The 70680-nt window shown below is 47.2% G+C and overlaps 2 protein-coding genes across 6 annotated transcripts in view; both read left to right on the top strand.

Moving 5' to 3' along the window:
• The first annotated feature begins 6032 nt into the window (after positions 1 to 6032).
• ENTPD4 (ectonucleoside triphosphate diphosphohydrolase 4) lies at positions 6033 to 37868 on the top strand. Of its 5 annotated transcripts, XM_078149240.1 has the most exons (15): positions 6034 to 6123; positions 9166 to 9350; positions 9483 to 9584; positions 12869 to 12970; positions 16519 to 16716; positions 17236 to 17441; positions 22656 to 22806; positions 23744 to 23847; positions 25957 to 26016; positions 26371 to 26525; positions 27719 to 27885; positions 29729 to 30053; positions 30395 to 30480; positions 30922 to 31083; positions 34035 to 37868. In XM_078149240.1, the coding sequence occupies exons 4-15, from the start codon at positions 12963 to 12965 to the stop codon at positions 34261 to 34263; spliced, it is 1851 nt and encodes a 616-aa protein (XP_078005366.1). In that variant the 5' UTR covers positions 6034 to 6123; positions 9166 to 9350; positions 9483 to 9584; positions 12869 to 12962; the 3' UTR covers positions 34264 to 37868. The 5 variants fall into 5 exon arrangements, 4 of the variants coding, with proteins under 4 accessions (XP_020856685.1, XP_078005367.1, XP_078005366.1 ...); XR_002327277.2 differs by lacking the exons at positions 9166 to 9350; positions 9483 to 9584 and adding an exon at positions 33441 to 33668 and having other exon boundaries at positions 6033 to 6123; positions 34035 to 34122; XM_021001028.2 differs by lacking the exon at positions 9483 to 9584.
• A 21739-nt stretch (positions 37869 to 59607) lies between these two features.
• Positions 59608 to 70680, top strand: part of LOXL2 (lysyl oxidase like 2) — a 144482-nt gene continuing 133409 nt past the window's right edge. The window contains exon 1 of the mRNA XM_021001120.2: positions 59608 to 59887. The gene's annotated coding sequence lies outside the window, so the exon portion shown is untranslated. The remainder of the gene's footprint in view (positions 59888 to 70680) is intronic.

Here is a 70680-nt window from a genome sequence, read left to right on the forward strand (position 1 = left end):
TAAGTGACATGCCCAGGGTCACACAGCTAGTAAGTGTTATATGTCTGAGGCCAGATTTGAGCTCAGGTACTCCTGAATTCAGGGCTGGTGCTCTATGCGCTGTGCCACCTAGCTGCCCCCCCCCATAAAGGGTTTTAAGTGCCAAACACATGAGTCTGCATTTGATTCTATGGGCAATAGGAAGCCATTTAAGGTTGCTGAGACCAGTGATTTAAGACTCACTTTGGGAGCAGAAAGGAGAGGGACCAGACAGCAACAAGATGTCACATATTTTGCTTCCTGAAAAGGTTGGAATGTTCAGATATTGGACAGGCAATCAAGCGTCTGCAGCCAAGGAAGTTAGGTGCCCAGAGTGGGAGGCGTGATGAAGAATTTGAAAGAAGTCCAAGAGTAACATAGCCGGTACAAAATGGGGAGAAAAACAGTGCTGAGCCCCCTCCTTAAAGAGAGGCTCATGGCCCTGCCCCTGGCCATCAGGTCCAATCACAGGGCAAAGGGGACAGATGAGAAAGGAAGTTCAGTCTTGCAACATTGGGATATTATCCAATGCTGAGTTTCCTGAGGAAGAAAGGCATGATGGAGAATTCCAAAGAAGGTTCAGATCCTACCTTTGAGACTGAATATCTGTGGGACCCTGGGCTAGTCACTTATCCTTTTTGGGATTTCATTCCCTATTTGAGAGATAAGAGGGTCTGATTAGATAGATGATCTCCAGGGTCCCCCCCCACCCCCCACCCCCAGCAAGCCCTGGTTCTTCCATGACAAAATGACTGGTCTCATTGAGATCACCAGCATCAGTGAACAACCTTATATCTAGCCATGCATAGAATGTAGTCCAGATGTGCTGGCCTGCCCTCGAGGTCATTGCAACTGACCTTTCTCCTACTCTTAGCCTGCCTGCACACTTGGTAGGGATTGCCCAGGTAGCTTCTTGACTTAAAGGGACCCCAATCCAAAACCAACAGGAGTCACTTTAGCTGCAGAGCTGCAGGCAGTATGGATGACCAATTCACAAGGCTCGTGGGGCTTTAAAGTTGGAAGGGCCATAGATAGACAGCTCAACGAATAAATGCACGAATGAATATAGAGTTAACTAGTCATCAAATCAGAGAATATTGGAGTCAGAAGAGAGAGACTCTAGAAGGCTCTAGTCCACTCAGACAATCTTACACAGGAATGCTAATAATGACAGTGATGATAAATAGTGTTTATACAGCACTTTAAGGTTTGTAAATATTACCTCATTGTGCCCCCTCACAACAAGACTAGGGGCAGGTGCCATGATGATCCTCACTTTGCACATATGGTTAAGTGACTTGCCCAGGGTCACACAACTGGTAAGCATCTGAGGCCAGATTTGCACTGAGGTTTCCTGGCTCCATGTCCAGTGCTCTGAACACTGCAACATCTATTAGAGAGGGAATGGACTAACCCAATGTCATACAGGAAACAAGCAGAAGAGTTGGGATTTGAACCCAGGTCCTCTGACTCAGTTGCTCAGTGCCTTTTCCAGGCTGACTCATAGGAATAGACCTTGTTAAATCATCTGGTCGTGGGGTCCTTAACCTTGCCTGTGTCCTGGACCCCTTTGAGCAGCATTTGGGAGAAGTTGATAGCCCCCTTCTCAAGAGAATGTTTTTAAATAATTGAAAGCAATGCTAAATTTCTGTTAGAGGTTATTGAAAATACAGATTTTTTTCCATTGAGTTTACCAAGCTCCTGAAATCTATTTATAGACCCCCCCCCAAACCTCTGGATAAAAGACCCTATTCTAGGGGCAGCTAGGTGGTGCAGTGGATAGAGCACCTGCCCTGAAGTCAGGAGGACCTGAGTTCAAATCTGGCCTCAGACCAAACACTTGACACTTACTAGCTGTGTGACCCTAGGCAAGTCACTTAACCCCAATTGCCTAAAAAAAAAAAAAGAACCTATTCTAGTCTAACCCCCTCAACGTATAGATGGAAAAACTGAGGCCCAGAGAGGGGGATGCTCCAGATCACACCACAAAGCAGGGGTGGAGCTAGGGCCAGCAGCATGAAAGATGCTGAATCTGGAATCAGAAGATGTGGGTTGGAGCCCCGACTGCCACTGACTGCTGGGTGACTGCGAGTCAGTTACTTCACTTGTCTGGTCCTCAGTTTCCCCATCTGTAAAGTGGACTGAACTAGGCATCCACTATCAAGGTTTTCCTAGCCCTAGGCCTGTGAACCTATGGACAAACTCCCATCTCCTGATTTGAGACCTTCAAATATGGCTTGTTAGCTCTTTTTTCCAGACAAACTGGAATTCTAGCAAAGTGAAGGCAGGGTGGGTGCTTGGAAGACTCTGCTGTCCTTCTGTACAGGTCTCTCTACCCCAGCCTCAGCCCTACTCCTCCCCCCTATAAAACAGGACAGCTTCCCCAGGCCCCCTCCCTGCCTCAGGAATTCGATGCCCCCAAACTGAGACCACTGGTAAAGTGCTCAGCGCTCCATGCAGACCCATGTTATACAAACACAGTGGGCTGCATCACTTTTGTTGCCATAATAACTGCCATCCTCACAACAAGTTTGCTCATGGGACTGGGTGTGGGCCAATGGGTTCCCCCTTCTGTAGTCAGATCAGACTCTGTTCTCCTGGCTTCTGCCCCCAGAACCAGGACAGATGGCTTCACGGTGCCCAAGCCTGAGGCTGCCCACGTTGGGCTCCTAGCAGCCACGAGCTCAAACCCCGAGAAGGCAAAATGAGGCTTCCCAAGTAACTGAGAATGATGATAAAACAGAAAGTGAGATTTGGAGGTTCAATACCTGCTGACTGGCCAGCACCCCTGATGTGACTGACCATGCCGATCCCTGCAGACGCTCCTCAGGCCTAAGGAAATAAACGTGGTCCTGAAATCCCTCCTGGAAGGGACTGCAGAGGGCACTGAGTCCCACTGGTACTGCAAATGCTATCACCTCTACACATTTGTTTCCTGCAATCAATCAATCAACATTTATGAATCACCTATTAGGGCCAAGCACTGGGCCAAGTGTGGGGATGGGGGGTGGGGGTGGGGGTAGAAAAAGAGGCAAAAGACAGTCCCTTCCCTCAGGAGCTTACAATCTAATGGATCTAATAGCTTATCAATGCCACTAGCTGCTGGAACCCTCCTGTCCTTCTCCATCAAACAGTGAATCCTGACAGGTGGTGGCATGTAGTCTAACTCACACTGCTGAAGTTATAATTATGTGAAAGATAGCCCTCGGTTCCAGCCCAGTGGGAACTTTCATGGCAAATCTGAACAATATGAGCACTTCATGAATTATATCTGGTTGCTTTCTATTTTAGTGAATCATTCTTGCACAGCAAATGCTCAGTTCAGTTTCTCCTACTTGGTGAAGAAGTCCAAGGGCTCTCAGTCCTGGCCACCCTGCTTGGTTATGCCTGTGGCAGATAACAGGTGACCCGCCCGTCCCATACACTCCTCTAATTTTTCAGAAACCTCTTCAGGGACTTGACTCAATAGTGTCCCCTCCGGGATTATTGTGGCCACCACCTCTCCTTCCTTGCCTACCTTCATCACTGCCCAGCTTAGTTGTCATCCATCCATAAATAATGCAAGTCTTGTTTTCCCCCTTACCCTGATCTCCAAAGTCAACACACAGCTGCCCTTTAGGTAGTTTTAAGCCTTACCCCCATGCCTCAGCATGGTATGGTAACATAGTCTAGACTGTGGGCTCTCCCTTCAGCCCCACAAGCTCTGGCAAGTTCTACCATGATGGAATTATAAGCCTGGTGACAGACTGTCTAGCTACAGTGGGGGGGGGGTGCCACACAGGCACTGAGGCCTAGCCCTGAACCCCAGCCTTCAAGGGATGAATTCTCAGTCCGAGGCGTCCCGTGGCTAAGCAGCCCTCCGGGGAGGTACACCAGGAAATGATAATAACAAATATAGAAACTGTTTACAAATGACAGGAAATCAGTTCATCTTGGTCTTCTTAAAAGTTTTATGATGCCTTTTGTTTTTTTAGGCAGATGCTCCAAAATCAGAAGTTGGAACTCCCTGATAGAGGGAGTTTCTTCACTCAGGAGTCCCCTGAACCAATGACATCATGGGTCCGGTCCCTTTTTGTACCATGATCATTTCATCAAAACAGGAAGGACTGACTCAGAAACAACTGTGTCTGACAGCCTTTGCACTATTCTTCCTACTTCTTTCTTCAGAAGAGGAAGCATGCTTCATTATTTGTTCTCTGGGATGAGATTGGTGATTGCAGCTAATCTAAGTTTGTTAGCATTGCTTTTATTTACATTTTGGTGGTCATCTCATGTATTACCCTCCCATTATTCTGCATCCATTCATATAAGTTTTCCCAGGCTTCTTTCAATTCCTCATATTTCTCCATTCCCACAGTTTAATAATATTTACCCATCTTCATAGGCTACAGTTGGGCCATTCCCCAGTTGATGACTCCTACAGTTTTACAGAAGGAGAGTTGAACCTGTCTCAAAGATCATTTGTGTAAGACTCTTCTCATTGGTGGAGATTGATGACAATACTCCACACCTGCATAAGGAGCGGAGTGAAGGGGTTCTAGAGAAGATCCTAACTGGTCTTCCCAGCTTTGAGATTTAAGAAAGAGTGGTTCCAGACTCTCTTTAGCTCCCTGAAGGGAAAGTCTCTGGGAAGAAGCCAACTTGTAGGGGAACCTCCCCTTGATTCTGTCTCAGTCTTCTGCTCACTTCATTGTAGACTTCAGGGAATCTCTCCATGGGTGAGAGCTGAGACTCTGTCTTGGCTGAGCTAAGATGTTTCACCGCCTTCACTCTATGTATTGTCAGGCGTATTCTCATTGTTTAACTTTTCTGGTTTCTCTTTGCTATCAGATTGGATAAACGAGTTCATGTCTTTAGCTGCTAATCTTCGTGGAGTCTTTGTGACACTTTGCCAGTGGAAGGGGTTGCTATTTGGACCTTGGCTTGAACCCCTAGACTAATGATATTGAGGTGAGGCGGACAGATATTATTCCATCTCTCTGCCCCAACCTCCTGCTTGGGAGTGTTGGAGCCAGAGGTTGTCCAGACCAGCAGGAATCAGTCTCCTTCTGCAGAAGGGTGGATGGAAGGGATATGTCTTTGTGGCTCTAGAGAGACCCATGTATACATACAAAGCTTACAGCACATACACACCCCTCGTAATAGTCAGTCAATAAACATTTATAAAGCGTCTGCTAAGTGCCAGGCACTATGCCCGTCACCTTAGAGGCCATCTAGTCAGAGGACTTGGATTCAAATACTGTCTCCCATTCTGTGACTCTGGTCCTCCCTTTCCTATCAGTTAAACAAAGGGCTAGACCCCATGGCTAGAAAGCCTGTGGATTATCGGGAACGCTGGTGGCTCTTTTTTACGCGATCAAACTGAGGTTTGGTGTAAAAAACTCCCTCCTCCATTGCAGATTGCAAATCCCCTGGTAACCAGGTCTATCCAATAGACCATTATTTGCTCCGCGGGCTCTCACTACCCTTTTATTTTTAAAGGGTCAAAGCTGTGGGGTTTGGGGTGGAAACCCCCCGGCATGGAGACGTCCTCCTCCAACGCGGATCAGCTTCCGCTCCTCTGCCTAGGCACTAGTGACTAGCCCAAGGTCACCTTGCTGGCCTCCATCTCCCACGCCACGCTGGCTCTCCAGGGAGCCTGTCATTCTGCGCTCTAGAACAATGCTCGCCACAGGGCAGCACCAGCAGAGCCCACGTTGCAGAGGACGCCCGAGGCCCGCCCCTATTACCTCTAGGCTCCGCCCACCAGGCAAGTGTCCCGCCCCCCTCCGGCGGCCCCGCCCCCCACAGCTCTCCGCCTCCAGACAGCCGCGTTCCCTCCCAATCCCGCGGCCGCGCACCTCCTTGGCCCCGCCCCTCGCTTACTTACGTGCGTGCGCGCGTGCTGCGCCGTGACGTAGCTCCGACGCCGAGCCGAGGCCGCCTTCGCCCGCGGCTGTCTCCTGCGGAGCGGAGGAGCGAGGCGCCGGCTCCGGAAGCGCAGCCGCGGGCGGGAGGCGGGTCCCGGCGCTGCCCTGGGAGCCGCCCGGGGCCGAGATGCGCCGGCCTGCTGCGCCCTGCTCCCGGGGGCCCTGCCGCGGCGGCGGAGGAGGGGCGGCCCTGCAGGTGAGGCCGCGGGCGGGCGGGCCGGGAGGGGGCTGCGGAGTAACGTCCGTCCGTCCGTCGGTCTGTCAGGAGCCCGGGGGCCTGCGGGGCTCGGCGCGGTCCGGCCCGCCCGGGAGGCCGCCTTCCCGGGGCGCTGCAGTCGTTGTCGGGGTTGTCCCCCCCTCCCCGGCTTTGTGGCCTGGCCGGCCCCGGCCCTCTCCCAGCCCCGCGGCCAGGACCGGCCCGAGACCAGCCCCCTGAGCACGTCCCACCCGGGGAGGGCGGGAAGCTGAGCCTGGGGGCGTGGGGAGCGCTTGGCCGGGCCGCAGCGGAATTTGAACTCGGGTCTCTTTGGCTCTAAATCCGGCACGCCGGCCACCGCCCCCCTGCTTAGGTTAGGGAAGTGTTTCCTTCTTAGGGGCCCTGTTGAGGTAGGTCCCGCAGGTATTGTCATCACCCCCATTTTGCAGATGAGGAAGCTGAGAGCCTGCGAGGTTGCATGGCTTCCCCGGGGTCTCCCAGGAACTCCCCGATGGGATCGGGCAGTTTCCTAGTCGCGGAGCCAATATCGAGGGAGGAGGGCCCTGCTCACTTAACTGGTGTGTGTCCGTCAGAACTTGAACCCAGGGCTTCCCGACTCCTAGGCCTGTTCTCCATCCGCCGTCCTCCTGCGGTGCAGTAAGACTGGAGGGATCGTTTAATCCAATGTCCTCGTTTTACAGATGAGAACATTTCAGTTCCCCAAGCATTTGCTCGTTTTGCAGATGAGGGAACTGAGGAAACAGGGTTACTTGACTTGCCCAGGGTCACATAACTAGTCAGTGTCTGGGGCCACTCGGGAGGATGCGTCTCTCTGTCTCCAGACGACTGCACCACAGGCTGCCCCTGCTAAGTAAAGAGCCGAGGGAGAAGGATGTTCCCTAGTGAAAGACTTTCTTTGCCAGAGGAAATTTAATAGCCAGCAGTTATTAAAAATGCATATACAATGGAGAGACGTCATGGTATTGTAATATGTTTTTAACACGTTAAGATTTAAAAAAGAATTTCCTCCCCGATGACTCCATAACAGTGTAGGGATTATTATGTTTTCCAGCTCTAGGGTAGCTTCAAGGAATCCATTTCCCTTGGTTTTTCTAAAATAATAGTAACTCCCGTTTGTTTACAGGGCACTTTCCTTACAACAGCCCTGTGAGACAGCAGTGTTAGTGTTATTTTCCCCATTTCATACATGAACAAATAATAGTAGTAATCATGGCTGGCGTGAGGCTCGGGGAGGTTAGACTACACTCAGGTTCACACAGCTCCTATGAATGCTCAGCCTCCAACTCAGATCTTTTCATTGAAAGACTGGTGATTCTTCCAATAAACAGAGACTTGGCAAGTAATAGAAAGTAAAGTCCTGGTATTGACTGAATGCAGACTGAAGCAGGCGATTTTTCACTTTCTTTCATTATTTTTCTTTTATTCAAGTCATGTATGAAATGACTGATGTGGAAATGTTTTACATAATAGCACATGTATAACCTAAAAAAAAAAAAGTAAAATCCTATTATTTGGAATCACAGAAGGTAAGAGCTGGTAGCACATTTAGAATTCTGCTCCAGCCCCCTCATTTTACAGATGAGGAAACTGACCCAGAAGAGTTAACGTGATTCTGTCAAATTTGTGGTGAGTCGGGGCTCAAACTGCTCTCCCAGGTGACCAGCTATATTTTACCAGCTAAAAGCAGTAGACTGCTCAGTCTTCATACCCTTTGGCCTTTGAAGTGTGACGCTGTTGGCCACTCTTTCTGCCCGGTGACTTTGTTCTCTCTTGCTTCTGTGATGTTTCTCTGTCTTGTCCCCCCCCACCTCTTGTTTGAATGTGCCGCGGTCTCCTTTCCTTGATGGTCATCCTTCTCCCACTGGTTAAGCGTGGCTTTCTCTCTCTGGACTCATGCCCTTGGTCTTGTCAGCTTCTAGGAGTTAAGCTGTCATCTTTACGCAGATGACTCCCAGATCTGTGTACCTAGCCCTAATCCTCCTTGGGAACTAGTCTCATAGTGCCACCTGCCTGCCCAGTACCTTCGCTTAAATGCCCCAGAGGTATCTCAGATTCAGAATGTCGGAAACGGACTTCATGTTTCCCTACAACGTCTCACCGTTTCTAGACTTCCCTGTCCTGCCAAGGGCACCATCATCTTTCCAGTTTCCAAGGCTTGCGGCATTGACGTCATCCATGACTCCTCCTGCTCCTTCCCCCTGCGTCAACATTTAGTTGTCAAGTTGGGTTGATCACAAAGTCCCCTGCATTTGTCATTTTTTTTTCCATTGACACAGCCACCACCCTCATTCAGGCATCCTTCACCTCTGGTGAGGGTGGACAGTTTTGATTGTTTCCTAACAGGTCTCCTTACTTCCATTCTCCCTTCTACATATAGTGCATCCACCAGGCAGATGCTGGATTGCTGCTTTGGAAGTGCAGTGCTGACTGTGCCTTTCTGTTCAGAAATCTTCACTAGCTCCCGGGTGCCTCTATTTTCGAATCCCAAATCCTCAGCTTGGTGTCTAAGTACCTGCATGGGCTGGCTCCCTCCCACCTGTTTTACAGTTATTAAATAATATGACTTTATTGCTTTGCATCACTGTCCAAGATGCAGTCTTCAAATAGATTTTGAAAGGACAGAGGTTTCTTGTACTCTGCATTCTTAGCGTGCCTGGCATTCCTTCTCCTCCCTCCTGGCCTGTGCACAGGCTGGTGCTCCTGTGCAGAATGTGGCCCTCTTCCTGCTGCTGCCTCGATGCCCCTGGCTTTGCCTTCAAAGCATAGCTCAGGTGCCCTTTCCTGCTCTTTATTAGTGCCCTTCCCTCTCCTGAGGTATTTGTACTTACAGGCTTTATATTGTCCCCAGGGAGGTGTAACTTTTCCAGCCCAGGCACCTTTTCATGTTTATCTCTTTATTTGAAGCCCTTAGCAAACTGCCTTAAAAAATGTGCCTCCTTGCCTTTTCCCATTACTCCATGCTGCTTCATCTGAAGGGAATAAGCTTACAGGTCATATAATCCAAGCCACCTTATTTTCCAGCTAAGAAAACTGTTACCCAGAAGGGAGAGGAAAGTTTCCACATTTGATGACAAAGCTGGTACCAGAACCCTGGTCTCCTGACTTCCAGTCCAAGCCTCTTCCTTACACCAGGATGACCTTGCTTTCTGCACTGCCACAAAGCCGGACACAACCCTGGCTGGCTCACCAGACCCACGCTGCCCCTGGTAGGACAAATCTTTGTCCATACTACCAGCTCTTGCCTCCCTTGGCTGCTGGCTTTCTACCCTGGGCAGCCAGATGATGTCACCACTGCCTGGATCTTCCCTTTCTCTTACACGTTGGCATGTCTGGCACAGGGAGAGCCCAGAGGAGGAAGTGATGGTTGAAAATGTTCACAGCACAACTGAGAAGATTGTTGACTTTAGCCTAGCATCTCCTGATTTTTTGCAGGTGTGGAGGTAGGATTTTTGTTACAAGTTCATATAAAAATCATTTTTTAAAGTATGAAAGCCATAATAGAAATTGAGGATTTAAGGAATGTTTTTGTTGTGCTTAATGGCCACAGGTTTCTTTTTGGCATATTAGAACTGATTGAAATTGCAGAGTGCAGAATACTGTACAGTGAAAGTGTTTTGAAAGGAAAAGTTTTGTAATTAAGAAATTTCCATGTTAGAAGATAATCTGGAGGTTATTAACATATTCCCTTTTTAAGAATCTCAATTCTTGTTTCATCTCACATTGTCGTCTTTCAATGTACTTTGCTTAATTTAAGGAAAGTAAAAATTTTTCAGCCTTGAAAAACTTTGAAAGGATCATGTCTGTTCTATCTTGGATTTTCTCTGTCATTGTCATTTATTATTAAATTGACGGAATTATAAAATGAAATGGGATTTTCTGAAGATGCCTGATTTTGTATTCACATGCCTCTTAGGTAGTTAACCATGTGCAGATTACTATATGGGAAACCACATGCTTGTTGTTTAATTCAGCAAGAAGTTATGGAGCACCTGTTCTAGAAGGTATACGCACCCCTGGGGTCCCTGTGGTGAGAGTCACAAAACAAGTAAAACAGATAACAAATGCTGCACTGGAGGCCAGGCCCAAGAGCCGGGGTGAACCTCTTTGGACCTCAGGTTACAGCTTTAAACCCTAAAGTACCACATAGTTGTGAGTACTTACTATTAGGAAAAGACATGACGCTTGTCAGTATTGTTTAATTAGTAAAAGAATGTAACAAGGCAACTCTTAGGTCACATCATGTATGTGGACTTGCAGCACAGATTAAACAAAAATAGCAGAGAAATTAAAGATGATTATAAGATGAATTGTTCAGAAATGATTTGTTGGGAGAGGTAAATATTGATCTGGACCTTGAAGGAAGTGTAGGATTGGGCTGGCAGAAGGGAAGGAGGAGGCAGGGTAATGGTGGCATTTTAGATTCAAGAGAATAGTGTTTACTAAAGGGAGAAGGGCATGCATGGGAGGTGGTAAGGAATGTGGCCTCCCTGTGGCATAGGACAGTAGCAGGAAGAGAGAAAAACAGGCCAATTGGGAAGGCTTTGGATGCCGAGTGAATAAACTTAGCTCTGTCCCGTAAGCATTAAGGAGTCGTTTCAGGTTCTCGAGCTGGTGAATCATGTGATGATGGAAATGTTCTAGGAAGATGCACCTAGCTGTGGTGTGCACATCGATGACAGGGCATAGGGTGACCAGCACCTAGGAGACTCTTAGTGAAAACAATGGCCTGCACCTCTGTGGGGGCTGTAGAGATAGAACTGTGCTCTAGTAGAGAATGGTGCTGCCTTCTGCAAGTGTGGTGGAGGGACCGAGAAGAGTTGAGTCTGGGTATCCTGAGTTTGAAGTGGCACAGTGAAGGGGGCCAGTTTTCCCAAGACAAACAGGAGATGCAAGATTTGGCTATAGGCTTAGTCATGTACTGCCACTCTGTCTTGGAGGTCAGACAGGTAGGGGAGATGGACGCCTTCTCCTTAGTGGTCTGACTCACAAAGTGATGGCACTGGGGGTTTTGTTGCTACACCTGGGCAGTCTCTGTCTACTCAGAAAGCTCCCCCGGGTCCCCATTGCCTCCAGGTTAACATGTAAACGAACAAACCCTTCTGTTTGGCTTTTCCACCTCATCACAGTCTGGTCTCACCCTAGCTTTTCTTCTCATTATACATGGAGCTCCGTCCTTCTCTCAGCTACTCCTCCAAAGCACTCCAGCTCTTGTCTCCATGCCCTTGTCCTGGTCCCCACCCTACCTGGAATGCACTCCTTCCTTCCCTCCACCTCACAGAGTCACTCTTCAGGACTCAGCCCAAGACCTACCTTCTCCTTGAAGCCTTTCCAGATCCCCACAGCTGCTTACACCTCCCTCCAGTTACCAGGTGCATTCTGGATCTATTGATCTTGCATCTGCTTTTCTCTGTCCATGCTGTTCTATGGTTGAGAGCAGATTGTTTCATTGTTTTTGATTAAGCATCCCCAGCAACTAGCACAGTGCCTGGCACTTAGCATGTGCTTATCATTGCTTGTGATTTGATTTCTTAAATGTCAGCCTTGCCTGACACGTAGATTGTCACCCTGAGCATGGATCTGTCACATTTTCTTTTGTGACTTACTAACTCTCGTCTGGTGCTGAGGATACAGACATCAGAAATGGGCTTTGCTTTCTTGGGGAGCAGTTTGACTGTGACTTTCACTGTGCTCCCAAGTGGGGTGTTTCGTGGTTAGCACAGTACTAATGCACAGTATGATATAACACGGTATAATAATCATGATCTACTGACTTAGGAATGCCAGATACTGTGTTAGGACTGGTTATCTCTTTCTGTGCTTTTACAGATAGCCTTCCTCTGCTGTACCTGCAAGGTGCATTGGGCACCAGTGGCCGGCGCTGGCAGCAGTCAGTCAGATATGGCTATTGTTGGAAACACACTTAGGTTAAGTTAAGTAGCAGCACAATCAGCACAGTTTTCCTTGAGTTGAGAGCCGACCACTGGATCCTGCGTATTAGGTTTCATGGTGTATCGGTATGGTTAGTGGATTAATAGTAAGTGCACTAACTGATCGGTGGGAATTTTTTTCATCTGTCATGAGTGCCTAAGACCAACTTGTGTCTCTTGATTTTTTTTTCTGAATTTGAGATAAATATTCTTCCTCCCTAAACTCTCCCTTCAGTTTCAGTAACAAGGTATTCTGATGCTTTGAACGATGTCCTTGTCTAGCTTTCTAAACAGCTGCCAATAACAATAACAATAATAAGAATAACTAACATTTGCACGGCACTTCTTATGTGCCGGGCACTGTGCTAAGTGCTTTACAATTATTATCTCATTTGATTCTCACAACCACCCTGGGACGTAGGTGCTATTATATATCCCCCATTTTACAGATGAGGAAACTGAGGCAGTCAGTGGCTAAGGGATTTGCCCAGGGCCACACAGCCACCAAGTATCTGAGTGGCTATCTCAAGTCTTCCTGAGCCCAGGCCCAGCACTTTGTGCCCCTTTGAATCACCTTCCGATTACCTGTTGTTCAAAATTCTTTGGGTTAGGACACAGCAAACTAGGTCCTGGAAGGTTCTATCCTTTCCCTGCACATCTCTGCGGGCTGCGCCTCTGCCTGGGGCTGTGACCCAGTCAGCAGTGGGCTGCTCCAGACACCTTATCATGAATTGTGGCAAATAGGTAATCAGGGGTGTGGAAAGGGGCTCTGACTGTGTCACCTGTCTCGTCTCCAGGAACCGGAAGGCTTTGGCTCTGTGGGGACCCAGCTGATTTTGTAACAGTGAGACCAAGCCCCTTGGTTTGATTACTCCTGCTGATCGCCTCAGCATGGGGAGGTAAGTGCCTGACACCGGGGCTTGGTGTCATTCTCCACTGGAATGGGTCACAAGTTTGTCGCGTGAGTTACGTCAGCTAGACATGAGGAGTGCAATTGCATGGCAGTAGTACCATCCTTAGGGGGCTTTTCCAAGCCCAGTGGGGCTAATGTCACAAAAGGCTGTGACAAACCAGAGTGATGAGAAAGGGGCCTGCTGTAGCCGTCAGGGAATGGCCGGGTAGTAGCCATCTGCAGCTGTCTGAAGGATGGACAAGAGGAGAGGCCCCTAAAGAAAGAGAATAGAAATAAAGAAGAGGATTTCTCATTCTTAGTGTCAAAACCTTTCTTGTAGTGGACCCTTTGGTGGGTTGTTAAAGCTCTTTTATCCACTGCCTATCCTGCCCTGCCCAATGGCTCAGCTGCTCCTGGTGCTCTGAATTATAAAAGGATTGGCCTAGGGGTTGGAAAGTTGTCGGAAATATTTTTTTGACTAGGAAGGATTATTTATTTACTTTATTTCCTTTCATTTTTATTTTTTTCCCCACTTTATAGTATTTTATTTTTTTCCAATGACATGTAAAGATAGTTTTCAACATTCACTTTTATAAGATTTGAGTTCCAAATTTTTTTCTCCCTCTCTCCCCTCCCCTTCCCAAGATGGCAAGCAATCTTATGTAGATTATACATGTACAATCACGTTAAACATATTTCCACATCAGTCATCTTGTGAAAGAAGAATCAGAACAAAAGGGAAGAACCACGAGAAAGAAAAAATAGTCAGCTTCCGTCTGCATTCAGACTCCATAGTTCTTTCTCTGGGTGTGGATGGCATTTTCCATCGCGAGTCTTTTGGAATTGTCTTAGAGCCTTGCATTGCTGAGAAGAGCCAAGTCTATCCAAGTCAGTCATCCCACAACGTTGCTGTTGTTGTGTACCATGTTCTCCTGGTTCTGCTCACTTCACTCAGCATCAGTTCTTGTAAGTCTTTCCAGATTTTTCTGAAATCTGCCTGCTCATCATTTCTTATGGAACAGTAGTATTCCATTACATTCATATGTGACTGGTTAAGTGTATGAATGTAATGGAATACTATTGTACTATAAGAAATGATGAGCAGGTGAATTTTGGACAAGTTTTTTTTACACCCTTTTCATTCTTATATCCTATGTTGTTAAATTTCAGTTGTTAAAGCAGTTTTAAGTGTTCTTTTACGGTTCACAAGTGCCTATTGTATTTTAAATAAAAGAAATTAAAACCTTGAGCCTGCTGGATTAAGCCAACTTCAGGCTTAGTCCACAGTACTTCTCCCTTCCTCTTTTCCTCAAGTCCAAAAAGCATTTATTCAGAATCCACCACGTGCAAAGCCCTATGCTTGGTGTTGAGGATACAGACACAAAACAAAAAACTCACTTGCAGGTGCTAAAATTCTGGTTGATAATAGTTACACTGGTGATATGAGTTTATTTAGGAAAATACCTATTGCCAGAAATGCTGCTTAAGGCTGAGGTGATTGATTTGCTCAGTCAGCTCCCATCCTCCCCATTCTCTCTCTCAGCTTGAGCCCACTTTCCCTGGGCCTTTGTGTGTCTTTATGGGAGGAGAGTGTGTCACAGATATTGGGGCAATATTTTTGTCACGTGTTCTCACTGTACCCCCTTAGGAAACATTCCTCTCTAAAAGGTATTTGTGGCTGGCTGACTGAATCGATTCTCAAGGGATAATATTGGGGAGAAACACTGATGAAGGTAGAACTGGTCGTTTTAGCGAAAGACCCCCAGGTCCCCAGGAGTGCCCCTAGAACTCTTAGGGGGAGGTACAGCCTTGCTCTGGGAGCTGAGACTCATTGGGGAGAAGGGGAGTTGGGCTAGGGAGCCTGAACGCATCACACTGCCAAATTCCATGATGCTTTTACATGATCACAACATCACCTATGTGGTAGCGTTCATCACAACCCCTCTATGTAGAGGTGGGAAGGTAGCCTGGTGGGTAGAGCGCTGGGCCTGAAGTCAGGGAGACCAGAATTCAAATTTGACCTCAGACAGTTACTACCTGTGTGTCAACTGGGAGAGCAAGTCACCTCACCTCCTTCTGCCTCAGTTTCCTCAACTGTAAAATGGGGACAATAACAGCACCTACCTCCCAAGGTTGTGAAGATCAAAAGAGATCATATTTGTTAGGCACTTAGCATAGCCTGGCATGTAGTAGGCACTTAATAAATGCTTGCTTCCTTCCTATATACATTATATCGTAATACATATTTTAATTCTGCATTGAGTCATGCTGCATAGGTTGATGGAGCTAAAGATTCAAATACCTCTCCTTGATGAGGCTGTGGATTTCTGGGCTTCCAGAAATCTTCAGCCCAGGTGGAGAACTGTTCATTTAACATGAAAGTTTTCATGTCTGTGAGATACCAGAAAATAGTGTTTACAGAGGAAATACAGGAGTCGGTATTATTTTTATATTAAAAATAACATCCGTGCCAAAGTCATTGTTATCTCCAGAGCTAGATAAGAGTTTAGAATTTTTATTCCATCTGTTGATTCATGGTATGGCCATGAGTAATTATACTTGTTTCTTTGCCTCCATATCCTCACATAAAGATGGGACAAAAATGTTTCAGTATGAGGGTGTCTTAGTGAATGTTTAAAAAAAACAAATATGAACCCGTATATACAATACTATTGATGGGGTCATTTTTTATTGTCACAAAGAGTTGTGAACTAAGGGAGTGACATCAATTGAGGGATGATTTCAGAAATTATGGTATCTGAATGTGATGAAGCATTATTATGCTATAAGAAATAACATGGTATGGATTCAGAGAAACTTGGGAAGATTTGTGTAAGCCATTGCAGAGCAAGAGAGCTGAAGCAAGAGAACAATTTATATGGTGACTACAATATCATACGGGAGAAAGAACTTTGAAAGCTCTGAGTGACCGTGACTGCAGAGGGCCGAGGGTGAAGCCTCCCCCCACCTCCTGGCAGAGAGGGCACTGTGTTTATTTGTTACAAGGGAGAGGTTTTGTTTTTATTTGGATTCTTTGGGGAAGGTGGGGGTGAGATTGAGGCAGAGAGGGTGGTTAGGAAGAATGATGCGACAAAAGAAGACGAGAAATAGGAATGTCATTTGGAGTATTTTATTAAAGGCCCAGAAGAACACAGAACGAATGTCTGAGAGAAACATAGAAAGCAGGACACCTTTGAAACTAATGTGGTGAATTTATTACATTTTTTTTAAATTCAGGCTGTATGTAACACAGATGAGCAATTTCAGAGACTGTCCCTTTTCATTTCTTCTTATGTGGGAATGTTTGTTTGTCAGTGTTTTTTCAAATTTAGAATATCCTAAAACATTTTGAAAATGTGACAGTGCTCTAGTGGAATGGCTTTAATACCAAGGATATCATATTGAACAAAACTAACACGATGAAAATGTTATTGCACAAACACATGGTTAGGAAATGGAAGCAGCTCAGAAAGAACTATGGGAATGACTGGCCTCACTGGGTCCCTTTGGGTGCTAAGAGAGTCTGCTTTGACCTGTATGCCCTCTGAATTTCAGGATCAGCGTCTCCTGCCTGTTTCCCGCATCCTGGCATTTTAGCATCTCCCCAGTGGGGTGCCCTAGAATTCTGAACACCAACCTACGCCAGATTGTGGTCGTTGGCATCCTGGCTGCCGCCGTTTCCTTGTTGTATTTCTCTGTCATCATAATCCGACATAAGTATGGGCGCTTATCCCGGGATAAGAAGTTTCACAGGTGAGAACCTTCACAATGGGCTGGAAGGATCTTACTTCATGGCTAAAACGGGGTTTGGGTTCAGTATAAGATGTGCCTTGGACTCCTTAATAAGCCAACTTGGCCCAGGAAAGGGTGATGATCCCAAACATGTTATATTGTCTGCAGGCACAGGTCATGCCAAAGAGATCTCTTGGAGAGATCATTTAAACCAGACTTCATCTGTGGCCATGCTGTTTTTTTAATTAAAGTTGATATTTTACTAGCTTTAAAAGCAAGAACTTTTGTCTTTTTGAACTTCAAGTGGTTAAGGCCAGTTTTGTTAGGAGCGACACGTCTGGTTTAGAGGATCATCACCATTCCTTGTTTTCTTTTCTGTCAACTTGAATTATTTGACAAGTAGTATAAAATGTCATAGTGATATTATTGCACAGCGTAAAAGTTCATCGGGCATAATGACTGCTATTGATAGAATATTCCTTACTGGATTTAAGGTGTACTTTTTAAGATCCAAAGTGCCCATTGATTTTCTCCTGCTAGGTATCTGGCCCGAGTGACAGACGTTGAAGCTACTGACACCAACAACCCCCACATCAATTATGGCATCGTGGTGGACTGCGGGAGCAGTGGATCTCGGATTTTTGTCTATTGCTGGCCCCGCCACAATGGCAATCCTCATGATCTGTTGGATATCAGACAAATGAGGGACAAAACCCGGAAGCCAGTGGTCATGAAAATAAAGCCAGGTATGTGGGTGGTGAGTGTTATGTCGGTTCTTTTGTAACGCCTTGGCTTTTCCATCTCGATTCAGGCGCTCACGCCTCCGGTCTGTGCTCTTGTGACCTCCTCGCCAGGCTCATTCGTTCTCCCCCCGTACAGGTGCTCGTGCGCACTGATGGGACACTCATCTTCCTCAAGCACTGTTTTCCTACAGACCTTTTATTTCTCAGTGAGCAGAGCAGGTAGTTCAGAGTTTTCCAGTAGAGCACAAAACTTCACCTCGTAGTGCTCTGAGCCGTTTGCTCCTCCCACGCCTTTCTGTTCAATATATTCCCTGTCTCATAGTTTGCCAGGAGTCCCAGGGGAGAAGGGCCTATGTCCCTCTTTTTCTCTGCACGTGACCTTTGGCTCCCTCGTTAGTCCCCTCGGAGTCTTCACTAGTGTGTCTCCCCTTCTCTTCTTCCTACCCTACCATGTTCCCTCAGTTTCAAGACTTTAGGAAAATGAAAAATAGAGGCCCTTCCCAAAACCTTTGGGGATTCTGCCATAGAAAGTAAGGTCCCTGACCTGACATTCAAGTCCTTATACCATTTCTCTCTGGCCTAGCTTTCCAAGCTTAGCTCCTCCTTCTCCTCCTCCTCCTCCTCTACATAAACCTTGTGTTTCGGGCAGGCTAGTCGGCTGTCTATCCTCTGAACATGTTCTGCCCAGGCCTGCATTTCCCCTTGCTGCTTCTCTCTGGGTGATGCCAAAGCCGTCTGCCAGGACCAGCTTTAGCTCTCCTCTTTGACAAGGAGGCCCTTCCTGCCATCGAGCTCTGCAGTCCCTGACATGCCAAAGTAATGCTAGCAGCAGCAGCGCTAACCTCTTTAGGCCTGTTGGACCTCTCATGGGGCACCTGCCTGTCCCACCCTCTCTTATGTTTCTGAGCCATCCTCTCATGTGTCTGTCTCACTCACTCCCTTCTAAATTATTAATCAACAGAAAATGAGGCCTCTGGCATGCCTTTGGTTTGTTTTCTCCCACACTTTTTAGCATGATGCCTGCTACATAGTCATGTCCAGTCTACATCTGTTGGTTGATAAATTATCAGAGTATTTTGCTGTTTGGTTATCTGTCCCCATTGTTAATAACAAATGGAAATTTCAAATGCTTTAAAAATGGGGTCTGATCCTAGGAAACATTTGTTTTTTTTGGGGGGTGTAAGAGATGGGTGATGATGAATGTCTTTGTGATCAGATCTGTTATGAACCATATGATATGACTGACCTGAGAGCTTAGGAGAGCTGATGTGCATATTTCTGTCTTGCAGAAAAATTGATCTTGTCCAAGTTAGATGATATGTAAGAATTAAAATGTGCTTCATCCACTGTGTAATGTCATTGTTTATTGTATTTTGATAGACTGGTTCTTTAAAGTGGAAAGCAGTTTTATATTTTTATCCTACATCATTTAAACGGTCTTCACTTACAACCATCCAAGCAAGTTTATAAGCCCAAATCCCCCAAATTTCCTGAATGTTGATTACGTAATAAGATGGGTATTGGTCCTGTGATTTCGTTACCATAGGGAACTTCTTTTTAAGAAAATTCTGGGAGCAGCCAGTTGGTGCTGTGGATAGACCTGCAGTCAGGAGGACCTAGGTTCATATCCAGTCTCAGATATATGACACTTACCAGCTGTGTGACCCTGGACAAGTCACTTAAGGCAATCAGGGTTGCCTCACCAAAAAGGAAAAAAAAGAAAAAAGAAAAGAAAATTGTAGCAATGCAGGCCTCCATGGAGCAGCTGAAGGGCTTGCTGCTGGTCCCCTGACCAGGAGAGCAGAACTTGAACCCAGGTGTTCTGGGTCGGAGGCCTGCTTTGCATCCTCTCAACTACATAGAAGGGCATTCAGTTATGCCCCTCTATCAGAGGTGTGTGAAGAGAGGCTGCACAGTCAACATTTCCTTTTTTTTTTTTTCCTGTGAGACAATCGGTGTTAAGTGACTTGCCCAGGATCACAAGACCAGTAAGGGTTAAGTGCCTGAGGTCCTCCTGACTCTATCCACTGTGCCACCTAGCTGCGCCAGCATTTACATATAAAAATCATTTTGTAACTTCCAGCATTTATTAAAGCACCTACTGTATACTAGGCCCTGGGGGTACAGAGACAGAAATGAAACAGTGCCTGCCTCAGGGAGCATACAGTCTATTGGGAAGACAAACCTTCATACGTAACTAGATACAAAAAAATACAGGGGCACTCTATGGCAGAGGCCTTGCAGCACGGCTTGTCTCCGGAAAGGCGGAAGCCAGGGCCTCTTCTGAGGAGACGGCGTGTTGTGTGTGAAGGCCAGTGGTGTGTGATGAGGCTGAAAGTGGGTTGGAAACCAGATTCCCCACACACACACACTCACTTTTAGCCCCCTGGCATTACATTATCATGTGCAAGTGCTTCAGTCAAGGCCACAAATAGTTTTTTCCCCATGTGACGCTCAGGGCTTCTGGAGAAAGCCCGTGCAGTGATTCCAAGGTATTAACAGCCTGCCTCTAAGTTGCTTCCTGTTACTGATGGAACATGTATTGCAAACTTCCTTTTGTGGAAATCACAGATCCTGCTCTGATGCAACAGGAGACTAAAGCCTTTCCCTCTTCTTGGCTTTAAGAAAAAACAGAAGAAAAGGTCCCTCTTGACTAACTCTGACATATTTCTCCTCCTTTTCCCCTTTTATGGCTGTTTTCCTCCTTTGGCCCAGGGATCCTGATCTGCCCTGGTTTCACATCCTGTCTTGAATTAATCTTCAAACTCTTTACATCAGGGTGCGGATGCTTTGACATCTGAGAACGTCATTGAACACGTGAACATGTTCTCCATTCATTTTTTTCCACAAAGGATAGAGGAGGGCAAAGTATTTAGACTGTACTTATAGTTTCAACCATACCCCGCTACAGCCAGGTCCCCATGGTCCCACGCCTCGCTCCCCGTACCCCTTCAGAGTCTGAGAGAGACTCAGGGTGAGGAGGGAGGGCTCCTCACTTCCTCTGAATTTTGCCGGCTGTGGCTCCATCCGAGGCTCCAGTGCAAAGGGACAGAACAAGGCTCAGCTCTGCCTCATTCCGACGCTCAGCAGCCACATCCCTGGTGAGGAGGAAGGCCTTGACGTTCTGTCCTGGGCTCACTCAGGCAGCAGACTTCTGGGCCTCAAATTCGTGTGTCACTTGATGTGTGCCTCCACAGGGAGCAGATACCCAATGGGTGATTTCTTGTTTTTGGAAATTTTTTCTAGTTCTCTCCTATCCTCCTGACCAGCCAGTGCAGTCACTACCAGAAGTAAGCACCAGAACCTGTTGTCAGGGATTCAGAAGTCCCGGGCTAGCTGCTCAGCACCCTTGTTCCCACTGAGGAGGAGGGAAGTCACCGTGTAAAACAACTGCTTGTACATAGGCATGATTGTCACTTTTTAATTGTCCTCCTTTCTGCCTCTGCCCAGACAAATGGCCTTGGTGTGACTGGGCAGTGGCCTGCTTCAGCACATGAGTGTCTGCATGAGGTCGTCCTAAGAGGTGAAGATTCGGAGCTTCTCTCTGCTGCGGGCTGACTGCAGAATCCACTCTTAACAAAAGAGAACCTTGTGAACAGAGCGGCCTTGCTCTGCTTTCTGTCACAGTAAAGTTACTGTGGATTGGGGGAGGGGCAGGAGACCAAGCTGGAGCTGTGTGATGAAGGGCTCTAAGCGTGGAATGGAGAAGTTTGTACTTGATCCTAGAAGCAGTAGGGAAGCCACTGGAGTTGAGGGGGGAGGGGAAGTGACCTGGTCAGATATTTGCCTTAGGAATATCACTTTGGCAGCTGTGGAAAATAGATTGGAAAGGGAGAGAGAGTGGAAACCGGCAGGCCAATTGGGAGACTGCTGTGATGATCCAAGCTTCATAGATCCATAGAATTGGAGGTTTGGAAGGGCCCCCAGTGGCCATCCAGCCCAATCCAGACAGGAAAGGAATCCTCATTGTAGTATACCCAATGAGTGGTATCCAGCAGACAGCTGCCCCCGGACTCTGAATTAGGTGCTGTCCCCAGAATGTCAAAGAGGAAGGTTTGCTGAGCGACGGCTGCACAGGGAATGTCTGGACAGGGCCCCGGGGAACGTCTAGCAGAGATGGGAAGCAGTAGCCAAGTAAAGAGTTTGGGATTCTGTCTCCTGGGATTGGAGGAGTAAGAGGTAACAGGAGTTTTGTTCTCTTAGAAAGGCAGCGTATTCCCTTAATAACAGAAGAAATCAAGAGCCAACATCAGTTCCAGCTTATCCCTCGGCAGCCAGAGAAGCACTAGGTAATTTCTAGGCAGAACCTGTTTCTGATTCTTACATTTATAAAACCTCTCTTAGGTTGTTTGCCTGAGTCCATAAGGTTCTTACGGTTCTGAATCTCGGTTAGAAAGGATCTCACATGCCCTTTGGCCCGCCCTGTCTCTTGAATCCATTCTACAAGATGCTCGCCAAAATGGACCGTCCAGCCTTGGCGTGAAGTCTTTAAGTGAGGGGGAAGCCACGTGCAGCTCATTCCTCTTTGGTGTAGCTCAAACTGTTAGGGATATTTTCCTAGAGTCCCTGGAGCCCAAGCCTCCGGACCAGAGCATCCTAGCACCTCTCTGGTGTCATTGGCTCTCCGACAGCAGCTGCCACACTTGGAGGGGGTGTGACCTAGTAGATACCTCAGTGGCCTGCAGGCAAGGCTGTAGTTGTATTCCCTGTTCGGTTCAACTGGCTGTGACCATGGGCAAGTCACACGAGGCCTGTTTTCTCATTTGTACAATAAGGGTTTTGGACAAAACTATTTTGGACGTCATTTCTGGTTTTGACACTGTGATGTTGGTGGTGGTGTTTGGTTGTTTTCAGTTGTGTCTGACTGTTCATAACCCCATGTGGAGTTTTCTTGGCAGAGATACTGGAGTGGTTTGCCATTTTCTTCTCTGGCTCATTTTACAGATAAGGAAACTGAGGCAAACAGGATGAAGTGATTTGCCCGGGGTCACTTGGCTAGTAAGTGTCTGAGGCCAGATCTGAGCTCAGAAAGAGGCGTCTTCCTGACTTCAGGCCTGGTGCTCTGTGCACTACAGTACCACCTGGCTACCTGCTCTGGGATTCTAAGTGATGCCTGTAAAGAAATGGCTTTTTGCAGCCAGAATGTTGGCAAGATGAGCCTGTCTGACCCTCTCAGCTGGAACTTCTGCTGCTCACTGAGGTTCTCTGTTTCTCCAGGCATATCCGAGTTTGCTGCCTCTCCAGAAAAAGTCAGTGATTATATTTCTCCACTTCTGAGTTTTGCTGCAGAGCATGTGCCACGGGCAAAACATAAAGAGACCCCTCTCTATATCCTCTGTACAGCCGGGATGAGAATCCTTCCAGAAAGGTAACTGTCGGTGTGTGTGTTGGGGGAAGGAGAGGGGAGTAAAAATGTTGTTTATAGGTTCATGGGAAGAGGCAGCTAGGTGGTGCAGTGGATAGAGTACCAGCCCTGGAGTCAGGAGGGCCTGAGTTCAGATCTGGCCTCAGACACATAACACTCACTAGCTGTGTGACCCTGGGCAAGTCACATAACCCCAATTGCCTCACCAAAAAAATAATAATAATAATAATAATAAGTTCATGGGAAATGCTTGCATTCTCAGTGGCCCTCAGTCTCAGAGGGACAGATGTTAGATAAAGGGCGGGGAGGGAGAGTCTTTTATTTTAGTTTGTGGGAAAAGAAATTAAAAATTCACCTTTTGCCTGCTTTAGCTCTGGGAAATTTTGATACTATACCTCTGTCTGTCACTATGGTACCACCAAGTCAACCTAAAAATTCTTATCTTAAAGAGCATTAAATTGGATTGTTTTTAGCTATCAGTATTCACTTTTAGAACCTTTGATCTAGATTATTCTGTTTAGTTTCGGGTCCTGAATTTTAGTTTGAGATGGAGAATAACCACGACATTGAAGGGGCTGAAGGTGTTCATGCTGGCAAAGACTTGAGGGTTGTTTTGATAACTTTCTTGAGGGGAAACGTTAGCAGTCTTCTAGTATTTGAAGGATGATCTCACGGAAGGGGTCTAGATGTGTTGTTTGGCCCCAGGACAGGCCTAGGAGTGGTGGGTAAAAATCGCAGAGCAGCATCATCAGAGTTAAGGCAACCTTGTGTGAGGGGAGCTGCCCTTCAGGGTGGGCAGTGGACCTTTGCTGACTCAGGGGCCTCGGATGAAGGCAGGGGCTGGCCTCGTGGGCCTCTCTGAGATGCTGTGGGGGTCTTGGGTGGGATGTGCCCTGAACGTGTGTTTCCTCTTACGGCATTATCCGGCTTCTCTTTTCAGTCAGCAAAAAGCCATATTGGAAGATCTTCTGACAGACGTCCCAGCACACTTTGACTTTCTGTTCTCTGACTCGCATGCCGAGGTTATTTCAGGGAAACAAGAAGGTCAGTTTTCGATCAGCCTCATGATCGCTTTGTGTCATCAGCAGCATGAGGTTTGGGCAGCTCTGCACTCAGCACACTTACTCTTCGTGGTAGCCCCCGAATGTGACCATCCCCATCTTAATATTGGGGAAACCGCTGCCTACTTCCCAACAGACACTTTCGCTCTAGCCAGATGAACCATCGTGTTACCCAGGCACTCAGCCCTGGGAAACACTTACTTTGTTTCTCCACAGGAGCCACTTGGGAAATCTGTTTCAGGTCGATTTGAACAGAGGAATGAGCTATAGCTGTCCAGACTTATGACAGACAGTTCCCACAGGCCTCCTCTCTGGAGCCTCCCTGGTAGCTTCTGGAAGGTTCTCTGAGCTCCAAGGGAGAAGCGGAGTCATTGGAACAGTAACAGCCATTTTGAGAGAACTAGGAAAAATTACATGTTAGGATGAAATGGAACCGCAAACACTTTTCATACAAAGTGGTAGTGTATTGTGTAGACTTCTTAGCAGAAGCCAGAGAGTTTGGCCGATGGGTGGCTGAAGGGTCAGTCTGTGCCTGTGTCATAGACTGTTTATGGCCACAAGTGTAATTTGTTCTTTTAACCCCTCAGAGTGCTTCCACATTGACACTGAGGCTCATAATTACCGTGTTTTCCCTTCTGTCTGCTCCCTTTTAGAACCAAAGGTTCACAAAGTCGCGTCTCTCTTTGTATCCTGAATTAAACAAACACCAGAGACACAGAACATTGCCATGTAGAAAGTCAGAACAGAACTAGAGAATGATGCGTAAAACCGCACAGCTCTGTAGTGCACCTTTTGCTTCAAGAGAACGTGGAGCTTTGCCGTGTAACTTTCAAAGCTGTCTCATTTGTTGGTGTTTCCTTTTGAACTTGTGCTGTTCCCTTCAGTACTTTTTAAAAATGCTTCAGTGACCCTCTTTTTCTTTACTTCTTCTCTTACCAACACTCTGACCGGTGCCTCCCTCCCTCCACATCTTCCATTTCTCTCTCCCTTTCTCCACGTGTGTTACTTTTGAAAGAAAATATAATTTTGATCATAAAGAACAAATTTTTTTCTGAATTTGTATATGAAGGAAGTAATGTTGCTTGAAGGGAAAAATGTGATAAAAATAGGAGCCTGTTAAGATTTTTTAAAAACTTAATTGTAAGTATTCCTTAGTTCTCTTAATGTGCTGTTACACCAGTGCTTCATCGTGGTATGGAGGGGACCCTGAATTTGCCAGGCTGGACCAGTTTCTGAGTGGTTAGAAGGGCTTGGAGGTCAGGCCCAGTGACAGACAGCAACAGGCCTGCCTAGGCCTGACCATCAGCAGAGGATCAGCTTCTGCTGAGTACAGAAGGCCCCTGACCCCAGAGAGGCTGGCCCCCAGTGATGAGTGATGACCTGTCTCTGAGCTTTAGAGGGCCTGCTGCTCGCCCATTGCCTTCAAGTCCCGAGGGAATGGTAACCATCAGGACAGTGGGTCTGATTAAGCTTACCCCGTTGCTCCAGACAGACTAGGCAGGAGCATTGTGGAAGGAGGGCTTCTTGGGTGTTTGATGCCAGGCCCCCCCCCCCCCGCATTGCCACAGGGAATTGTTTTGGGTTGTCTTTAGTGTCGTCCCACATACTGTTTTATTTTTCATTTGCTAGCTCCTCCGCCATGAGATGACTGACATTCACATAATGCTTTAAAGCTTGCAAAATACATTACCTTGTTTGAGCAGCCCTGTGAGGTTGGGGCCTTCCAGTATCATGCCCCCTTTTTATAGGCGAGGACTTGTAGGCTCGAAGAGCTCAGGAGATTTGCCCGTGATCACATTGCTAGTAAGTGTTCAAGGCGGGCGTTGAGCCCGGATCGTCCTGGTCCCTTGTGCTGCAAGGCTGCCGTGAACGAGGGCCGGAGGGAGGAGCTTCTCTTGTGCTGTCCACGGCACCCGCCAGGGGACTCGATCACAGTTTGATTCAAGAACAAAACCAGTTTTCTGTGGTCTTCCTGAAAGTGCTTCTAGGCAGTGTGTTTGTGCAGATTAAGGTAGGATGCAATGCCTGTCCTACAGACAGAACTTCGCCAGGCACACATTTCTAAAACTTTGGCATTTGTTTATGCCCCTAGGTGTCTATGCTTGGATTGGCATTAACTTTGTCCTCGGGCGATTTGAGCACATTGAAGATGGTGAGTGTGAGAGCTAAAATGATTAAATCAGGTCTGTTGGTTGGGAAATTATAATGATTTCTATTTAATAAAAAAAAAGGTGTTTTTTTTTTAATTTGGAGTTAGAATTTGTTTTAGCTAAACTTCTGACCCAGTTTTTACAAATAAACTTCTTGGTACATTTCCATATAGGAGTCACGTGGTTATTTAACTAACTAAATTAGACCGAATTATGGAGGAGGTTTGGCTTTTATCGGTAGGCCAATTTGACTATATCCACTTTAAATTAATCACGACTACAAAATGAGTCTCTTGACAAGACCCCAGGTCCAAGGGATAGTTTGTCCCAAGGAAGGTCTCCTGCCTGTTTTCCAGATGATGAGGCAGTGGTGGAAGTGAACGTTCCTGGGGGCGAGAGCCAAGCAGCTATTGTCCGCAAAAGGACAGCGGGTATTCTGGACATGGGCGGAGTGTCTACCCAGATAGCGTATGAAGTCCCCAAAAGTGTAAGCTTTGCCTCCTCACAGCAGGTTATTATCTGTACAGATTTCTTTCTGTTTGGTTTGATTTTCATTTAACATGTCTCCATCCATTTTTGTTTTGTTTTCTGAGTCTTAAAGCATCATTACTGTGCCTATTGGGGTGCTACCTCGCCAAACCCAGGAGAAAGGAGCCGGGAGGCGAACGAGGCTCATCTCAGCTCAGCTGTCTGGGTTTGGTCATTGAAGTCAGCTGGTTTGTTTTGCTAACCTTGATTAGCCCTTTACTTAGAGATGTCAAGGAATACTTGGTTTGGGTTTTGGGGCTCTTGGTGTTTTGGGGGGTTTTTTTGTCTTCAGTTATATTTTTTTCAACAGGTACTATAAAGCTTTTTTTTTTTCCAAATGCCATCATAAAACAAGTCATGATAAATTTAATCCAATAATATGAATGGGAAAGACTTGTATTGGTTGTGCCTTAGACAACTTCTTGCTTTCTCAGAAAAGTCTTAGGGTTTACATCAGGGCCTGAGAAAGTCTTAATTTGTGGTTTATGACATCTTTCCACTCTGTTTACATCCTTTGGAGCTCTCTTGGTCCCTGCTTGCTGTTTTCCCATTAGGCAGCAAAATGGCAGGGTCTTGGAGAGCGCACTGGCCAGAAATGAGGAAACCTGTCTTTGTGTTCAGATCTGTAGCTGCATTGCTACACAGCTTGACGGCTAGATTTCTCTGACTATTAATGAGGAGAGCTTAGGTTATCTTTTCTTAGAACAGAACCCGTAAAATGCTTTGAGCTTCTTGAGTGAAAGGCGCCAGAGAAATCTAGGTGTCACAAGGTGGCCCTTCCCCATCCCTCGCCAGGAGTTATCTGTTTTGAGACTATAAACCTGTGTGTGTGTGTGTGTGTGTGTGTGTACACATGCACATATATGTATATCTAGATATATGTACACACACACACACACACACACACACATCTCCCTCTCTCTCAGCCCATGGTTCCCATGGTAGCAGCTGGCCAGGGCTCCTGAGGCACTGCTTCCTGCATTTGATGCTAGACGGTAGCTCTGTGAACCATGAAGCCTGAAGCATCACCCTGGGGAGGGAAGACAGTCTGAGGGCCTTTTGTTCTAAAGGGATATTTCCTTCAGAGCAAAGAATAAAAAACAAACTAAACATTAGATGCTTTGTCTTGGTTTGTTATGCTTGGTGGTAAGATTTTTTTTATCCTTGTGCTTCCAGGAAGAAGTAGCCAAAAATTTGCTTGCTGAATTTAACCTGGGCTGTGATGTTCATCGAACTGAGCATGTATACAGAGTATACGTAGCCACCTTCCTTGGCTTTGGTGGCAATGCAGCCCGGCAGAGGTATGAAGACAGCATATTTGCCAACACCATGCTAAAGAACAGGTATGAGACTCTGTGCCTAGCACTGGCTTCAGACCCAGGAACCTGGCTCTTTGGTCGTGAAAAAATAGCCAGACAAAAGAGGAAGGCTCAATTAACACAATGGATATAAGGGGGTGGGGGGAGTGGTATGTGTGTGTGAGAGAGTGTGTGAGAATGTATGTGTATGTGAGTGTGTGTGAATGTGTGTGCGTGTGTGTGTGTATGAGAATGTGTGTGTATATGTATGTGTGAGTGTGAGAATGTATGGGGGTGTGTGTGTATGAGAATGTGTGTGTGTGTGTGTGTGTATGAGAATGTGTGTGTGAGAATGTATGTTTATGTGAGAGTGAGAATGTATGAGTGTGTGAGTGTGAGAATGTATGGGTGTGTGTGTGTGTGTGTGTATGAGAATGTGTGTGAGAATGTATGTTTATGTGAGAGTGAGAATGTATGTATGAGTGTGTGTGTGTATGCGTGAGGGAGTGAGAGAGAGAGTGTGACTGTGTGTGAGGGGGTGTGGGTATGTGTCAGAACTGTAGTTTTATTTCTGTGGAGCCTCCACCTCCGGCATATGTCTGGGGCTGTGTTTGGAGGCCAGCATGTGGTCACCAGGCAGGCCGTGGTCAGATTCCCTGCAGTTGTTGATCTGCTGCTTGTCTGTGTGCTCTGCTCTCCGTCTCCCTCCCCCACCCATGTCCCCCAGCCCTCAGGGGCAGCTGTTGATGTCAGCTCCAAGGGATTCTCTTAGTTGACACAGGAAATTGTGGGTGTTCAGTTGGTTAAGATCCTCTCCTGTGCCCTTCCAAAGCCAAAGGAGATCAGCATGCGCGTCCTCCCGGTACATTCTCAGATTGCATTTCTGTGCATCAGTCCCATTGATGATTAAAGTCCCTGAGGGCAGGCGCACCGTGTGATCGGAAGCGCACAGGAGAGCGTCCCGTGGCCTTTTCAGCCCGCTGGTGTTATCTGTTGGTTATGGAGCTTGACTGCTGTTAATTACCAATGTAGTAAAGATGTTGCAGAAAGTCAGTCTAAGTCAGCACGAGTCTGTAATTACCAGTAGGCTTAGGTGAGATACCTCAGAGCTGTGGAGAAGGATACATTCCAACAAAGGGCAGAGAGATCCAGAGGACTCAGAAGAATTGGCAAACTTGGCTTGTTTGAAGGTCCCGAAAGGTGATTTGGTGTGTTTGGTGAATGGGCCAGTGGTACTCTTTAATTTAGATGTAGGGCAGCTGAAGTTATATGTGGTGTATAGTGGTTTGGTTTGGTTTGGGGCTGAATGTTGTACTTTGTTACTTGGACGGATAGGGGATCTTCTTGAAGTGGCAATGCCTTCCAGCATTGCTGGCAGCAACCCATCCACACTGTGATTCTTATGCAGGGCCTCCCATAAATCCTCCCCCAAGGGTAATGTGAAATATTCAGATTGACATTTGTGAACGCTTCTTAACAATTTCCTCTGCGTTTATAAGTGGCCAGAAGGGACAAGGAGCAGATGTAAGAAGAGCCAGATTTACTGGTGTTAGCGGCTCAGCTCTGAAGTTGCCCAGAGATTTGATTACTAGTTATGGACCAAATGTCACCGGTGTGTGGGGTAGTGAAACACTGAGCCTGAAGTTCTGGATTGACGCCAGCCCTTTCCTTCACTAGCTGTTTTGTCAGACATGCATCTGCATATGTGGAGATAACAATGCTCACACAGTGCCTGGCACATAGGAAATGCTTAATAAATGCATTTTCGTTCATTGATTCCAGTCATTTCCAGGAAAACTTGTTGTCAGACTTAGAGCACTGTGTAATGTGAATTTTAACTCTTTTCTGTAATTGTGCAGATTTCATCGTTGATGTTTCTTTTTTACAGGCTCCTGAGTAAGCAGACGGGTCTAACTTCTGACACTCCGTATCTGGACCCTTGCCTACCCTTAGACATTCACGATGAAATTCAGCAGAATGGGCAGACCATGTACCTCCGGGGCACTGGAGACTTCACCCTATGCCGGAAGACTCTGCAGCCTTTCATGAACAAAACAAATGAGACCCAGACCTCCCTCAGCGGGGTCTATCAGCCTCCGATTCACTTTGACAACAGCGAATTCTATGGCTTTTCAGAATTCTACTATTGCACTGAGGATGTGTTAAGAATGGGGGGAGATTACAATGCTGCTAAGTTTAGTAAAGCTGCCAAGGTAATGGATTTAGAAGGGCCTGTTCCTTGTATTCTGAGAGCCAGCCAGCCAGCATGGGCTGCTGCTGCTGGGGCAGGTCTGTGGGGAGGGGGCTGTGAAGCTCGGGGGAGGACCTAGCGGGAAGCAAGAAAGAGTATGCTTCATTTTAGCCTGGGATGCTTCTGGGGCCTTCTGAGGGAGCCAAAACCCAGTTCAGAGAGGCTGGTTTTATACTATACAGTACACTCCTTAGCCAGGTTCCAAGAGTTCGTTGAAGAGAGGGCTCGTAGGCAGGCTTTGGGTGTATGGTGTAGGTTTTGGGGGCAAATGTCAGCTGAGTCTTTCTAATGGATTTCCTTTAGGATTATTGTGCAACAAAGTGGTCCATCTTGCGGGAACGCTTTGACCAGGGACTTTATGCGTCTCATGCTGACCTCCATAGGCTGAAGTGAGTAGAGAAGCCCAGGTTTAAATAGGCAGAGCATTTTCATGTTGGGGATAAATTCAGTCCCCCCTCCACATCAGGAAGGATTGCTTGGAATGAGAGGGGCCTGGCTGGGTCGGGAGTGAGGCCTGCTCATTGGAGACATTGTGCAGGAGCTCAGTGCTTCCTTACCAGGGATGTGTGTGTGGACGGCCTCCATCGGGACACAGGCAGGAGCTGATCTGGGGGGTGGCTTGTTGAACCACACTGAGTGAGAACATCTCTGTCGTACAGATAAACAGTCCAGAGAGCTTTGGATTTCATCGTTTAACAGAGCTGACGAGGCCTTTGGGTTTCTGAGCCTGCCTGGCTGCCTGGCAGAGTGCTAACCTGGCTCCTCGCAGTTTGCTTCCTGTCTCTGATAAACCAATCCAACGTAATCTTGTTTCTTCTTTTGACTCGCAGGTATCAGTGCTTTAAATCCGCCTGGATGTATGAGGTGTTTCACAGAGGCTTCTCATTTCCAGTTAACTATAGCAATTTAAAGACGGCCTTGCAGGTTTACGACAAGGAAGTGCAGTGGACGCTGGGAGCAATCCTCTACAGAACCCGGTTTTTACCTTTGAGGTAGGCACGTAATTGAGATGTGGGAAGACTGCTTCTCTGCCGTTAGGTTGAGAACACAAAGAAAAAACTGTTTCTTGGGAAGTGTTCTTGCAGCATCTGGAGATCACAGGTTCGCAGGGTGGCCTATGATGCGTCTGTAAGTGGCTGGCCCTGGGCAGGCTTGAGCAGTGGACTTCTTCCCCTCCTGCCAGCTACCTCGCACCTGTCATGTTGCTTTCCACGCTCACTCTCAGCTCTCTGCTAGCTATCCACAGTCTCTTGCTAAGGTGTCTATACATCTGCCAACAAGCCCCCTTTCCCTTGGGATGGGAGGTGAGTGAGCTCAGTCTGACCAATCAGCTGGGCAGCTCTAGGCTTCATTAGTCTGGGGAACTGTTCTGGGCCCCAGGACAGCTCAGGCCTCCAAGATTGCCCTACCCTGGGGAGACTCAGGAGCCCAACTGCAGCTCCATTCTCCCCCCCTACCAACTTTACCTGGGTTCTCTGCCTCCCTTCTTCACCATTCACCTCTGCTTCCTGTCACATCAGAGGTTCCCTGACTGCCCTGAGTAAATAGACCAACCTACATCTGTCCCCCCTTGTTCTGTGTGGTCCCAGGGAGAGCAATGGGCAGCCCCACCTGACCACTTATTCCTGTAGTCCCAGGGCTCACTCCCACTGACGCAAATGAGAGCTGGTGACAGCTTCTGCTAATTAGAGCCTGGCGTAGTGCAGAAGACCTAGGAGTCGGGAATGACCCAGGTTCAGATGCCATCCCTGACAGTCGACCAGCCATTAGTAAGCATCTGCTGTGTATCACATAGTGTGCTGGGAAGGTAGAGACAGATGTGAAATCTGTCCCTGCCCTCAAAGAGCTTACCATCTGGGGGAAGACAGTGTAAACATGTCTGGTGCCAACATCAGAGAGAGGAGGTGAGGGATGGTTGGCGGGGGCAGCCTCCTGGAAGAGATGGAGTCAGGGCGAGGACGTGGGTAAACTAGAGAGTGTCGAGAGGAGGGCAGCCAGGATGGGGACGAGACGAGGATCAGAAGGAGGGAGACTGAGGAGAAGACTTGAGGGACAGAAGCTGCCTTCAAGTATCTGAAGGGCTGTCATGTGGCTGACACTGATGCAGCATCACCACAAAGGTTGTGTGACCTTAGACTTGACCTTTGCAGTGGAATCCCAAAGAAGCATGGCGGAGAGGGACAGGGCCAGCCCCAGGGGAGAAGCTCCCTAGCCAGAGCAGACAGCAGGTGGGGCTGGGGCACAGGGCTTCCTCATTCCCACCGCCCCACACTGTTTTCCACGAATGATTCCCAAAGTCCAGAAACCCTTCTGTGTTTAATGCTCACTTTATATCAAGAGATTTCTATTCCCTTATTCCCGTTCTTGGTCTTTTGACAAAAGTGCTTGATACTTACTAGTTCCTTGAGTATAGAGGTGAGTGGGAGGGACTGCCCTTTGTGGCCTTCCTGATCACCTTCTCCAGCCCTCAGGGTGACAGATAGGAGTCTGGGGTTCATGCAGAGGCTGCCACCTTCATTCCACGAACCAGGGCCTAGAAAATAGGCTGCTCTTCCCCCAGCTCCTCCCCATAGCTCTGTCTTGAGGGCCTACAGCTGATTCCCTGGGGGCCCAGGTTTTGGGCTTCCCTACTCTGCCCCCATGGCCTCCATGTTCTAACCTCATTGTATTCCGCTCATCTTTCACCTTGCTGGTGCCTTGAAACTACATCTCTTGGCTGGGTCAGTCTTTGATACAGCAATCTCTTCCACTCTCCATGTTCTGTTGCTGTAACCCTTTGAAGCTTGGCCAGGCCCACACCCCCTAAGCTGGGCCTCCTCGTTCTGAGGCTGTGCTCCCCAGAATAACAAGGACTTTTGTTCTGAATCTCTGGCCCTAGCTCCCAGAGTGGGGCTTCGCGAAGTTCCAGAACACTCAGGAAAGCCAAGGGCCTACAAACCACCCCTTTGGTTTTATTTCCTCAGGGGCCCTTCCCACTGTGGCCCCTTTTCTCAGGAGTGGATATCTCAGATTACATGCTGTTAGTGTGATTAAGAAGGCCTAAATTCAAGAGCGTGTGTGGTGCAGTAGATAGAGCCTTGGACCTGGAGTCAGAAGGACCTCAGTTTGAATCTGGCCTTAGACATTTAACTAGCTGTGTGACCCTGGGGAGGTCACTTTGCCACTGCTTCAGTTTCCTCAGCTGCAAAATGGGAGTAATAATGGCACCTGCTGACCAGCACCAAGTGAGATAATAATCATAAAGCACTTAGCTCGGAGCCTGGCACATAGTAGATCCTATATAAATGTTGTTGTTATTATTATTAATAATTGTTGTGATATTCACTTTCTTTTTCTCCGCCTCTCCCAGGCTTCCCAAATTGGGCAGAGACATTTCACCACAGTAGTAATGGAGAGTGTGCAGAGCAGTCTGTGCAGGGCGTCCCCTTGAGGAGGGTGATGTAAGCTTTAGTATGCCCATTTTAAAAGTAAGCAACAGGCTCAGAATGTGAAAGGATTTGCCCAGGCTCACACACGTGGTCAAGAGGATTGGTGTCGTGGTGGTGCTGACAATAGCAGCATGTTTCATGATTTGAAGGTGTGTGAAGTGCTTCATGTACATGTGCTCTGGGTCCTCTTGACGCCCCAGTCAGTGCCCTTTCTGCTGCAGTCTGCCACCCCCTTTCACCCTCTGCCTCAAGTAAAACCAAGTGTCCAGTTCTGTTTTTTATCGGAGCTGAGCAGAAAATGCTTGGTTGGTACTGTGGGATTCTTCATTGTTGGCTTCCTGCATACTCTCAGATGCCCTCAGGGATCATTTCTTCATGATGCTGTTTTTTTCAGACTCTGGGTGGAGTTGCAGGTCTTTAAGATCTTTACAGAATAAGTTAATTGGGTGATTTAACCTTACTCTTCTCTTTCCCTTGATGATGATTCCTGGTTTTTTTCGCCTCCATTTTGGCAGAGACATCCAGCAGGAGAACTTCCGGGCCAGCCACGCTCACTGGCGAGGCTTCTCCTTCGTCTACAATCACTACCTGTTCTCTGCCTGCTTCCTGGTCGTCCTCTTATCCATTCTGCTCTATCTGCTGCGGCTTCGGCGGATTCACCGGCGCATGCCGTGGAGTAGCTCGGCGGCCTCCCTCTGGATGGAGGAAGGACTTCCGCCCCAGAAGATGGCTGGAGCCTTGTGAGCCAGGGCATAAGTGAGGGCCCGGGGAGACTGGGAAAAGAAAAAGCCATTTTTGCCTCAGGGGTTCTTCTCATTTCTCCCTCTTTTTTTCTCCCAGTTTGGTCCCTTCAAATAACAACAAAACAATTTTTAAAAGACCTGCCTTCCGGGCAGTGTGGTGTTCACTTATTTTTGGAAACTGCTGAGGGATGGGAAATATGCTTGGTATTTGGTGATAGAACATCCCAGGCAGAAGTTCTTGGGGGTCTCCTTTTTAAACAGTTGTTAACGTGAAAGCACTTTCATATTTGGGACAGGGGTGGGGCTGAGAGGAGGCCCTCAGAATGAAGAGGACTCCCGCTGCTGCCACTGAAGAGGAGCTCTGCGGAACTGCAGAGTCTGTGGACTGAAGTTCTCATTCCTCTTCCTTCCCTGGTAGAATGAGCTCTCCAGCCCAGCCAGGGAAATGGTGTTTCTTCTGTATTTTTTTTTCAGGCTCTCTGCTCTGAGATTTCATTGAAAATGTTTCAAAATCCTGAGCCACCCAAATAGAGGACAGACCAGGGTGGGGTTGACAGGCTTTAAAAGCAGTATCGAAGAGACCTATAAAATGTGAAATGTGGATTTGCTCCCTGTGTATGTGGTGTGTGTGCGTGTGCGCACGCGTGCATGTCTCTGTGTGCGCATGTGTGCCTGCGTGTGCATGTCTCTGTGTAAGCGCACGCATGTGCGTGCATGCACATGCCTATACAATGTGTGCATACAAAATGACAGTGAATTTGAGTGAGGATAAAGAAAAGCTGCCTCTTCCCAGCTAGGATTCTTCTTAAAAGCAAAAAAAAAAAAAAGACCAATTCAAGAATTCTCTTGCTTCGTTTGTGTTGAGAGAAATCCCCTCAGTGAGAAGCTGCCTCTTTCACTGGGGCCCACAGCACCTTTCTCCTTCCTGCTTCGTGTCCCAGGAGCCTTTGGAGCACCTGACACTCTGCAGAGTGAGATGGCCAATAACAGGGATCTGGGTACTTAGAGCGCTCCTCTGTTTGTTTGTCTGGTTTCTTTGGCCTGGGTCATTCTTTTTTCTAGTTTTCCTCCTTCAAATTGATGCCCTGAGACTTGACTAAAGGGGGCACTCCCAAGAACTGTGTTTTTGTAGATGGGAAACATCAGCGGGGATGGGGGGAGCGTCCCTCTGTCATAATGAGGCTGCACCAGCAGAGCACCTGTAAAAGCCCAGACGAGAGGTGAAACAAATGTTATGCATTGGCTTAGAGTGATGAGCCCACGGTTCAGACGCTTCAAGCATTCTGAGGAAAAATAATATTTTAAGGAAGACCAGGTTAAAAGCCCGGTGGTGTGGGGTGCATTCCCAGCCAGAGTTCTGGTTGTGGAGGCTTTGAGTGTTGGAGACGGCTCGTATGGCCTCGCGGTGAGGTTTGGTCACTGCCTGGAGTGAGGAGCCTGCTCTCTCTGCTGTTCGTTGCCGCTGTCCTGGGGAGGTCTGTCAGCAGTCAGCACGTCTCAACTGTCGAGGTTGTCGCTGGTTTTTCTTCTCCAGGAATTTGAAGTAGACCGCAAGGATGGAATTTGCCCATCGGGCTGTTTGCCCAGCAGTTTGATAACACTCTTAAGTCAGATTTCCTTCAATACTCTGTTGTCAAAAACACTACACTATGATGAAATATTGCAGAGGACAAAGTCTTCCCTTCCTGATACAAATTCTCCAAAAATGGAAGTCCCCAAAATGTAAGCTACCCCTTGGTGATTGCCAGGACAGTGCATACCAGAGAGAACTCGGGTACTTCCCCATGGTACCTTTAGATCTGGCTTCTGAAATACGGCCGCACCTTCGGCCCCTAGGGCGCAGCCGTCCTGGGCAGGGAGCAGTGGGATGAGCCCAGCAAATTAGAAAGAAGGCGGTCCCCAGAGCTGGGGCTGAGGCTAATCATTCCACCTATACCAGTAAAGACAGTGTTCTTCCTACCGTGAAGAAGGAATAATTGTACAGGACTCTGGGTCCACAGCAACAGCCAAATCTAGATGCAGCTGCAGCCCGCCTGCTTTTTGGTGTGGGTTGTGTCTGTACCCTGGGGCCACCGTGCCGTGCAATGCACTTACCCGGTGAAAGCTGAGCTGGAGCTTTCAGGCCCTTTAACTACCAACACCCTGGCCGGGCAGGCTTCCAAACTGAACATGGCTTGTATTGGAGTCTCCCTTTATCAGGAAGGTTCCAGGTGGAGCATCTGAGCTTCGTATAGATCCAGCAGAGGGTGGAAACTTGGGCCCCAGTCAGCCATCATTCCAGCTCCCTCCTCCTCCCCTTCAGAGGTGACCGGGAAGACCGCTGAGATGCCAGACCTAGATGTTATTTCCTCCTGGGTTTCATTACCTAATTTTGCTTCTTGGTAGTTTTCAAGATAAATTTTCTAAGAAGCCAGAAAGCAAATAGCAAAAAGTGATTTATTTACTTCTAGTGAATTTTTTAAAAAATCAAATGGAATATTGTGATTAGAAATTTTGTTATCAATTCATTTGTGCCAAATAGGAAATAACATTACATTCCAATGTTTTTCAGCATTACAGGTAAAAGCAATGCTCATTGCCTTCCGTGAGCCTAACTCAAATTGCAAAAAATCGTTTTGTTCGTTAAATCATTCATTATGTCTAACTGATCCAAGGCTAGTGAGTGTCACGCTACAAGTCCCTGCTGTGGTTTATTTATGACCTTTTAGGGTCATTGGGCTATTAGCAAGCATTTTGAGTTCGTGATCCGCATATCTATGGGTTTTGCTATTTAAGAAATGTAATTTTCTTGTAGAAATTTCCTCCAACATTTCTTCACAGAAACCTGTGTCCTGTGTCCGGAAGACTGGTAGTGAGGCCCTGTTTTGCAAACAGTAAAGGGCAGAGTTCAGTAGGAGGAGGATACCAGCCAAAGACTGGCCCGAACCTCAAAGAATGATGACCCATTTTCAGTCCTGTTGAGAGCCCTTCAGGGAATGCAGCTTCTGAAGCCATGGTGAGAGGGTTTGGTTTGTTTTCAGACCCTGGGTGAGGCATTGTGAAAGGTTTTACAACAAGCTGAGCTGGACATCGGAATGTGGCAACAGATTTATAAAGCGATGAGATGACATTTTTTCCCTCTGACCTGATGGCTATGGTGTACTTAACATTTCAAAATCAAGCCCACGTAAAACAGCTTAGGGCACAAGGAGCATCACTGAGGAGACTAGGTGACAAAAATGGGTTTTCAAAACATTTCTAAGAAACAACTCCCAGCTCTGTGTGGTGGTAGCGTTCAATGCCATGGAAGTACATTAGGTGTTTGGCTGTGGCTTGGGACATTTGGTGCCAATGTTGCCTTCTTGTGATTACAAATGATGTGACTAATGAAGGAGAATTCTGGAACCTGTTGCTGAAATAACAAGGTTTTTACTGCTGGGAATTGCAAAAAAGGAGGGAACGTGTTTAAATTAACCTTGCTCTTTATCAAGTTGATTTTTCTTTTCAAAATTGGTAATCCTTGTTTTGGAAGTCTTTGAGGTGGGCAATGCCCATCAAATCCTTGTATTGGCCCGCACGATTGGACACTGATGGATACTGAGAATAAAGTAGAAATTCATGACATTACGTATGGTCTGGGTGTGGTCTGGAATCCTGGTTAGGTGGGAGAGATTTGGCTGGGTAGCTTGAAACTCATTAAAACGAATAGTTTTCATTGACAGTTAACTTACCTATTTTCCAGTTAAGTAGAGCTCAAATTCATGAACAGAACCCTGGGAATTCCACACATATCCTGTATCTTTGACTTGGGATGGGATATAAGCAACTGCAGCCCTGTGCATATGGCCCATTAGGTCCTGGAGGTTTTATAGATAGAGTAGGGTATGGAAATTAAATATTCCCAAAGGAGAAATTCAAAGCATGCTTGCTACTCTTCTCTAAATAGCAGTAACAAACAACGTACATAAAGATAATTCTACATGAAAGTTATTTGAAGGTTCCAATTCATTCCAAGCATAAGACAGAAGAAGGCCATCCTTTTTTGAATACCCAAAGGTGTTAAATTCATCACAGTTTCATAAGCAAAACATTCAAGCTTCTAGTCTTTTATCATAAATGCTGCCTAGTAAGTGATGATACTTCCTTGGTTTTACTCTGTACTTCTCTTTTAAGATATGGTGCTTAAAGCTACATTTAGTTACATAGCATCCCTAAGGGTGGCAGGAGGGGGAAGGGGCAGGGAAGTGTTTCCCTATTTTCAGGGATGAAACATGACCAGAATAGTGCCTGTAAGAAATAGTCAAGTTGAGACTGAACCCAGATCACAAAATGAGGAGTTTAGATTAAGTGACCTATGAGATACTTTCCAATTCTAAACCTCAAAAAACTCTGAAACTGTTTATTCTCCTTAAGTGTTGATTCCACTAGAGATGATTCTCATTTTCCATATATTCATGAATAATATATATGTGTGTGTATAGATGTGTATGCATATACACACATAGGCATCCAGGGGTGCAGTGAGTAAAGCACCAGGGCTGGAGTCAGGAAGACCTGAGTTCAGATGTGGCCGCAGACACTGACTAGCTGTGTGACTGAGCAAGTCACTTAACCCTGTCTGCCTCAGTTTGCTCACCTGTCAAATGAGCTGGAGAAGGAAACGGCAAACCACTACAATATTTTTGCCAACAAAATGCCAAAATGCGGTCATGGAGAGTCAGACATGACTGAAATGACTGAACACCAACTACACACACACATATATATATATATATATATATATATATATATATATATCTCCATGTGTATGTTTTATGTATGGTTTAACATCCAGTATAATTCAAGGAAGACTTCCTAGCAGACCAGCTCTTTCTGGTCCTGTAGTATAAAAGATGAAGGAGATACAGGCTGGTGAGTGTTGGAGAGGATCAAGGTAGACAAGATGGCGAGCTCTGCTGACATTCCCCTCCAAACAACTTTAACAACTCCAATTGAATTCAGGAACAAAATAAGCCGAGAAGGAAGAGGTAGAGGGAGGGTGGCTTGGGGAGAGGAAAAAGAAGGTACTTGGCTGTGGACTGCTCCAGAGTCAATTCTAATCCTGTTGGTGTCACAAAGAGCTGGAGTGTTCAAATATAACTTGTTGAAATTCTACTTTGAAAGCAATGCCTTGGGATAAACATAATTCTTTTGTGCTTATGGTAGTAAAATGTGGAAATAAAACTTTATATTCCTGAAATGGATAAACTTTATTTTTTCTACTTGGATCAAGAAAAGTGCCCATTTCTGACAGCTGGTCTTTTTTTAACATGGCTGATACAGCTACAAAATATTTTGTGTTACTTTTAATTAACCATTGAGACTAACCCTAGACACAGACAGCCTTGATCTAAGCATCACCATCCCCCAAATGCCCAAGTGTTCCACACATCAAGTAGCCTGTGGTCCTCCACAAGGGCTTATGAAGGGGAAGAAAAACCATATGTCAATTTTGCATTCAAACTGACTGACAGCAAAGTCATGCAGAGAGAAAGGAGAGCCTTTTGAATCCCTGAATCCCCTGCAGCTTTCCCCTGAGCATCCGTATCAGAGTGAAACGGAATCCTTGAAAGGCTTAGCCAGCCCAGAATGTCAGGTTTAGCCTGCAATCACGTCTCCTAACAAAGGGGGAAGTTTATCTGTTGGTGTTTGTTTACACAGGTTTGTATTTTTTTTAAAAAAAACAGGTTGGCCCTTCACTCCCTGTCCTTGTTTCTCTCTGCAAATCCATTAGGCAGGATGGAGGCTCCTTTGCTGTTTGACCCTCATCTGTGAGTCCCGCTTGGCAGGTGCATGACAGCTCAGCTTCAGGACTGCCCGTCCACTTGAGCTGCTCAGTCAACACACCCAAGGCTGTTGAGTGCAAGGAGCCCTTTGTGAAGCCCAAACAAGAGGCTGCTCAGTGGAAACACCAGTTCTTCCTCAGGGATTTGCACTGAGAAGAATACTTGGAGGTATCTATCAAGCCATCTATCAAGCTGGCAAAAACGGCAGCTCCCCTTGTAAACACAAACCCAGCTCGATGGAGGTTTCAGAAATGGCGGGGATGTTTTGGGCAGGGAGTGGGGCAGAACAGGATTCCTGTTAAATCACTCAACAAAAGCCCGCTGTGCTTTTTAGCTTTCGAGGACCGGGGCCGGGGGGCGGGGTGGAGAATTGGCTATTGTTACATTTGGCCCCAATTCTCTTTCCTTGACCGCTGGGTTTATAATTAGCAGTCATGATAACAGCAGCTTTCCCCTTGAGGATTCGCAAGTGCCCACATTTGTGATCCTGCCTCTGGAGTCAGCTCGCTGTCCGCTATCCCCCGATGCCTCAGATACATTTCAGAAAACTGAAGGTAACTTCATTTCGTGATTCTCCGATCATCAATATCAAGGGAAGCACACACAGGTCAGAGAGACACATGCTCACGGGAGTGTGCCTTTGCGTTGAAGAATGACCTGAGCAGAGTCAGAAGAGACACTTTTTACGGATGATAATAACAAGCATTTGCTATAGCGTTGTGCGGTTTGCAAAGCACTTTATACACATGATCTCATTTGATCCTCACAGCAACCCTGGGAGGCAGGTGCTACTGTTATTGCCATTTTACAGCTGGGGAAACTGAGGCAAACATGTCAAGTGGCTTACCCAGGGTTTACAAACTAGTAAGTGTCTGTGGCAGGGTTTGAACTCAGGTCTTCCTGACTCTGAGTGTAAGACCTACCTGCCTCAATGAGTTTCTCCAGATGCTCCTGCTTGTAGGTGATGCTGTAAAAATCGTATTCAGCCCTCAGAACACTGCAGGCTTTCTTCTGTGAGACCCGCAGCACCTCCCGAGGTACTCACCTACCCAGGAAGAGCACAGGGACTCAATCAGATCTTGCCCAGGTGGAGTTATTGTTGTGCAGTTTTAACGTCAATAGTTCTCTCTCTAGCCTAGAGGCTAATTGCTTTTAATCCAAGTGGGTCCATCGGTCTCTGCTATTATAGTTGTTTATAAATAAAGGTTAAAAATAATCGGTATAAAATCCTTTTCACCATACTGTTTTTGGAGAGGCCAGTTACAGAAAAACAAAGCAAAAAAAAAAACCCCAAAACTCCAATGTGTAAGACAGATTTAGATCTGTGACCTGATGAAATTCTGTGTATTTCCACACAGCCACTGGTGTCCTCCATTTGCCCTTAATTGGCCTGGAATAAATATACAGCCATGCAGCATAAAACAGTTAGGATCGTTGATACAAGATTGGGAATTATGCCATGCTTAGGCTGCCTTCTCCTTCTACCCCTGTGACTCCCTTCTTCCATCGCTGAGTCCCCCTCCCCCCATTTTGAGGTAAGCCCAGACCTCCCATCCTTTATTCTCTGGATTTCACCACCATGCACCCCTCCAGGCCCTCTGGGCACTGCCCTCCCCCACCCCCATCTCTTCTGCTCCTCTGTCTTGTCTTCCTCCATTGGAATGTAAGCTCCTCGAGAGTGGACACTGTCTTTCTTTTGCCTTGTTTTCATTTCCGTAGCACTTAGCCTGGTTCTCCAGCACATAGCAAGTGCGTAATAAATGCTTGTTGACTTGGGTTGTTAGAATAGAAACGGCTTAAAGAAACAGCCAGAGAAGTCATCTAGAAGAATGTGAAAGCAGCAGGCACCAAACAGAGGAAGCTGTGGGACTGAAAACCTTTCCTAGCCTTTTCTCAGCTGTGTAATCAGGGCTCCAGGAAGAGCTCTTCGGCCTGCCCAGCAGTGGTCCTGGCCACTGAAGCCAGTACCCCCAAACTCTGTATTCTCAAACACCATTGAGGTGCCTGGTGGGGTGACTGACGTCTCCGGAGCACTGCTGTTCCCTCTGCAGGAGGTCACCCTCTTTGAACCATCTGCCCTCTTTCTCTGTGCTGATCAGAGCAAGTCCAAAGCTCCCTCGGTCAGAGCTCCACGTTTCAGGCTCAGAAGAGGCAATAAACCCGAACCCATGGCTAGTGGTCATGGTGTCCCTAGTGAGACACAGCTTGAACAGGAATCATCCTGGGTCGGGAGCACAGCGAGTTCAGTTCATTCGCCCTACGGCCTGAAATAACTGATGCCCACAGGAGGTCCAGCAGCAGGGGCTGCATTAAAAGAGGGACAGCTCAGGTGTAGCTACTGAGGCACCGAGGGGCAGAGAGGATGCCAGAGCGCCAACCACAGAGATGAGATATGCAGTGGGGCTGCCCAGCCCACTCCCCGCAGACAAAGTGAGGATGGGAGAGGAGGATTGCACCCTTTATCAACTCTAGGAGGCAGCCAGTGGGGAGCATATTACATGTGGATCAGAGGAGCGTGGTTCATTCTCACCCCCAGCATCTACTAGCTTAGTGACCTTGGACAAGTCAGTTGAACTCTCTTTTGGCTTCAGTTCTTTCCTCATTCAAATTGGGATGAGGGGGAAGGTTGGACCAGAGAGCCTTCACTCTGGGTCTGTGGTACCTGTGAGCCCCTTCCTGAGGCTGCCACCCTCCCCCACCCCAATGGGTTGGGAACGAGAAATAGCCGGAAGGTACAGGGAGCACGGGAACCAAGGTATCTTCTGCTAATGCCCAGTGCTTAGCACCCGTCTGGCACATAGTAAGCACTTCATTAGGTCTTGGTGACTGACTTCTAGACTGTAAGCTCTGTGAGGGCAGCAGCCACGCAGTCCCCTCAGCCTCCAGCACAGAACTGTGCACTCAGGAAGGACTCAAACGTTTGCTGGGACCACAGGACCCAGATGTAGAGCAGGAAAAGTCCTCCCGGGCCGTCCTATCCTTTGACGTATGTGCAGCCAAGGCCAAGAGAAGGGAGGTGACTCGCCCAGAGGAGCCCAGGTACTCCTATTCCAATTCCAGGGCACTGCTGCCTGGGTCCACAGAGAGGGGGGTGGGCGTCAGGGAGGGGACATAGAGGACGCTGAACACGTCAGCCTCATTGTTCACGTTTGTCTAAGCTGGGCACTGTGGGATCTCCATGGCACACGCCTGTGCATCACTAACACAGACTGTCATGCACCGACGAGCTTTGAGCCGTCTAGCCAAGGTTGAGCTGAGGTTCCTCCCTTTGGAGGGTCATTCTCACTGCAGAGCCCTGTCGCCTGTTCCACCTGAACAGTAAGTCCAAGGCTCAGCATGACCAACCAGGAAAGTGTCTAAGCTGCTAGTGGGGGCCTGCTACCATGTGCCCTCGGGATGCGTGACCAGATGTTGCCACCTAGTGGCCGTGTCTGTGCTGACTCCTGGTCCTCTCTTCCTGGAGTGAGCGGTCTTCCCTGCCTTTGAATTCATTAGCATATCCCAGGCTTTGAAGGGACCTTTCCAACCTCACAATTTTACAGGTGAGGAAACTGAGGTCCAGAGAGGAAAAGTTATTTGTCCAAGATTACAAAGTCAGTGGCATTGGCTGAGCTGGGATAAGAGCTTTCAGGCGCTAACAATTTCTACAGTGTAAGCTCCATGAGAGATGTCCAGGCGGCTCAATTGGATAGAATGTTGGGCCTAGAGTCAGGAAGAGTTGAGTTCAAATCTGGCCTCAGATACTCTCTAGCTGTGTGACCTGGTGAGTCACTTAATCCTGTTTGCCTCAGTTTCCTCATCTGTAAAATGAGCTGGAAAAGCCTCCAGTGTCTTTGCCAAGAAAACCCCCGACGGGGTCACAAAGAGTTGGACACGGGTGACCCACAGAAAGCTCTACAAAAGCAGGAAATATGTCCATTATCTTTTGCTGTAAATATTGATAGAGTTCTGTACTTATTGAAAGACCTGAGTTCAGATTCCACCCCAGACACTTATTAGTTGTATGACTCTGGGTAAATCACTTAACTTCAATTTTCTCATCTGTTAGATGAAGATGATAGGGGCAGCTAGGTGGCACAGTGGATAGAGCGTTGGCCCTGAAGTCTGGAGGACCTGAGTTCAAATCTGGCCTCAGACCAAACACTTGACACTTACTAGCTGTGTGACCCTGGGCAAGTCACTTAACCCCAATTACCTAAAAGCAAAAAAAAAAAAAGATGAAGATGATAATAGTAATACCTCATAGATTACATAGGTTTGAGAGAATCTCATGAGATAACATGTAAACAGTGATATAAACGCTCAATATTCTAAGCCAAGGATTCTTAACCATTTCTGTTTCATGGATCCCTTTTGCAGTCTACCGAAGCCTATGCAACCCTTCTCAGAGTAATGTTCTTATTTTTTTCAATTTTTTAACATTTTTGTTTAAAGTTTTGAGTTCCATATTCTATCCTTCCCTTCCTCCCTCCCCTCCCCCCTCCCTGAGATGGTAAGCAGTCAGATATAGGTTACACATGTTCAATTATGTAAAACATTTCCATATTAGTCATTTTGTACAAGAAGACTCAAAACAAAGAAAAACAGAAAGAAAGCGAAGAATAGAACGCTTCAGCCTGTATTCAGTCAATATCAGTTCTTTCTCTGGAGGTGGATAATATGCTCCATCATTAGTCCTTTGGGATTGTCTTGGATCATTGTATTGCTGAGAATGGCTGAGTCATTCACAGTTCTTCATCGTAAAATACTGCAGTTACTGTGTACCATGTTCTTCTGGTTCTCTTTACTTCTCTGTGCATCAGTTCATGTTAATCTTTCCCAGTTTTCCTGAGATCATCCTGCTTGTCATTTCTTCCAGCACAATAATATTCCATTACAGTCATATGCCACAGTTTGTTCAGTCATTCCCCAGTTAATAGGCAACAATTCCCAATTCTTAGCCACCACAAAAAGAGCTTGTATCGATGTTTTTGCATAAGTAAGCCCTTTTCCCTCTTTTTAGATGCCTTTTGGATGTAGCCCTAGCAGTGATATTGTGGATCAAAGGGTATGCACAGTTTTATGCCCTTTGGGTATAGTTCCAAATTGCTTTGATTTCTTTGTCTGAAAACTGCCTGTTCATACCCTTTGACCATTTATCAATTGGGGAATGACTTATATTTTTATAAATTTGACTCAGTTCTCTATGTGTCTGAGAAATGAGGCCTTTATCAGAGATACTTGTTGCAAAATTTCTCCCCAGTTTGCCTCATAATTTTGGTTGATTTGGTTTTGTTTGTGCTAGATAATTTCTTGAAAGATGTTGTCCAAGCCTTTTTTTTTCCTATCATGGCTTTCAGGTAGTCCAGTAATTCTTACATATCTCTCCTGGATCTATTTTCTAGGTCAGTTGTTTTTCCAAGGAGAAGCTTCACATTTTCTTCTATTTTATGTATTTTTTTAAATTTTGTTTTATCATACCTTGATGGTTCATAGAGTCATTCAATTTTTAAATTCTAAATTTTAAGAAATTTTTTCTTCAGTGAACTTTTGTACTTCCTTTTTCATTTGGCCAATTCTATTTTTTATGGAATCATTTTCCTTGGTAGATTTTTGTGTATCTTTTCTCATGCTATTTATTGACTCTTTTTTCATGTTTCTATTGCATTACTCTCATTTCTTTTCCTAATTTTTCTTCTACTCCTCTAATTTGCTTTTTAAAATCCTTTTAAAGTTCTTCCATGAATTCTTTTCAGACCTGTGACCAAATTACATTTTTCTTTGAGCCCTGCTGGGCTGCTAAGCAGCTCCCTGCTCCTAGATCAATTCTGAGGTGGTTTTCTAGTTGTTGAGAGTAATTTTGGAGGGCTTCAGAGAGTTCCTGCCTCACTCCTCCACCTTGGCACCTGAAGTCCCAGAATAATGTTTTTAAATGAGTACAGTGCAATGCATCAAATGACAAAAAAACCAATGGCTAGTGGAAATAAAGCTTTTTTCCCCCCTATCCAAGCTCAAAGACCCCCTAGAATCTATCCCTGCACCCTAGGTTAAGAACCGATGTAACTGGAGAAGCTGTTGCCCAAAGAAAGGCAGTGACTTTGCTAAGGTCACACAGATAACAGAGACAAGATTGGAACCACTGTCTCTGATTCTAACGGCAGTGTCCTTTCCGCTGGACCACTGTGCCTTAAGAGTACATGTAGATGAGACTGGCTAAAACCAGAAGGACCACCCGTGATTGGAGCAGAGCAAAGGAAAAGAGAGTGGGAGAGAAAGAGAAGATGGAGCTCATGGTGAATTCCCTCCACTTCCTGCTATCACCTCCCTGCTGGTTCCTGGCCAAGAGTTCCTGTCATCTCCTGCTGGGTGTGGCATCTTCCCTGCGAGAAGGCGAGGAGGGCTGACATATTCCATCTGTCCCAAAGGACTTTCCCTCGCCCCAAAGTAGCCTAGTGGTGCCAGCTCAAGACAACGTCTCCCTCCTGCTGCTAGACCCCTCCCTTTGACCTCAGGCCTCCCATCACCTGCTCCACTCTGTCCTTTGAGGGGAAAAGAAGAGTAAAGTCGGAGAACGGGACTTTTTTATCCTGCTCGGCAGCTTTGGCCGCCATTTGCTGCCACGCCATTTCCTGCCTCATTTCTGCCCTTCAGAGAGAAGCAGCTTTTCATCCGACCACCCGACCACAGGCACCCCATCTGACATTTCTCTTGTCTCTGGTCTGATCTCCAAACTCCATTAGGTGCCCTCCAATCAGTGATGAACCTTCTCACACCTGGTCACACCCTTCCCATCCTGGTGATCCTGAACTCCTGTAGCTCACCGACCAAACCCCATTCTACACTCTCTACCCCCTATTCCTCATTCCCTCCTCCTCATTTCTCCCACCCCAAAGTTTCTAACAGACCCTCCCACTGTGCCCTCTGGAATGCCCATTTCTTAGGCAACAAAGTTCCTTCATCCTTAATCTTTTCCTCACTCATTCTTCCATCTACGAGTTCTTACTGAAACCTGGCTTTCCCCTGATGACACAGAGGGAATTCCCTCTCCTCGTGCAGGCCAGTCCCTTCTCTGCAACTTAGAGCACTGGAGAGATTCCTAAAGCATTGAGCAGTAAAGTGACTTGCTCAGGGTCACACAGCTAATGTGTGTCAAAGGTAGACCTTGAATCCAGAGCTTCGGGGGCCTGAGGATGGCCTTCTATCCATTATCGCTATGCCACCTGTCACTTCACAGAACAGACACTAAATGCTTGGTAATTGATAACAGCTAGGGGTGGTCAAGAGGCCCTCAGATAAAATTGGATCTACACTCTGAAGAAAACTAGAGATTCTGAGAGGTAGTGGTGAGGAGGAAATGCATATCTGGAGTGTGGGGAAGTCCGTACAAAGGCCTTTTGGGGTTACAAATGGAAAACCTGCATAGTCCCTGCCCTGCAGGAACTCACATTCCAATCTATCACCTATCTAATTTGTAAAGAAGAGTGGTGTTAGAAGAGGGATATTTTGGTTTGGAAAGTTGCAGGGATTATTAATGAAGCCACACCCTTTCCTGTAGCCATAGCAGTATTGATTTGAATGTGATTGCCCTTTTGAAAAGTACCAGGGAGGTGTGGTAGCAGGGCAGATGGTGAGATGATGGTCAAGGTGGCTGGAGCTGGCCTAGCTACAGGAGAGTGTGAGAGATGCTCACCAATGAGGACACGGCATGTGTGTGTGGGGGGGTCGCTCCAGAGCCAAAAGGGTTACATTCTCCAGCACGTAGTCTCTACCTTGATGATGCAGCAGCAATATGGAAGGCAAGAATGCTGTATTTTTTCTTTTTAAGAAGCATTCTACTCAGTGGAACAGTTTTAAAATTTAAAATTTAAAGTTGTCCCACCCCAGGTTTCCTCCACTGAATATCTGAAGGTTGTATAAGACTCACTGATGGATGTGAAGACCCCTATTGTTTTGTTTGCCAGAACTCTGAGTATCAGCAGCAAGGGAGACATAAAATAGGGAGGCAGCTACTCCCCAGAGTTTTCCCCATTGTCATGGAGAAGGGTGTCACCTACCTCAAGCCCAAAGGGGAGAGATTCCCTATGGAGAATGGGATGCTCTTGCCTGAAGATGAAATGGTGCTGATTGTATCCAATCGGGGAACACTACTGGTCTTGCTCAGTGAGATTCACATTCACTCTACAGACGGGGACAGGAATTCATTTGGGACAAATCAAGTGGATGAAGAATCGTAAGATGCCCTTGGATAGACAGCCTGCTGAGTTGGTCTATTAGTGAAGATGTCTGGGCCAGGCAATTCAGATGGATGTGAGCTGGCCCAGAATGGAAGAGGAGGAGAGTGAGGTGGATTGCAGTTGGGATACTGCCAAGTATTTTTAATGACTCCAAGCTACTTCCTGTGGTAGAACCCCTCCTTTCAACTCCAATATTTTCCCTGTGCTCCAATGATTTCAAAATTTCAGGTGATACAAACAATAGTGGGAAAGACATATAGTGGGTATGAGAAAGGGGCAACATATTATCAATAATGACGTGCATAGAAGGAGTGTGGAAGACATCATGGAAGACAGAGAAAGAAACGAGGCCAGGTATGAAGCAATAGTAAAGGGGTAGACCAGCCTGAACACTGACAATAATAATAATCATGGCTAGCATTCACTTTACAAACATTATTTGTGAAGTAAACTTACAAAGCAAATTACAAATATGCAAAGCACTTTACAAATATTATTTCATTTCAACTAATCAATCAATAAAGATTTATTAGGGTTCTACTATGTGCCAGACACTGTGCTAAGTTTCTGAGGATACAAAAAAAAAGGCAAAAAACAATCCCTGCCCTCAAGGAGCTTACAATCTAATCCTTACACAATCCTGGGAGTAGGTGCTGTTATTATCCCCATATTATAGTTGATGAGATGGGCAAGCAGAGACTGTTTCTTGATAAAGCAGCAGAGCCAGGAAGCTCCAGAGGTAGGATTTGAACTCAGATCTTCCTTATGCCAAGGGGAAATAGGGATAAAGTAGGGATTCAGGAAGACCTTTAAAAATGGGTAAGTGTTGTATGGGCGGAAAGGAAGGTGACACGCAAATGTTAGAGAATCAATCTTAAGTTTTGTCTCTGTGTCCCTGGTGTCCAGCCCTCCCTGGAACACAGCAGCTACTGATTGGCATGTCATGCTAATTACCCCTTCCAGGACTTTTGCTTCAGTTCAGGTAAAGTCAACAAGCAGTTCTTAAATGGCTGCTATGATGATGCCAAATGCTTGGCTCTGGGGATACAAGCACAGAACTGAAGCTGTCTCTGCTCTCAAGGAGCTTACAGTGTGTCAGGGGAGACAGCCTATGGGTGTGTACTTACATTATCTATAGCTGTCTCTCTACACACATATATACATGGGGAAGCTAGGGGGTGCCACAGTGCACAGAGCGCTGGTCCTGGAGTCAGTAAGACATCCTCCTGAGTTCAAATCTGGCCTCAGACTCACTAGCTGTGTCACCCTGGACAAGTCACTTCACCCTGTGTGCCTCAGTTTCCTCATCTGTAGAATGAGCTGGAGAAAGAAATGGAGAGATGATAAACCACTTCAGTATCTCTGCCAAGAAAACCCCAAATGGGGTCATGAAGAGTCAGACATGATTGAAAATGACTGAACAATACACATGTGCATATGTGTATGAATGTACATATGTCATGTACACAAAAATAAACACAACAAATAATGGATATTTTGAGGGGGAAGAGTAAGTGGGAGGGGTCAGAAAAGGGCTCCTGAAGAAGGTGGTACTGGAATTAATAGGGAATTTCAGAAGGAGGCACCTTAGTACAACCCAAATCCTCATTTTTTAAAAAATTAATTTGTTTATTTTTAGTTTTCAATATTCACTTCCATAAGATTTTGAGTTCTAAATTTTCTCCTCCTCCCTTCCCTCCCCCTTCCCCAAGACAGCATGCAGTCTGATATACATTCAATCTGATTATACTTTCATATTAAACATATTTTCACATTATTTATGTTGTAAAGAAGAATTAGAACTAATGGGAGGAACCACAAGAAAGAAGAAACAAAACAAAATAAGAACAAAAGGAGAGCAAATTGTATGCTTCGATCTGCATTCAGGCTCCACAGTTCTTTCTCTGGATGTGGATAGCATTTTCCATCATGAGACTTTTGGAGATGTCTTAGATCCTTGCATTGCTGAGAAGAGCCAAGTCTATCAAAGTCAGTCTTCACACAGCGTGGCTGTTACTGTGTACAATGTTCTCCTGGTTCTTTTCACTTCGCTCAGCATCACTTCATGTAAGTCTTTCCAGGTTTTTCTGCCAAATCCTCATTTTACGGATGGGGAAACCTGAACCCTAGAGAGGGAGGTGAATAGTGCAAAGTCACACAGCTTGTTGGTGACAGAACAGGGACTTGGTTCCAGGTCATTCCACTCTTTTCTCAGTCAAATTCAGGCTCATGAAAAGAGATAAAAAGAGTAACTTACCTAATGTGATTTGCATTGGAAAAGTCCTAGATTTGTAGTCAGAGGACCAGGGTTCAAATCCTGGCTCTGTCATTAGCTACTTGTGTGACCCCAGACAAGTCACTTAACCTCTGTCTACCTCAGTTTCCGCAACTGTAAAATAAGGAAGGCTGGACTAAATGACCTCTTAGGTCCTTTCCTGTTGTGATCTCCACCAACGATGCCTGAAATTCCACTGTCAACGATGGCCTCCCTTGCCCTCTCCCCAAATGCTTTTCTTCAAATATAAATTGCTCTGAGGGGGGATTATTGCCGGAAAGGAATGGAAATCAGCATGTTACGTATTTGTGAGATCATAAGATTCCTGATGGGGACTGGAGGGGGACAACTCCTCCAAGGCAGAGACGAAGGGGCAGCAGCTGTGGTACACTGGGAAAAAGAAGTATCAAAAGATCTGGATTAATTCTGCCTCTGATGTTTACCACCAAGTCATTTAATGTCCCTGGGCCTCAGTTTCTTCATCTGCAAAGTGATTGGACTGGACACCATTGGAGGTCCCTCCTTACCTCTAGATTTATGATCCTGTGATGAGAGGCCACCTGAGGTCCCCTCCAGGACCAGAGTTAGGACCTGAAGACCCGCCTCCCAGACAACACAACTCTTCCTGTGTCTGCCTGACTCTGGCCTCCTGCTCCATTTAGACTCCCTGGACAACCATTTCCCCCCCTTCCTCTTCTAGCCTACCTAACTGGGTACTTCACTGGCACCCAGTCAACATCTGTGGGTGGAATTGCTTCACGGGGACCCAGTAGGAGGGGGAAAGGGCTGTGCTGGGAGCCCACAGACGTGGGGTCCCATTCCAGACTCAGCCCCTCTCACTGACTGTGGGCCACACCTCCAGACCTCAGTTTCCCCAAAGGTAAAAGGAAAAACCCACAGGCTCTTGGGTATATGGCTGAGAGAGACATAAGGTCCCACCAGGCTCTGACACGTCACCATGCTGTGAGTCAGACAGCGACCTCAGACAACCCTGCTCTACCTGGGTTCATGAACAAGCATTCTTTCCAGAGGATCATCATTGCTTTCATTGGGCCAGTGGCTGGCTGGGATCATGGATCCAGCCACATACCAGCCCTTGGTTGGCCTTCCGTCTGCCTCTGAGAAAATGCTTCTGTTGTTGTCTGGTCCAGGCTCCCCACCTCCATCTCTCTCTCTCTCTCTCTCTCTCTCTCTCTCTCTCTCTCTCTCTCTCTCTCTCTCACACACACACACACACACACACACACAAATATCACTCTCCCTCTTTTCTTTCCATCTCTCCATCTTCCCCACTTCTCTCTTCCTCCTCTTTTTCCATCTCTCTTAATTTTTCTCTCTCTCCTCCCTTTCTCCATTATTCCCCCCTTCCTCCCCCCAGAACTCTGCTGAATCACAACTGGACCAGGTCCTTCCTTGGAGAGAAGGTAGGCAGACCTGGCAGGATCAAGGTGCCTGGGACTGCGGCTCCAACCCAAACCTGCTTTTCTAATTTTTCCCTTTCCTTTCTTCCTGCAGCTGTTAGCAGAATCTCTCTCCTCTCTTCCTTTTCTCTTCTCCCAACAGGGTCCAATACTGGGGGCCAGAGCTGGTCCTTGGCAACACCATGAAGCTGGCCTGGCTGCCCTTTCCCAACTCTTTAGGGTCTCCACCAGTCTTTAATGTTTCCCTGAGACTCTCAAGCTAATGGGAAGGTGTCTCTTTTTTGCTCATGTCATGCCACCCTTTCTACCTCCCCCCCCCAGCATTATGGAGGATAAGGAAAGGTTGATTTGGAGTCTGAGAACCTGGGTTTGAATTCTGATTCTGCTGTTTATTTGTCTCCTGTGCACCCTGGAAAGGGTCGTTCTAACTCCCTCACCTGAAGGTTTCAACACAAAATGACTGCTGGGCAAGGGTGGGGGAGAGGCAGGCTGAATGGCTTGCCTTCTCCCTCTAAAGAGGCCCCTAGCTCTGCCTCCTTACTCCTGGACAGGGCTCTGGCCTCCCTGGCCTCTGCAGAGAGGTGTCAGGCTCTTTTTCTTGCCCACTCTGACTCTTTACACTCAACACTGGAGCCCTGGGAAGAATCGCTTCAAGCTCAGATTTGACTCACGTCTGACGTCTCTTCCAAAGGGGAGTGCAAGGGTACTCAATGTATTATGTAGGTCAAGTCTAGGACGGCTATTTATTTCCTTCATACAAAAGACACACAGATCCACATGGGCAATGATTCCAACAAGAAAGCTCTATGCTGCTTTCCAGAAGGGTTGATGCTTGATGCTTGAAACACAAAAATGTGAGATACGCTGCTTGAGCCGAGGTGAAAATGCTGAACTGGCATTTCCCTTTCACCTTGGTGCGGTATTACCCAAGCCAAGCCAGGGAGAAAACTCATCTTCTTTTAGTGGTCATCAATCCAATTCACTTGCAAGTCAAGACACCACCCTCCTGGTGGTCCTCATTGGTCAAGTGGTCAAGATGCCACCCTCCTCATGGTCCTCTTCAAGAATGAAGGAGAAACAACACCAATAATGACAATCTAAGAAGAGGGAGGAGCTCCCATGGTGGCCACTCCCCTAAAGTCCATCTCCCAGAGTTGCTCCTCCGCTCAGAGAAAGAAGCACGGAAGCCAAAGAGGCAGCCACAAAGGGGATGCTTTGGCTCACTTAGGACACACGTTTCTTCAAAATGCCCTTAACTGCGGTGTTCAGGGGAGTGGGGAGTCCCAGACAGAGAAAGGTACATGCTGTAGGTTCCAGAGACAGAGAGAGAGAGAAGAGAGGAGGGAAGAGGAAGGAAGGGGAAAGGAGAGAACCAGAGGGCAGAGCCAGGCTTTTTAGGGTTTTAGGGTTTATTGAGTGGGCCGTTTTCCCTGGCTTAGAGATCAATCCTCTTTGCTGCATCACCCTCCCCATCAACTCCTCCCTCCTCCCTTCCCCAACATGGGGAGCCAGGGAACTATTGCATCAGCCAGCACACATGGGGCATCAGAGAGAGTCAGGGCCAACATGGCACCGGAGGAGTCCAGCTCCAGGCCCTGGGTTGGGGTGTGCTTTAGCCAGAGCTACCGGGAGGAGTTGCCTACATTACACTCACTCTCTATAAAACGAGGGGGCTGCAATAAATGACCTGTGAAGTCCCTTCTCATTCTGAACCTATGATCCCATGATCTTTGCTTGTATCTCTCTAGATTATGCCCATCTTCAAGGCCCTCCACCAACAAGCCTTCGTTGACCCCCTCCCAACCCAGCCAATTCAATCCAACCCAATCCAACAAACATCTAATAAGAAAGCACCTACTTTGTGCTGGCCCACAGCAGGCACTTAACAAATGTTTACTGACTGACTCCTGGAAGGTCCAGTATGTACACATAGAGACACGTACATGATCATTTGAGAGAGAGCGTGCAGTTAAAGAGAATCAGAGAAAGCTTCTTTTAGGAGAGGGATTCCCAACCTAGGGTACATATCCCTAGGGATCATGAGACTCTCATCAAGGGGGCATGAGGAATATGTGGTAAATAATAATATTAGCTTGAAATATTCCAAAATTCAACAGTTTTGGTGGAAAAAAATGTCTTTTACCCAAAGCAATTTTTATATGAAAATTAGTTTCCTTATTTGATGTTTACTTCTTATTTGCATATATATGGTTAACTCTAGAATTTATTTCTTCTTATATTGAATAGGGAGCACAGAAAGGTTATCTAAAAGCCAAGGGGTGCAGAGACTGTAGAAGGCAGCTCCTTGGTTGAGCCTTGAAGGAGTCTAGAGATTCCAAGACACACAGATGAAGAGAGAGTGCATTCTGGCCTTAGGAGATGACAGAGATAGGAAAGAAGGGCATGGAATGCCAAGTCTACACAAAAATAAGTAGACCAGCCGGGCAGGAACATAGCATATTCGAAAGGGAGTAATGGGCAAGAATTCTAGAAAGGTTGGTTAAAGCCTCATTGTGACATTGGGATTTGAATACCAAGCTGAGCAATTTGTATTTTATCTGAGACAATCCAGGAGGCCCTGAAGATTCTTGAGTCAGTGACATGGTCAGATTTGTGCTTTAGGAAGGTCATTTTGACCGCTGGTTGGAGGAAGGATTGGAGAGGGCAGCATCCGGGAGATGGGAATCCAAGCAGGAGGTTGCTAAAGGAGCCCCGAACTGGGATGGTGGCTCTGTGAGCAGAGAGATGGTGCTATAGAATTGACAAGACTTGGCAAGTGGCTATGAAGCATGAGGGAGGGTCAAGGATGGCTCCAAGGCTGTGAACTTGGGGGCTTCGGTGAATGGTTTTGTCCTCAGAAGAAATCAAGAAGTTTGTAAAAGGGGTGGGTCTAGGGAGAGCAGTAATGAATTTCATTTTGAATGTGATGAGTTTTTAATTGGAAATGTCCACTTGGCAGTTGGTGATGTGGGCTAGAGCTCTGGAGAGAAGCCGGGGAGGACACATGCATAGAGACATTCTCTCCGCCTCGTCAGACCTCATCTGTATAGTGGGATCAGGGCAGAACCTCATGGTTGAGGAAGAACTTTAATAAGCTGGAAGATGGCTAGGGTGGAGGGCATCCATGCCGCAGAAGGATCAGCTGACAGAGTCGGGCTTGTTTAGCCTTGACGAGAGAAGACTCAGCATGAGTTGGCAGGAGGGATAGAGAGGAACAGTCTGTATTCAATTCAGCGATTCAAGGAAGAAGTTCTGCTTGGCCCCCACCTCTAGAAGCAATGGCTGCAAAGAAGCCAACAGAGGCTGGGGATAAGGGAAAACTTGTGCCCAATTCAAGCTGCCTCAAAGTGGAATGGACTGCCTTGGGGTGGGGGTGGGGGGCGGAGAGTAAGTTCTTGCTCAATGGACACATTCAAGCAAAGGTCACTTGCCAGGTATGCTGTGGTGGGGAGGTTGAAGTTTACAGCATTCCTCTGTTTGCGCTCTTGGCATTTCTCTTTACGAGGGAAAGGCAGTGGATAGAATCCCAGAGTTTTCATAGCTGGCAGCAAACTCAATGGCTATGGAATCCCATGTCAGATACTTTCTAGCTGTGTGACCTTGGGCAAATCACTTAACTTCCCTGTGCCTCAGTTTCCCCATTGGTAAAATGGGGAGGTTGGACTCAGGTCTTCCAAGTTCTCTTCCAGCTCCAAGGCTCCATTTGATCCTACGATCATCCTGGTAGGATGGGAAGAGAGAAAAGGGAGGGGAGAGGGAAGGAGAGAAGGCAATAGACAAGGCAGAGGAAAGGAGAATGACAAGAAAGAACAAAGTCTGAAACATGAAAGACCCTGGCTGGGTTACTGTAGGTAAAGACAAGCTATGGTTGGGATTATGATCCTTTAATATGTGGGTGTCGGGCTGGTGCTAACTGCCCTCAGGACTCAAACACCTGGGCTTGCAGACAAAGTGCCTTTAACTACCATAGTCCTTGAGAGGCAAAGCAGTTTAGGGGTCCTAGGTTTGGAGGGAGCCATAGGATTGCAGCTTCAGAACTGGAAAGGACCTCAGAAGCCATCCCGTCCAGTTCTTTCATTTTGCAGGTGGGGAAACTGAGGCCCAAAAAGTCCAGATGGCTTGCCCATGGTCTTACAGATATTAGGTGGCAGAGCCAGGTCATAATATCATAGCCCAGCAGCCAGAAAGGACCTCGGAGGTCAGTGAGTCCAATCCCCTCATTTTGCTGATGATGAAACCAAGGCAAAGTTAAGTGACTTGCCCAAGGTCACGCGGGATCAAGAAATCTAGTTTGAGTCCCAGCTTTAACACATCTGTGTGATTTTGTGGAAGTGGTTTCCTCTTTCCAAGACTCAGCTGTCTTACCTGTAAAATGAGGTGGAGGGATGGATGAGGCATCTGTTCTAAACAAGATATAAGCCATGCAGTTGGAGGTCATGGCCACTAGGTGGCGGCAGGACCAAAGCTGATTCCAGGATCTGGGCAAAGTCAAGATGGGACTGTCCCCCTCCTTTCCCCTTTCCTCTTCCTAAGAAGATGGCTTCTAGCCCCCTCCAACAATAACAGCCGACAATTGAAATAGTGTCTTACGCTTTTCAAAGCACTTTATACTAGCGATGGAAAGAGCTCTGGACTTAAAATTCAAGAGACACCTGGGGTTCAAACCCTACCACTGACACTTAGCAGCTGTGTGTAACTCTGGACAAGTCATTTCATCTCTTGGAGCCTCTGTTTCCTCATCTGGAAAATGGGGATAATCATAATGCCTGCCCTCTTGGGTGGATCAAGGAGGGCTTCATGGAAGCAGTGGCATTTAAGTTGGACTTTAACAGTAGGAATTTCGAGGGAGTACATTCCAGACAATGGGACAGAGGTGTGGAAGCCTTGAAACTGCAGGGTGTTGTGTGTGACCACACAGTGCCTGGAAGTAGTTAGTGCTCAGTAAATGCTTATTGGTCTGATTGATTTGGGGCTGGTGGGGGGGTGGGGAGGGAAACTGGACTGGAATTATGCTCTGAAATGAGCAGATTAGTCTGAAAAAAGGGTGGTGTCATATCGAAGGCTTGGCAGGGGAATTTAAATTTTAATTGGGAGGCAATGGGGAGTCACTAGAGACTTTGGAGCAGGAGAGTAGCATGACCAGCATCACAGAATCTGATTATTGAAAGGAATCCAGAGACCATCTTGTCCAATCTAGGGAAGAAGTAGTTGCCAGCAACATTCTTGCCAAGTGGTGGTCCAGCCTTTTCTCCAGCACCTCCACGGAGGAAGAATCCACTAATAATAATATGGGCTTGCATTTCTCTAGTGCTTTAAGGTTAGCAAAATGTTTTACATATGTTATCTCATGTGAGCTTCACAAAAGCCCTGGGAAGTGGATGCTATTATCACCCCTATTTTATAGATAGAGAAACTGATTCTTGTTGAGGTTAAATGACTTGCCCAAGATTGAGGGCTAGTAGTATATGAGGCAGGGTTTGAACTCCAAGCCCAGCACTCCACCCACTAGCTACTTATTAGTTTTCTAAGACAATCCATTCCACTTCTGGACAGCTTGGATCATTAGGAAGTTTTTCCTGGCACCCAGCCCAAATCTGCCTCTCAGCCTGTGCCCATTGCTTCTGGATACGTCTTCTGAGACCAAGCAGAATAAGCCTATGCCTTCTTCCAAGGGACGGCCATCCAAAGACAGCTGTCTCATTTCTTCTAATCCTTCTCCTTACTGGTTTAAACATCTCCACATCCTTCACTCCATCCTTGTGCTGCTCGTAGGGGCTCAGACCCCTTCGGTATTCTCTTTGGGATTCTCCAGCTTGTCAGTGTCTTTCCTAACAGGTGATGATGTCTGAGCTAACCACTGTAGTCCCGCTGGACCCTGACCAGGGCAGAGGATAGAGTGGCCATTGCTCCCTCCTTCCTGGGCTCTTTGCCTCCCTCCACACAGTTTAGGGCTATCTTCCCTCACTCACCTGCCATTAGCTCCCATTCTCCATGCAGGCCACAAAAATCCATCACTTTTTTTTTTAAAAGAAAAGCCATGCTTCAGTTACACGTCCTCCATGTTGCACTTGTGAATTTGGAGTTAATTGTTAAACCCAAGTGTGAGACTTTCCCTTAATTCCTATCAAATCTCATCTTGCTAGAGCTGGCCCAGTGACATGATGTGTTTGAATTTTGGGTCTGCCCAGTGGGTGTGGCAACTCCCAACTTTGTGCCCTTTTCAGATTTGATAAGTATGGTATTCAAGCTTATATCCAAATATCTTGTCTAACAGCACAATGCCAGCCGCCAGCCCCCTGGGACATTCCAGTGGACACTTCATGCTAAGCTGAGATGCAACTATGAATGAATGCACAGATACATGGATGAGTCAATTAACAAACATTAATTAACACCTACCATGTGCCAAGCTCTGAGGATACAAAGAAAGGCAAGATACAGTTCTTGCCTTCAAGAAGCTCACATTCTAATAGGAGAAGACACACAAAAGGAAGCTGAAGGGGGAGGGAAGGAAAGTTGTCAGGGATAGGGACATGATGGAGATGCCCTGAGGAGCCTGGTGGGAAGTGAAGAGGTGGCTGGCCTGGCTGCCTTCCTTACATGGAGATTCTAAGGGGAGCTCTCCACCCTCTAATTGGAGGGAGGGGCCCCAGGGCAGAGGGAGGGGCCCCAGGGCAGAGGGTGGTGACTGGGACCTGAGTGCCACCGCTCAAGTGATTGATTTTCCAGGATGAAGAGGCTCCGGGGGAATGATGGAAAAGTCCAGAGGAATGCAGTTAGATGGGAAGTGAAATATAAAGTGCTTACTGTGTGCCAAGCACCGTGCAGGGTGCTGGGGATGCATATAGAAAAGCAAGACAGGTCCTGCTGTCAAGGAGCCCCCATTCAAACAAAGGAGACAGTGTGAAAACAGGGCAGAGGCAAGGTCCTATGGTCCGTAGGATGCACGAGCAAAGCAGATGGGCGGGCCTCTTCTTTCCTGTCATTTCCATGGATAAAGCCACATCCATCGAACTGTTATTGACTAAAATCATAGATGTGGGCCTAGAAAGGACCTTAGGTATAGTTGTGCCCCAGTCACTTCCCAGCCCTGAGCTCGTTTGCTTATCTGTAAAATGAGAATAATCTATCAATGAAGAAACATTTATTCATGTCTTCCTCTGTGCCGGTCCCTGTTCTATGTGCAGAATACAAAGACAAACGAAACAGCTAGGGCGACTGGATTAACCTGAGTTAAAGATTCTAATATGTACAGGTGAGGAGGGAGTGCTTTCCAAGCATGACGGACAGCCAGTGCAAAGGCCTGGAGACGGTAGATGGCACTTCCCTTCCAGAGCAGCGGTGAGGAAGGGACTTTCTAAGTCTCATCAGAAATGGGAGTTGTGGTCTTTATCAGCAGAGCGCAAGATAGTGGTGATGGTTTGCGACCCCTGGGGGTGAAGGAGCTGGGAAGGGGTAGGGGGCGCCCCAATCCCTCCCTTTCCCCTCTCCTGCAGGGCCTGTGCTGGGGCTCGGGGAGGGGCAGCCCAGCAGAGAAGTTAGAACAAAAGGGGGCCGGGACTGGGCAGCCAGGCGGAGGGCCTGGGCTGGGAAGGGGGTGGGTCCAGGGAGGGGTTTTCTGGGAGGCGCCAGTGAAAAGGAGCTGGAGGGCGCGGGCGCTAGGGCAGCCAGGGCAGCACCGGCAGCCACCGAGGCAGCAGAAGCTTCCCGGCGGGGCCAGGGGCTCCCGGAGCTAGCACTCAGACACTGCTGCTACTGCCTCGGCAGCCCCCGCAGCCACTGCCCTGGGCGCTTCGAGGAACCGGGCGCGAGCATAGGGAGCGCGGGAGTCCCTAAACCAGCGGGGCAGGAGGGCAGCCTCTAGGGGCGGGCAGAGAGCGGCGCCCGCGCCGAGGAAGCCTCTGAACCTTGGGTAAGTGCCCATACCCTCGCCCCTCACAGCCCCACCCGGGGGAGACGCAGGAGAAGCTGGGGAGCCGGAGAGGGGGGCAGCGGGGCGGGGAAGGGTGCGTTATTGCTAGAATCACGGAATGCCAGGGCTACGAGGGACCCTAGGAGGGACAGTCTGCCCCAACGCGCTCCTTTTGCAGAAGGGGGAAACAAGAGGCGTCTAGACTAAAGATTTAGTGCCTGAAGGGACGTCAGAAGACATCTGTCCCAGTCCCCTCATTTTACAGGTGAGGAAACTGAGGCCCCAGGGAAGGAAGGGGACTTGCCCAGGGTCACACAACCGGTGACGTCCCAGGCTGTCCTTGTTTCTGCAATCCCTCCTCACTTGTGCTGCTTAGCATCCCTTGTTCCCCTCAAGACTCGGCTCCAGTACCACCTCCTCCACGAAGCCTCTCCTGATGCCCCCAGTTGCGAGGCGCCGCCTCCCCATTACCTGTAGTTACCTTATATGTATTTATCTTCTTGGCTGTGCAGATGTCTCTCCCGTGTGTAAGCTCCCTGAGGGCAGGGACTGTTTTCCTTTCTGTCTTTGTGACTCTAGCGCTGTCCAGCATAGAGCCTGGCACTTAATGGGTGTTAAATACTTGTTGGTGGATTCTAACGTAATCTGGGGCTCCTTCCCCGCTGTCGTGTGGACAGGACTGCTGGGGGCTAGGTCTGGCACTGACCCCCTGGGCAGTGTCACACGTATACACAGATGCACACACCCTAGACAGTTGGCTCGGGCAAGCTTGGGCACGAAGGCAGGCAGGCACACGCACACGTGTGCGCGCGCACACATACACACTCTCATGCTCGCTCTCTCTCTCTCGCTCTCTCTCTCTCTCTCTCTCTCTCTCTCTCTCTCTCTCTCTCTCTCATTCTGGACCAGTGAATCCCTTTATTGGACCCAACCCAGAAAACAGCAGAGGAAATTCAGACTGAGGGAATCGGGGGTATGGGAGAGAAACAGAAGCTAACACCTTGGGGAGTAGTGGGAAATGAAATCAGGGGAGCCGGATGAGGGTCTCAGCTTTGCCACTAACCCCTGAATGCCTGTCTGTGAGTCAGCTCCCTTATTCCTAAAAGAAGGGCAGCAGTTGATCTCCAAGGCTACTTACAGGCTGATATCCTCTAGTGGGACTCCAGCCCACACTGTTCCTCTCAGTCTGTTCTGTACAGTCTCATTCACTCTGATGTTTGTATAGTGTCCTGTGTTGCTTTGCTCCCCTCCCTGCCTCTCTTCCCCAGTAGAATATGAGCTGGGGAGGGGGGATGTTACCCCTGTGTATCCCATGACATGGAAGCTGGGCTCAGAGCAGGCACTCAGGGCAGACAATGGGGAGGCTCAGTGACCCCTTGGGGTTATGCACTTGGGGTCATTTGAGTTCAGGTAAGGGCTGACCAAGCTACCTTTGAACTCCTTTCCTACTCAGGGACTCTGGGATTCAGGGACTGTTTACTGAGACCTTCAACGGCCCTCTTTATTGTTGGGGAAGAAGACTGGTTGGCTCTCTGGTCAGAGCCTCTGCAGCTATACTGCAGAAGATGCCTGAATTATGGGTATTCAGGACAGGGGAGCTCCTTTGCCACAGGCACTCATGTCGGGAGGCATCATGAGGCATCATTGTCTATGGGAAATGGCATGGGAGTCAAGACAGGAAGGTCTGGGTTCAAATCCCACTTGAGACACCATTTAAACAGCATCTCCCATACTCATCAAAGGGTTCTCTGTCTGCATACAGTAGGTACTTAATAAAGACTTGCTGAACAAATGAATGCACTGTACAGAGCTATATAAAACACAGCTGTAGAAGGGACTGTCATTTACTCTCTGTGTGACCTTGGGTAGGTCACACAGCATCTCTGGGCCCCAATCTTATCTGTAAAATGGGAGGATCCGATTAGGAGGTCTCTGAAGCCCCTTTCCGCTCTAAATCTGTGACCCAAAGATTCTCTTAGTGTCCTGCAAAGGCCAGCAGGAGCTGGGGGCCTAAGGAAGCCCAGGGGTGGGGTGGGGCCTTTGGCCCTTCTGAAGTGGTCTCAACACCAGAAGGTTAGAGAATGGTACCATGGTCCCTCTGAACCCACTGGTACATTTTAGGTACAATTGATTTTCTAATAGTAGTGCATTCATAGGATTTAAAGATAAAAGGGATCATCCAATCTAACACCTTCATTTGACAGATGAAGAAACTGAGGTCCAGACATGTTAAGTCTGTACAGCTCTGTACAAACTCACTCATTTGTTCATCAAACCTTTATTATGCCCCTACTGTGTGAGGGCACAGTCTTTTGATGGCTTCTGGGGGACTTGCAAAGTTTAAAGAAGAGCCTATCCTCACCTTTATAGAGCTGAAGATTTAGTACTTTCCCACAAATATTATCATCCCCATTTTATGGACCAGGAAACTGAGGTACAAGGAGGCAGTGACTTGCCTGCAGTCAGAAGGCTGGTATACAGAAGAGCTCGATCCCCCAACTCCAGACTCAGTGTTCATTCTTTTAAGTAACTGGGAAATTCTTTCCCCTGGCAGACTGGGTGAGCCTCATGGTGGGTTCTAGAGAGGAGATAACCCAATACCCACTGCCATCAGTCTCTTTACCAGCGGGGCCCTGGCCATGATTATGTCAGCCTCTTGCCAGCTCTTGGTCCTTTAGACCAGTTTTGCAGGGCAGAAAAAAGTTTGCAAAGGAAATGAACTTTCTGATGCCTGGAGAGTGGTCATGACGGTCTTACTTTGCCCTGGGAAAGCTCTTGGGAACATGTTCCTAACAATCCCTTGAGGTGGCACAGGGTTTGGTCACTGGATGAGCATATCTTGGACCATCTCAGATTAGTAGAACTAGACAAAATCTTATCAGTCAGCTAAGTCAAGCCCTTCTTTTACCTATGAAGAAACTGAGGCCAAGCACTTTGCCCATTCAGAAATTTGGTCCAGACCGGTCTTAGAGAGTGGCCTGAGACACTCAAAGGGTAAATGTGTCAGCAGCAACACCTGAACCCAGGTATTGTAGTCTCCAAAGCTCACCCATTGTCCACTGACTACATCACAATGGCTTTCAAGGAGATAGTTACTATGGATAGACTATAACCTCCTTCAGGTCAAAGACTGTTTCATTCTTTCCTTTGTTTCCCCAGCACCTAACCTAGTGCCTGGTATACAGCTGGAACTTACTAAGTGCTTGTAGGATGATTGATTTTTATCTTATATCTCTAACACCCAACAGTGCCTGGCATGTAGTGGGGCTTATTAAATGCTTATAGATTGATAGATTACAGATGTTATTATCCCCCCGTTTTACAGATGAAGAAACTAGGTCTCAGAGTTTGAATGACTAGCTCAAAATCACAAAACCAGTATGTGTCCAGAGTTAGGACTCAAGCCCAGGTCTTCCTGGCTCCTTAAGACGGCCCTCTCCTATGCTGTGCTGCTTCTGGTTTTGTACCTAATAGGTGGTTAATAAATGTTTGTGAATTAAATTGAGGGGACTTACTCAAAAGCTATGTTGTTAGTGGTGTCTGACTCTCTGTGATCCCATTTCGGGTTTTCTTGGCAAAGATACTAGAGTGGTTTGCCATTTCCTTTTCCAGATGAAGAAACTGAGGCAAACAGGGCTAAGTGACTTGTCCAGGGTCACACAGTTAGTAAGTGTCTGAGGCCAGATTTGAACTCAGGTCATCTTTACCCCAGGCTGGCACTCTATCCACTGCACCACCCAAATGCCCCTCAACATTTATAGGCAAGCCTAGAACAGAGTTCCTCTGACTCCCACCCAGCCCAGGGCTCCCTGTTACTGAACAATCTTGTCAGAGAGCCGGCTCGGTTTGGCTCTGGTTTCATCCAGCTGTCAGCTTCGTCTCTGGCCAAGGAAATGACCCAATAGCAGTGGCCAGAAGTCCCAGTTCTGAGCCTGAGATGGCTGCACTGCAGAACTGGCCAGGATTCTGGGTGGATTGGGGGGGGGGTCAGGAGGCCTGGCCCCATGATGGGGAGAAAAGTCACAGTTATGAAGCTGTCCCTCTGTGCTTTCAGAGCACATTCTCACCCATCATGTCATTCGATACCTCAAATGCCCTGGTGAGAGAGTGTAGTGTCATTATCCTAGCTGATTATTATGGTTATTATTATTGGGCCTGGCAGGGCAGAGAGTGAGCCCGGGAGATTTAAGGACCTGGGTGCAGATCCAGCCATGGACACAGGCTGCTAATGAAATTACCTTGGGCTAGTCATTTCATAGGTTAGGTGCCCCTCCCCCTTCCTCTGACTAAACCTCTAAGTCACTTAACTTAGTGGCCTAGGCATCAGCCTTCCCCAGCAGTCTTTGCTCAGGACCAATGGAGAATTTCCACACTAATAAAATCACAGAACTGGACCCCCAACATATGTAATTGTAATAGCCAATGTTGATATGGTACTTTGAGCCTGGCAAAGCCCTTTATATAGGTTATCAGCCTGAATTCAGATCTGGCCTCAACTGTTACTAGCTGTGTGACCCTGGGCAAATGACCTAAGGAACCTCTCAGTTTCCACAGCTATAAAAAAAAATGGGGATAATAATGGCAGCAGAGCTGTTGTGAGGCTCAAAGAGAAAATGTTTGTAAAGTACTTAGCACTGTGCTTGGCACATAGTAGGTGCTTAATAAATGCTTTTTTCCTTCCTTCCTCTCTCCCTCCCCATCTTTCTCCTTTCCCCTTTCTCCTTTCCTTCCTTCCTTCCTTCCTTCCTTCCTTCCTTCCTTCCTTCCTTCCTTCCTTCCTTCCTTCTTTCCTTCTCCCTCCCCCTTCCTTCCTCCCTTCCTCTTTCCCTCCCTCTGTGCAGGATGGCTGCTACATAGTCCTAACCTGGGGCATTTTAATGGCCTCTAAGTAGCTCAGAGCAGTGTGGGAATCATGGGAAGGCCTTTGGGCTGGGTGCCCCAACATATTGAAGGCTTGAAGTCTTTGCTCTCCCTCTGAAGAGTTGGGAGACCCTAAGGCAGGGGCACTTTCCCTGGAACTCAGTTTTGCCATCTGTAAAATGGGAGTAGGTTTTGAAAAGATGATTTCTAAGGTCTGCCAATTGCAGTGTTCTATGTTCTAAGGTCCCCCAATACCCACAGTTCTGATATCTTATGTTCTAGCCCCCCTCTCAGTTCTGACATTTTCTGTTCTAAAGACCCCCTCCCCCTTATTCATGTTCTAAAATACCCTCCCTGCTCTCACATCCAACGATCAATGAATTTTCAGTGCTTCAGTAACTTTATGTGTTTATTTGTTGCTTGTCCCCTATAATGCACCTCCAGATGTTAAAATAAGCAGTCTTCTGGGTTTGAGCTGTGACTTCTGGCTTCAAGCTGAGACCCTCTTTTGTCTTCCTCCTGGATTCTCCAGGGCAGCCTGACACACCCGTTGCCATGCCTGGGCTTTGGCTAAGGGTAGGCTGACCTGGGAGGAGTCAATGGGATTCAATTCAATTCAGCAAACTTGTAGAGGACTTCAGTCCCCCTTACCAGAGTGGGGAGTCTGAGAGGAGGTTCAGATCTTCCCAGGCTGACCAGCTCAGCTTACAGAGTCTTCCTCTAGTCTTTGCTTTTCAGATCTTTTAGCTTTTCCAAAGTGTAGCTGATAACAGCAAAAATGTGGCTCTCCGTTTCTTTAAGGTGTGTAAAGTGCTTTACAAATAGTCACACAGCTAATAAGTGTCTGAGACAGGATTCGAACTCAGCTCTTCCTGACTCATCTCAACATTCTACCTTTAGAAACATGGTATCGTAGTGGATCCAGACTAGGCTTTGGAGTCAGGATGACCTGAGTTTCCTTCCTTGGAAACATACTAGCTGTGTGACCCAGGGCAAATCACTTAAACTCTTTGATCCCAGGTCCCTCCTTGGTAAAAATAGGAGATGGAGTTAATGGCCTCTGAGATGCTTCCAGTTTTATGACCTCCCCCCACCAGCGTCTTCTTATCTTGGAGTCTGAAAGAGCTATTTTTATCTTCTTAGTTATTTTAAAATAACTGGACCCAGAGTCCTGTAAAGCCAAGTGATTGAAGGCACAATCCCAGGACGGCCCATCAACCCCACCAGAAAATATTTCTGTTAAATAGAGATTCCAGCAGGAGCTTCAGGCAGCCGAGAGAGAACCCCAATCGGTCATAGCCAATTAAAGCTAACAAAGGCCTCATTTTGGAGGTGAAAAACCTTGGTCTGGGCAGGCTCCCTCTCTCACCATGCCCTGAAAGCCCCCTCCCCTCCGAAGGATTCCTTGGCCCCATGCCGAATGGACCAGCCCTTTGGATATCAAAGTGTCCGTTTGTATGGGAGGGTATAAGATAACTGCTCTGGAGGACCCTTCCCCAGCCCTTCCCCCACCAAGGCCTCCAGCTTCCACCTGAGGAATGCCATCAGACCTCAGCTTGTGTCAAGTCACTGGAGCCCATGCTGGGGGCTAGTCAATGAGCACCATTCATTCATTAGCCTTTGCTTGAAGACCTTCTGGTATGGGGCTTCCTGGGAAGGCAGCTTCTCCCGCTTTGGGGTTGTTATCATTGTTGGACTATCCCCTCTGAATTTTCCTGCCCCCCAGCCCCCTGCTCCTGGTTCTGCCCTTTGGGGCCAAGCAGAAAAAGTCTAATCACTCCTTGACCTGTGACAGCCTTTCAAAGCTCCGTAGAGCTATGAATAATGGTTAATAATTAATTGATGTGATTATCTACAGATTAATTTTAATCCTGAGCTGCTGTGACTCCTGGCAATATTTCACAAGTTATGTTCTTACACTGTGGGCATTTTTACTTGTAAAACCATGGAATAATGGAATCCTTTGGGTACATCGGCAACAAACCTTCTTGCATAAGGCTCCAGACTGGGCTGCCTTGCCCAGAATAACACACTGCAGGGGGGGACAGTGTAGGGAGGTTCATAGAATCACACAGAAGCCATCTATTGCAACCCACGCCTAAACAGGGATCCTGTTATATCCCTGACAAATGTTTGTCTGGCCTTTGCTTGGAGACTTTCAGTGATGGGGAGCTCACCACTTCCCCAGACAGCCCAGTCCACTTCTGAACAGCTCAGATTGTTAGCACATTTTTTCCTGACCTTAAGCCTAAATTTGCTTCTGCCCTCTGGAGCTAAACAGAACCTGTCTCATCCTTCCTCTAGCACCTCCAAATACTCCAGGGCAGATGCCCCCTAAAATCTTTACTTCTCCAGCTAAGCATGCTCCGTTCTTTCACCCTATCTTTATGTGATCCGTATAGTGTCTGCTGTGAAGCTGCTCCCCCAACCCCCACTCTCACCGGCAGGCTGGGTCCTCAGAGGGCTGTTGCTATGGCACATCAAGGCTGTAGGGGCATCTCTGAGGACTTGGGGTCAGTCTTTTCTAATGCCATAGCTCTCGAGTCCTCACCAGCAAGTAGTCTTCCCCCCATGACTATCACTTGGCGTCAATAAATCAGCCAGACTTTTAGAAAGGATTTTTATTCCAATTTGTCAATCTCCTTCCTAAAATGAGTCAATCAAAGGTGAACTATAGATATGGTCTGACTAGAACAGACTACTGGACATTCTGCCTCATTCATACTCATTCATACTGAGCTTCAAACTGCCCCGATTTCTTCTCCTTCTCTCTCTTCTTCCAATTTACTGTTCCCTCCTCCCCAGAGGCCCCAGCAACTTCACTCACGTTATCTTAAAGAAAACCAAGGCTCAAGAGCTTGAGCAGCCATGTGTACATTAAGGCAGTCCCATGGAGTGCTTTCTTGTGGGTTAGCTCTGGAGAGGGAGTTTAAAGCCCTAAGTCCTAGCCTTGAGCTTGAAGAAGCACTTTTCCCTGCACGGACCTCAATTTCCTCATCTATGAAATGAAGGAAATGGTGTCGATGTCCACTAAGGAGTCTTCTGTGATTTCTCTGGGAGAAGCGACTTGTTTTCCAATGATCTTCTGAGACTATAGGGAGACAGAGCCAGCCCTCAGCAAAATTTTAAGGTTGGGAGAGATTCTCACTTAATCCGATTTAACAGGCTGTTAAAAAAAAGTGTTTATTGTGTGTAAGACAATCACATAAGGACAAAATGAAAGTAGTCCCTGCCCTCCAGGAGCTTACACTCTACTGGCACTTGGAAGACAAAATGGGTGAACCCGTAAGTATATGTAAATGATTATTTGAGGAGGCAGCTAGTACTAGCGACTAGAGGGATCAGGAAGGACGCCCTCCAGGAGGCAGAGAATGAGGTGAGGCTCAGAGTAGTGCCGAGGTCCTGAGAGGAGGAGATGTTCCTCAAGAGCCTGGAGGTAAATTACAATTTGTGTTTCCCAGACTCCTAGCGAGGCTGGGCTCGGGGTGGGCACTCTGGAAGGAGAGCCTGCATGCCCTCTTGCTGGGGAGGCCACACTCTCCAAGTAGAGGCCAGATTAGATGGCTCTCGTGGTGTCTTACAGCTCTGGAATTCTGTGAATTGAACTGAACTGGATGTAAAGGAGCAGAGAGGTGGGTTGCAGGTATTGAGAAATCTGGCCTCAAGGTGCTTCAGTGGTGACTGAAAAGAGGGGAAGCCTTGTTCGGCCACTCCCCGAATCTCACAGCCTGGTTCTGGCCTATTGTTTTCAGGGTGATTACACATTACCGCCCCCCCCTCCCACATTCCACCAGACTGGTTCACTTGCTGTTCTCCATCCATGCCATCCCATCTCCCCACTCTGCCTCTGCTGCCCCCTGTGCCTAGAAGGTGCTCCCCTGACCTCAGCTTCTCAGAATCTTCAGCTCCCTTCGGCACTCAGCTTGTGTCCCCTCTACCAGGAGATCTTTGTGGATTGCTCCCAGCCAGGAGTTCTTCACCTTTTTTGCCTGTAACCGACTCCTTAGTGAGGCTGGTGAAGCCTGTAGACCTCTTCTCAGAATCACATTCCCAGAGGCACAAAATAAAATTCATAGCATGACAAAGGAAACCAACTCCACTGAAACACAACAATCAAAGCACATTTTTTAAAGAGTTCATGGACCTGAGGTTAGGAATCCCTTCCCTCCTTAGGGCCACCTGCTGTCCTCCCCCACTGCTTTATATTTGCTTGGTAATCGTTCCAGATCTACTTCTCAATGGACAGGGTGTGTGGAGCCGTTAGAATGGGAGCTACTTCAAAGCAGAGAAGGTTTTGCTTTTTCCCCTGTATTTCTGGCACCTAGCGCATAACTTGGAACAGAGTAAATTCTTAATGCTTGTTGGATGGAAGGTAATGGAACCCAGAGGAGCCATGGCACCATGGGGAGCTAATAACCATGGGACCCTGGGGAGCTAATAGCCATGGGACCCTGGGGAGCTAATAGCCATGGAAGCTACTGACAAAAGGAGGTATTGAGAGAGCTAATACTTCCTCATCCCCCCTCCACCCCGGTTTGTGTATCTCTGATCTTGCTCTCTTTGTAGACAGAGACACAAAGAGACAGAGAGATAGAAAGAGAGCAGATAGACGACAGACAGACAGATAGACAGATAAATACATAGATAGATAGCTGGATGGGTGGATGGGTGGACGAATGGCAGGTATGAGCTGGAACTGGCTTTGCTAACCAGTTTTGGGTTGGAAAGGATGACCTCAGGTGCTCATAAGCATCAGGGAAGCTGCTGCCTGCCTGAGAGCATGGGTGTTGAGATCTGCTCCCCCCATGAGTTTCAATAACTCAGGGAGAGCATATCAGGGAGGGCAGAGTCCCTGGGCTTTCCCACTGCTTCCTGGCATTGCATCATGTGGAAAGTATGCAGCCCTCTATCCCCCTCCTTCTCCCTTTATCCTCCTCATTCCCTCTCTCTGCTTTCCCTCCTCCTCGTTTTTTCCTCTCCCTCCCCTGCCCCTCCTACACGTGTAGGGATCCTAACCCACGTGTTCTTTGCTTGAATGATCAAGAGGACCATGGCAGGGTCAGGGAGCTGAAGAACGAGCCACCCCTAAGTTCAGCCTCGCAGGCAGCTCGGGTTTCTTTTGTTCACCCCAGGGAGAGCCTGTGCGGGTGCCGGGGGCCTCCTCAGCTGGGCTGGAAGGGGGAGAACTCGGGGTCAGATTCTGATCACACCCAGGGGAGGCAGGTCTTAGTGTTTGGTTTGTTGGAGTATGCCTCTGGATTTTCCATTAAGAAGCTGCCCTGAACTAGGGAAGCCGACTCATGCTCAGTTATCCTGGTCTGGAGACAACTGAGGGATGACAGAATTTTAGATTTAAAACCAGCAAGGATCTTAAGGGTCATCTAATTTAACCCCCTCATTTTACAAATGAGGAAACTGAGGCCCAGCCAGCAAGTGTTAGAAGTAGGATTTGAATTCGGATCTTTCTGACACAGAGTCCTACATGGTCAGGGCAGAACACCTGGCATTCCTTGTGTTCAATGTTTGCCAGGTACAGGTACTCTCCAACTGGTATCATTAATATTAATAGCATTTGTATAGTGCTATTAAGTTTGCAAAGCATTTATAAATATCAACAACCCTGGGAGGTAAGTGCCATTTTTATCTTATTTTACAGATGAGGAAACTGAGGCAGACAGTGATTGAGTGACTTTTTTAGGCTTCTCCAGCAGGATTTGAACTCATGTCTCCCTAACTGCAGGTCCAGTGCTCTCTCTACTAGGCCACCTAGCTGCCTCTGAATACAGGGCATCAGGCTAAATAATATTATAGGAGCAGTGAGGCACGGTGAGACATGTTATAAATGAAGTTATTCAACTAGTGTGGTGGTGTTGTTTCCTACCTTTTCTACAGGGTGTGATTATAATAACAATGCTATTATAGTAACAGCATAG

The sequence above is a fragment of the Phascolarctos cinereus genome, unplaced genomic scaffold (genome assembly GCF_003287225.1).
Source record: "Phascolarctos cinereus isolate Bilbo 61053 unplaced genomic scaffold, phaCin_HiC Scaffold_2;HRSCAF=192, whole genome shotgun sequence".
In the NCBI taxonomy this organism is placed as follows: Eukaryota; Metazoa; Chordata; class Mammalia; order Diprotodontia; family Phascolarctidae; genus Phascolarctos; species Phascolarctos cinereus.

What these genes read in the sequence shown, in the direction of transcription:
- ENTPD4 (XM_021001026.2), top strand. An exon ending in CGGGATAAGAAGTTTCACAG is followed by an intron (nt 16,717 to 17,235) that starts GTGAGAACCTTC and finishes TTCTCCTGCTAG; the next exon opens with GTATCTGGCCCGAGTGACAG. An exon ending in GCTTTGCCTCCTCACAGCAG is followed by an intron (nt 26,526 to 27,718) that starts GTTATTATCTGT and finishes TTGTGCTTCCAG; the next exon opens with GAAGAAGTAGCCAAAAATTT.